The sequence below is a fragment of the Lissotriton vulgaris genome, chromosome 10 (genome assembly GCF_964263255.1).
Source record: "Lissotriton vulgaris chromosome 10, aLisVul1.2, whole genome shotgun sequence".
NCBI classification, from domain to species: domain Eukaryota; kingdom Metazoa; phylum Chordata; class Amphibia; order Caudata; family Salamandridae; genus Lissotriton; species Lissotriton vulgaris.
The window spans coordinates 894725997-894798085 of NC_141698.1; the positions used below are offsets into that span (position 1 = coordinate 894725997).

The following is a 72089-nucleotide window of genomic DNA, read 5'->3' on the forward strand; positions in this document are numbered from 1 at the left end:
TCGTTTTCTTGCCTTCTGCCCCCTGATTGCGCTCGTTTTTCTTGCTTTCTGCCCACTGATTGCACATGTTTTTCTTGCCTCTGCCCCCCTTATTGTGCTATTGGCAATGTAAATGACAATGCCATTTATTTTTTTTGTAGGTGGCTCTATGTGTGGGTGGCTCTGTCTGTGTGAGGGTGGCTCTGTGTAGGGTGTAGCTATCGGGATTGTAAATGACAATGCCATTTATTCAACGATTAAGCTATTGGCAATGTAAATGACAATGCCATTTATTGATGATTTAAGAAAAAAAAAAAAGGAATGTCATGAGCAATACCAATAGCTCTACCTTTAATGATGCTGAGACCATTGTATTGTAAATGCTTGTTATATTAAATGTTACAGATATGTTGTATTTCATAAATGTTTCTTTTTTGTTCAATTTCCTTCAACAAATATAATATCTGCTACTGTTGTGTATTATTATACTGTATTTGCTATACATATCGTTATTGTTTTATAAATCTCCAGTAAAACAAACTTAACTAAAAGCAACAAAAATAAAAACCTTAAACTGTTTATGATTGATAAGCTTTGTCTCTCTCCTTTTTGATATTCAAAACCTGTCTACAACATTTCCTTCTTCTAGAAATGTGATAAAGCTGCTCAGTGGCCAGGCCTGTGTGCTATGGAAATGCTATCTGTTGATTTAGTACAATTGCAGCAGCTTTGAAACCTCTCAGTCCATTTAACTTGTTTAAGCTGGGTCAGCCCAAGTATTTCTGAATGACTTGATTCACATTGATCTTAATATTCCTTCTTGTTTCACTGTCAAAATAGATAACCAACTAGGCATGCCTCTTTGGACAGCATGTCAAAGTTGCATGCCAACTACCGGTGGGCATGCCGGCAGAGAGGCGGGCAGTGGGGCAAATGGCGTGATGAGGCACGAGGAAAACATTCAAATAAAAACTTTAAAAAAGAACTTATCTGCTGCATCACCGCCCGACAAAATGCAGCTCTTCTGCTTTTTCTTCGCTGCAGCCGTGGTTCCCAGCCTTCCATGCTGCAAGTCCTGATGCTGCTCTCATTTATAAAAGCAGCATCAGGATTGGTCTGAGCACCCTCGATTTGCATTCCCAAGGAGACTGGGAGCCTGTGCCTGCTGTCTGCAACCCAGCAGAGCAAACTGGGTTGGGGGCAGTTTCAGAGCACATACCTGTTTAGCCGTCCTAATATTGCAAGCCAAACCCACATGCGCACTGAAGTCAGTGCCCACCATCCTCCACATGACTTGCCCTACAATGGCCCGCCTCCAAAACTCATTCAATGGAAGAAAAATAAAACGATAATAACAACGTTTATTATCGTTTTATTTTTCAAATGTTGAGGCTGTCGGGGGGTAGAGGGTGATGCTCTTCTGTCATAGCAGAGGCTCCACAGCTGGCCAGCTGGTTTGTGAACTGCAAACCAATTTGACACATGACTAAGGAACAAAGAAGTCACATCGCAAACTGCATAATAACTAGGCAGATAACAATTTACAGAGTTGTATGAAGAACTGTGAATGTAGGAATGGTGGTCTGCAAGAGACAGCATACCTATGTCCCTGAATTTGCTTCCCATAACATTTGGAAACTTTTTAAAGCAGACTTTGTCTACTAAAATGACGTGTTGATTTAAAAAACGTTTCCTATAAGGGAAGACTTTAGTGAGAGAAAGCTGTAGTGATTTGACCCACTGACTATTTCACCGAATAATGCCTATTCTAAAACACTAATCCATTTCACTGTGATTCCAAATGAGGATTGGCGTTCCCCTTTCACACCCCCTCCTCTTTGCAATTCAGAATGAGTAGCAAAATCAAAATTTTGAGTTTTAAATTACCTTTGGCGAATTTGTTTTTCACTCACAGAGCCTATGATTTTGTGGGTTGAATGCTTTGTGCCAGCAAAAGAGTATCAGACATCAGGCCTTATGTTTCATGTGCTTGCAAAAATAGACGCACAAATGACAGATCTTTACACTTTCCTACCTAAATTGAAAGTGTCATAAATGCCAAGAATTATCTCCTATCCTATGACAAATATGTCTCATTATCGAACGTTCGCAGCAAGTCAGAATATTACAACCAAAAATATAAGCAATAATGATAATATAATATTTGTTCTTCCCATTGCTCTTCATACCAGACGAGCAAGTGTTGTAAATAACAAGTGTTATCAATGCATTCCAAAACTCTTTTTTAATCAACGCAGTTTACTTTCGACTTGGTGAACATTGTAGCATTTGTAGAGGAGTTACAGTAATTCAGATGAGACAGTATTTATGATGCTATTGCTACTTTATTGAAGGATTGGCACATAAGCCAGCAGGAAACATTGTATTTCACATTGACGGTTAGAAGGTAATCTCTTGCATCGAAATGTAAAAGAGGTGAGGGTCAGGCATTCATCATCGGAATCCTTCCACTGGTGCAGAGGTCAGAGACGGTGCTCCTAGAAAGAGAAAACAACCACAAATGCTGAGCAGCTCTCTTAGGAAAGTGAAGAGACACACAAGGACAGTGCAAGTCCTTAGTAAGTCTGGGCTTAAGGGCTTAGGGGCTACACTAGTGGTTGTAGCAAGTGGACCTGGCACCATTCCTTGTGTTTATAAGGGGTTTGTCAGTGCAAGGTTTGTATTTGTTGATGGAAGAATTACATGGGCTGCTCTTGTATTAGGTTGACATTTCTAGTCCCTGAGCCTCATTATTTGGAGTTGGTGAAATTAAAATATTATTGTGATTGTCTTTGACATATTTGAAGAAATATACAGAATTTGAATGTGTGGTCAATAGGATCAGATTCGTTTTTAGGCTTAAGATGATGCCTTCTGTTGGTACCACCTATTTGTCGCACAGATGGGTTGAACGGTGACAGACCTGTGACAATAGGTGCAGTGCTGGGATGAAATCATCATGAATGATGCACATGTTTAGAATTTTAACCAGACGTTGACGTTACCTGAATTCATTTGCCAAGGAGGCCACTAACACCACCAAGAAGGCCACCGCCCTGGAGAAGGCCACCAGCGATGCCCTTTTATCAAAGACAAAAAACATAATTATTCCAGAGTAGTACATTTCAGGTCAATTTTATATGAGAAGAAAACATAATCAGTCAGCTGAGGATGAAAACATTATGGTTCTTCTTGATATTATTCCACAATGTGAAAGCACAGACCCAGGAGTGTGCTGGACCTGGATACTATGGTGTACTGTTTGTTACTGGCTACTCATGTAAAGTTTAATGTCAGTATGATATTGATAATAAAGGCTTTTACTTATATCAACCCAACTGTAAATTATCTTTATGTGCTTGAATATTAGATTTTCTAATTACCCACTTCCCTAGTAATGAGCTTGAAGGAATGAAAGGATGATGCAGTGCCATTGGGATTCAAACCTCTGATCATTATGAGGCTGTGGATGCACTTCACCTGTTGTTCTCTTGGTTAGTTTAACTAGTCTAGCTTTTGTGAGTAACTATGGGCAGAGCGGATACCCTACTAAGGAGATAGTATAATCAAAGTTGAACAATGCTACACCTTTTATTAAATACAGCTATTGTCCAGTGCCTTCAAACAACACTTACAGTCTGTGGAGAAGAGGTGCATGTCCGCCATTAGAGACATCGGTCTGTAGTCATTTTTAGGTTTTTACTGTGCTTATGAAATCTTTTGTATTTAATATATCTTAAAAGGGGGTTCTTAACAGTTCCAAACACCAAATGACTGTGTTAATCCGCTTTTGTGTGTAACGTTCTTTTTTTTAACTTCCCCTGGCTGCACGCATTGACAATACGTCTACTAAAGCTGTTCACACTGTTTAAGCCCCATTCACTGTTAGGATAAGATCTCTTCCCACAGAAAATGCAGACAGCTTCTAACAGTATGCTGGAATGCTTGCTTTTTATTACTTAGTTGTGTACAGCAGATGCTTTACCCTTAGAACACTTGTGGCATTTCCTATTCATGCCTTAGTAACTTTCTTTGCACTTTGTAGGCTTTATCAGATTGATTTTTTTCAACTTCATTTATTTTGTTATTAGGATCATATTCTAAATGTTGTAATAAATGTTGTTTGTTAAAAATAAAAATAATATACAAGAGCTATGCTACATTTTACTACTAAATAGTCAGCTACAAGTGCAGTTACCTTGCATACAACAGGGTCATGAATTGAATTGTGCAGCAGGTGCAATACCACAAGTCAAAAAGTTGGCAAAACTCCTCTAAACACATAATATTGCTATATTTAACTGCTAAATAGGCAGTCACAATTGTTGTTACCTTGCAGTTAAAAGGGACTTGATTTGAATGATGCAGCAGATGCAGTGGCACTGGGGCAAAGGCTCCAGGGACACTACTAATCCTAGATTATTGCTAAAATGCTACACTTAACAGGCAGTCGCAAGAGCATGTTATCTTTGAGCCAACAGGGTTATGTTTCAAGGGTGCAGCAGGTGCGGTGACACCAAGACCAACAGCTCTAGGCACCCCACTATACACATAGTATTTCTGTATTTTACTACTAAACAGGCAGTCACAAGTGCAGTTACCTTGCAGACATCAGGGTCATGATCTGAATAGTGCAGCAAATGCAGTGGCACCGGGCCCAAATGTAGTGAGAACTCCTCTAAACACCTACTATTGCTATATTTTATTACAATACAGGCTGTCAAAATTGCATTTACCTTGCAGCTAAAAGGGGCTTGATTTAATTGGGGCAGCAGGTGCAGTGGCACTGGGACCAAAGGTTGTCATAACTCGACTAAACACCAAATATTACTATATTTTACTACTAAACAGGCAGTCACAAACGCAGTCTTTCAGGCAACAGGGTCATTGTTTGAATGGTGCAGTAGGTGCAGTAGCACTGGGCCCAAATGTTATCAGAACTCCTCTAAACACCTAATACTGCTATATTTTACAACTAAACAGACAGCTGGCAGCCACAAGTGCAGTTATCTAGCAAGTGCTAGGGACATGATTTCAATAGTGCAGCAGGTGCAGTGGTACTGTGACCAAAAGCTCCAGGCAACACACTAACACCGATTATTGCTATATTTTACAACTAAACAGTCAGAAGTCACAACTGCAGTTATCTTTCAAGTACAAGGGTCATGATTTGAATGGTGCAGCAGGTGCAGTGTCACCGGTCCAAAGAGTTGTCAAAACTCCTTTAAACACCTAATGTTGCTATATTTTACTACTAAACAGTCACAATTTTAGTTACCTTGCAATTGAAAGGGGCTTTGTTTAAATGGTGCACCAGCTGCAGTGGCACTGGGGCTAAAAGTTGTTATAACTCTATTAAACACCAATTATTGCTATATTTTACTACTAAATAGGCAGTCACAAGTGCAGTTATCTAGCAGGCACTAGGGTTGTGATTTCAATGGCGCTGCTGTTGCAGTGAAACCGAGGTTCAGAGATCTAGATACCCCTCTAAACACCAAATATTGCAAGATTTAGTACTAAAGAGGCAGTGACAAGTGCAGTTACCTGTCAGGAAATAGGGTCATGATTTGAATGGTGAAGCAGGTGCAGTGGCACCAGGGCCAAAATTTGTCATAACTCCTCTAAACACCAAATATTGCTATATTTTCTTACTAAACAGGCAGTCACAAATGCAGTGGCATCGGATCCAAAAGTTGTCAGAACTCCTTTAAACACACAATATTGCTATTACTTACCTGCACTATACCATTAGTAGCAGCACAATGTATTGCCTTTTTGTACGTAAGCAAGTCATAACACTTTACCAGTCTTTCTGTAACTTATATTTTAAAACTAGCCAGCAAGCTACACCTTACAGTAAAAAACAACTTATTATTAATCACCAAGGCTAAACTTAATGCATTTAACAATGCTTGTTTGTGTTTGTATGTAAACTCATTATTAGGGTGAATGTTCTACTGTCTAAGGCATTTGGCTTGTCATCTTAAGTGTAGCCTGAGCGCCATAGTCAGATTCAATTTCCAGGAATTTCTCTTTAGATGATAACCTTTTAAAAGAAGTGAAAAGGGCTGATATATAAAAGTTTTTATTTAAGCTTAAGACAACCACAGGACTTTCTGTAGCAAGGTAAGATGTCCCACTTAAGACATTTTCACAACAATCCCTAATATACTGGGTCCATACTGTTGATGAGGAGCAACCCACTCATGACATTAAAAAGAAGGAGATATAAATAATGATAATATCATCCTCATCATCATCCTCATTACAATATTCAATATCAAAGATATGCCCAATTATTATATATTTTAGATTAACATCAAATAATTGACCTGCTATTGAGATTAATAACACAACAGGCACACGCAGCTAATGTAATTCTACATTTGAGGCGTGTCAACCCATAATAATGAGGACACTGGGAGAGGGATCATGAGAGGGCTTTAGCACTCTCTCAAATCAGAGTCCAGATTGTTGTAAACATGAAAAACTCATTATTAGTGAACGGGGCTGATGCTTTAATTACAATTATAGCCTGTGTTTTATTTCAGGTGACCATGCAACATGAGAGACAAGTTGAATGACTTACCCCAAGATTCAGAGAGCCTGTCAGGTCGTCCTAAAAACACAATGACATTGTGATTGTATTGAAAAGAAGACACATGACCACATGTTCTGTAGCATCTTTCTAGACTATCATATTTAGTGTTGCTGTAATGTAAACTGTATTGATACAAGTCTGTCTTACAGAGTCATATGACATCTTGATTTGGAAAAATAAGTGCTTTGATATTCTTAGTTGTACATTGTATTCAGGAGCTAACATTTTGCACCTGTCCCAAATGCATATGATTGAACATATTTGCATGAAATTGTGCATGTACCAACATGAAAATATACTTTGGCTTACCAGAAGATCTCCAACTTTTAACAAAGTGTCACCCTGGAGAGAAAAAACAGTTGCATATAGTTAGACATGCAAATTTTCCGGATGAACACGTCCAATATGAATAATTGTCAAAACCTTCCTATATAAGGCTGAACTATTCATCACTAAAGTGAAGAAATCCATAGCATACATAGAGTATGTGAACTTTCTACATGCAAAGCTATGTTTAAAAATTGGGGTTTGAGCATCTGTAGTAGAATTGTTAAAACCAATGTAAGATAACATCATTACTGAAAAGAAACTTCTATTAGAACATTGAAATGTTGGACTGCTCCGGTCTTATAATGGCTGGTATATGCCCTCCAACATTCCAATGTCTCTTTGTACGCAGCTCTGCCTGTGAACAAAGGCTTCAAGGACCCAGAGGGGATTCCAATCCCTTCATGCTCCCTTAAGGCTTTGTTCTTTTTTGTTAGAATATTCTGTCTTCTAGTGGCAGAATGTTCTAATAGCCTTATAGTCCTTCGTAGCTGGGCTATACCGGCTATTAAAGTCCCTCTCCCTTGTTAAAGTTCCTGGCCTTCGGCTCGGGGCCTTTAATGCTGGAGAGGGCCTTTAACAGATGGTATAGCCCTCTACGGCTGGCTATAAGGCTATAATATAATTGTGCCAAAGAAAGTCCTGGAGACCAATAACTTAAATGGAAAGGGATTGATTTAAACTGCTAAACTTGATTGTTACATAGTGGATGGACTTGCTACAGTATACTGCAGAGCATATTTGAGAAGCCTGGATTATGTCAGATTAACACCGATTTCACACTGTTCTCTTTTTGTTGTCGAGCATTTTAGAGAAGCTCCCATTGAAGTACTTGTTTCATTTCATTACGTTAGCATTCCAAGATGTCAGATGCTTTTGAAAGCACTGGGTTGGCCATTGTGGATTGGTATGTAATAATAAAGCATGACATCAACATTGTAAGATGGCAGTAACTATGTTTCTTGCATCTGCTCCCAGAGGAAAACTTCTTGCAGTGGTTTGTATTATACTTTATTGCAAAAAACAGTAAAATATTTCTGACTGTGTTTTTATAAACGACTTTACTGTTAAGAAATAGTGGAAAGTCCTGTTGTATGATGCCCACCTCCAGAAGTAGTACATGGGATTCCGTGCTGTGCAAGAGACAATGAGGGCCTGTTAGCGATATTTGGAACCTTACAGGTCCTCAAAAAGTAATTAAAAGAAGCAAATATTTAAAAAGAAAAAGGATTTTGAAAAGGAAAGTACATATTTTTCCATTGGCCCTGGAACTGAAGGGGACAATTTGACTGGTAGATATCCACATTGTTGAGAAGCCAATTGTCATCACTGGCATAAAGAGAATCTGATTACTCAATTGGGCCGACCCCTTGGTCCATGTTGTAGTTGGTGGTAGACAGAAGCAATATTTGAACGACAATTTACCAGACCAAAAACAAAATCCACTGACTGAAAGATCTGATAACATGTATATTTTTTGGGGGAATACAGCAGTCTGGTTAAACAGCTAAAGCTATCTCAAAGGCTGGACCTAACAGTAGGTATAATTGGTTCTTTATAGGTCCACAGAAGAAAGATCATCTCTTCTTCAATACAATCCACTCAATTCTATTTGAGAATTACCATCTGAGAACAATCTAACGGGCCCAACTTGTTAAATAGAGGCCTAGGTTTCAAAACTATTTAGTGGAATAGTTCAAAGAATGGCGAAATAACCTACTACATGAGCTAAGATCTGGGTGTGTTTGAATAGATTTACAAAAACATGTAAAAAACCTTTTTTATTTTTTGCATGTAGTCTGATCTGAAGCCTGTGTTATTTGGGCTACTGCCAAAATTCCCAAGAGTTGTTGGTGCCTTAAAAAGTCAGAGTGTGAGTAGACATTTCTCTGTTGAGTGAATGTACGCCTAGATATCACTTGGGATACAGGATTTCTTTTTTTTTTACGAGATCTTGTAGAGTGCATGGCTACCCAAGCATGGGCATTCCAGTGCTAATATGAGACCTGAGGGATGACATACTGCTTCAAGAAAACAGGTCATTTTTTTTATTGCTTCCTAAAGCTGAGCAATTATTGTTGACTCTTAGGCCAGTCGAGGGGAATTCTAAAGCCTGGGCACCAGATAAGCAAAGGATCGTCCTCCGCTTCTGGCCCTTTTTATTTTTGCCATTGCCAGGAGAAGTTGACTTTTTGACCTTAAGTCACGTGCTTTCGTGTGAGGTACAATAAATTGCCTCAGAAAATGTGGTGTCTGGGCATGCTTTACTTTGTGTACAATACAAAGAGTCTTAAACTCAATTCTCTTCCACACTGGCAACCAATGAAGGCTGGCCAGCACTGGTCTCGCTGATTGTAATTTGGGAATATTCAGCAAAGTTCTGTCTGTGGCATTATGTATAGCCTGCAGCTTTCCGGTGACATACACAGGGCTACCAAGAGAAAGTAAGTTGCCATAATCTAAGTGTGACAAAATGAGATCTTGTATTACTGTTCTGCGAGTTTCAATTGGAAGCCATTTGAACGTCTTCCTGGGAGCTCTCAAAAGATCAACACATGTCCCACCAATTTCCTGGCCTGTGATGCCATGGTAAGGTCCTTATCAAGGGATACTCCCAGGCTCTTAACTTTCTCTTTTGGAGAGGGATGATCACCCAGGCATGGGGGCGAGGAAGTATTATTACAGAAGGAAGAACTGTTACAGACCAACATGCCCTCTGTCTTGTAGCCATTCAGTTTAAGGTGACTATTGTGCATCCAAGCATTTACCTGGTCCATACAATCTAGTAAATAGGCCTGGGTTTGACAGATGTTAGAAGCAAGAGCGATGGCAATCTGGGTGTCGTCAGTGTATGAGACCATCATAACACCTGCTGAGCAAATGATGACAGCCAAGAGGCGCATAAATACATTATAAAGAGTAGGGCCTAAGGATGAGCTCCGGGGTACTCCGCATTTAAGCTGATGGACCTTCGACAGGCAGAGTCCCACACTAACCTGGAAACTTCTATTTTCCAGAAAGGAGGTCAGCAAATTTAGTATTTTGTCTTTAATTCCTAGCGCCTCCAGCCTACTTTGCAGAATAGGGCGGGAAACAGTGTCAAAAGCTGCACTCATATCCAAAAGGATGAGCGCAGCTGAGCCACCATGAACCAGTATTCTCCTAAGGTCTTCCATAGCTACTAGGAGGGCCGTATTGACGCCATACCCTGGTCTAAATCCAGTTTGAGTTGGATGTAAAAGATTATGCAATTCCAGGAAACTGGTCAGATGGCTATTGACCACCCTCTCTAAAATGTTGATTGCACCAGGGAGTGGAGATATTGGCCTGTATTTCTCTGTCTTGTCGGGGTCCAAGAAGGATTTCTACAGCAATGGACTAATAGCTGCGTGTTTCCAGTGGTTGGGAACTTGTCCTTTTTGCAAATAGAGATTATATAGGTTGGTCAAAGATGATAAAATAGTATCACCTCCTTTCAGAAAAATGTCTGTGGGGCAGGGTCTAAAGGGGATCCAGATTTAACTGCCTTTGCTACTTTACCAATGGCATTACTCTTTAGTTGAGGAAGGATAGAAAAGGCTGAAATTAGCAAGGCATTTGCTTGTCTGATTGGCAATACAGGGGTAGATCTCATCAGCTGGAACAAAGCAGCAACCTGTGCCCAACAAGAAATATGTTAAAAGAATAGAGTAGATTTTTGACCAACCACCGTTAACACAGACATGCCAACTAGGTGCCTTGGTTATCTACAGCTCCTTGGGAGGGAAATAAGCGTCCTCACTCATGCAGACACATAGTTATTTTCCAGGAGAGGCACCATTCTTATAAAAACCACAAAACAATGTACAGACATCTTTTTGTGGCAGTTTCTTTAATAACTTAGGGTCCAATTCACAACAAAAGTTAGAATTTAGATTCTGTAAGGCTACTACTATATTGTGAAGAAATGTACACCTTTATTTGAATTCACAAAGCATGTCAGGAGTACTTAACTATTACATCTTCCAAAGGGGACTCATAACAATAAACAAATACGCAATTGGAAATGTAATAAATAAGTATTTCTATTATGTTGCTGCAACACATCAGTGTATTTGCACCAAATAACTATAGCTTCGAAAGGAGAACAACATTTCTCCCTTCAGAGAAAACCCTATTTTATACCACATCAATTTTTGGGTTGCTCTCTGGTTGGTCTCCCCCTGAAAACCTTTTATTTGTGTTCTTCATAAAAAATACTGGTGCCTATTTTCAGGGAAACTACTAGGGATTTGCTATTATAAATTCCTTCTATTGCTCTGGATGCAGATGATCTGGGATGTCAGATGTCGTTAACCCAAAACCTCTTTTGATCTCATTCACTTCGACTTATAATACAATTCAAAACTGTCTTGCAAACCTAAAGGGGTCTTTTACTGCTTATATGTAAAACAGAGGTAGTTATCTCATTTAATGTACCCTGCGCCAAAAAAAAACAACAACAAAAAAACGATGGATTTAGTCCCAGATCTCTGTACTGGGGTGAATGTATGACATTGTTATGCATTCTGTCCATCAACTGTGGTTTTTGCATTTGTCACCCAAAACAATGTCATTTGAATGCACCTCTTTGGCGGTTTTCATACTCTCTTGTAACATGTAGATTATTACTTCACATTATTATTTCTTGATATTATATGCCAATTTATAAACACCTGTAGGCACCCCGTTATTGTGAATGTACTTTAAAATAATGTCATTACATACAAAAATTATGTACACTGTATTGTAGGTACAACATTCGCCCCAAAAACTAAATTCCAACATGTGTTCAAAACCCAGGAAAGTTCTCTATAGGCCTAAAGGATTTGAGGTTGATTGATGCAAGATTGCAGTAGAAAATGTTCTAAAGGAGAGGAGTGCATGCCGTCCAACAAGTTCTCCGAAGTCTTAGATTAAAAAAGCAACCTGATGGCTACTACTTCCAAGTTGGATATTCTGTCATTACAGCCATTGTCTAAAATAGGATCATACCTAGAGAGCTGTTCAGGGTCTTGGAGCATGGGCACAACTGCTCCCCCAATACTTCTACAGTCAGCTTCAAGAAACCATCTTTTAGGAGTTCAAAACTCGGCTCGGAACCCACTAAAGACAACTACTCACCAACTACAACGGGCCCAAAAAACGAATAAAATGTAAGAAAACCAAGCAAACCAAACAAAGGTTTAAAAAGAGTCAGAACTGAAGACCTTATAACTATAGACGGAGAACCAGCTAGCAAAATTCCACATACCTACCAACCAAAAATTTACACAAAATTTGCGTTCTTAAAACACCCCGGAGCAGCAATCTTTACAAAAAATGGGAATATAGAACATCTACCCACCCCTCTGGAACCTGGGAAGATAGAATATCCCCCACTAGAAGCACAACAACCATCGGAAGCAGAAAGACCCTCAAAACTTGTAGTGGTGGACATCCACATCGGCAATTCGCAGAAGGTATCAACTGAAAGCGGGCCAACAATCAACAAGGAAAAAGGCGTCGCAGCCTGCACAACAACAGATCGGTCAGAGGAGTCTAGCAGCTCACTAAATATGACATTGAGGAGTCCCCAAAACACACAGACTCTCCCCAGGAGGATAACAACAGAAAGCTCTCCACTTAAGGACACCACTCCAAGTGGGCCAAGAGTAAACAGAGCACTAGATGCTTCCATCATTTTTGAACTTCAAGATCTACATGACTGGGGCGATCTATCAGTCCGATCGCCGCAGCAAAAAGCCCCGAGTGAACAGGACGGAATGGAAGTAACACCTCAACCAAGTAGCACCGCCCCATCTACGCCCACAAGCGCGCGAAACTCTCTCCAAATGGCACCTAAGGAGAAGAGTGACACAGGCCGTTTTAACATACCCAACACACCTAAAAGTCAGAAAAAAGAGAACCCCTACGCCACAGCTAACGACGTGACCTTCCTTGCATCACGGGAGTGGCAAGACTTAGTGGCGGCTTAAAAATTAGACATGCAGTTAACAGTACTACAAACGCTAGCTGAGTTTACCCCAGGGATTGAGAGGAAACTAGGCGACCTAAACGGTCTTATAAAAAGGGGACAGGAAGCAGCAGAACTTTCAGCGCTAGCAATAACATAATGCGACTGCCTCCCAATAATAAACAAGCTAGCGACGCTACCAACAATGCTAGAGAGCCTTCTGGACGACCTGAAACCAATCATGGCACCGGTCCCAACAGACCCAGCCACTGAGGGAAATGAGATCAGGGACCTACAACCAAATGGAAAACCGCCAAAAACAGAGAATAAGTTACATCAAAATGAGAAGACTTGCTCTCCCAAAGCCACCCAATTGCCCAAATATTTACTCTCAACCCTCCCGTCTCCGGAAGTAAGGAGCACAGCAGTGCCAACTAACTCACGAATCCGCCGGAAACAAAAAAGGAAAGACAGGAACAGGAAAACGATAGTTATCATCCAAGAGCAGGAAAGGCAACAAAAGGAGCCCGTTTGCCAGGAGGAACAAGATGAGACTGCATCTTCCTACAATGAGGCCGAGCGGACTCTGCTCGCAGGCAAAAAATTGACTCCAGGGGAAAAACTGATTCCCGCACGATCCTCCGACAAACTAAAAAACAACAAACACAATAGAAGTATTTACAACAACAATCGATCACCCTGGGCATAAGGAGAAGCTAAAGACACAAACCACACATCAGCGGAAAAGCCCAGACCGAGCGACCAACGAATGCAACTCAACTAGTAGTCACACCTCCGCGCCACAAAACGAGAGCCTGCCGGCTCTGGAGCAGGATCACGAATACCCCGAACCAAGGGAAACCACAGTCACAACAGATTTCAACCGTAGCCAACCTTTCAACAGGGCTAACGACCCCGTCCAAACTGCAGTCCAACCAACACGCGCTACTTCGTCCAACAAGACAGACATATTAATATTTGTTCCAGAGTACAAATCCAGAGGCAGAGTGGACGTCTTGAATAGAGGGAACTTTAAAAAACTGATTAACTCAATTGAGGGCCTGGAGGGAATTTCTTCAACCGATCTACTTCAAATCGAATTTCAACCTGCATCTGTACAGAATAACTCAGAAACAACTAAGACGACATGGTCTACAAATGACCGGGTCGATCGTATCCTAGAAAAGTATAACGAATTCGCACAGTGGGGAATAAAACTTGAACCAGGCAGAAGGCCATTCTACCCAACGCCATTCTTAAAAGAAAGCGAAAGAGAACATCGCCCCAAAGCCACATCAATATTAAAAGGAGCACTCAGCCAGTCACCAGGCTACCAAGGCAGGCCATCCCATATTCAAGCGGTAACAACAAAACCTCCAACAACGAATTCATCTGCCCTCAGAATATGTATCTGGAACATCAACGGTCTGACTGACAAACTGGACGACCAGGAAACATTAAAATACCTAAGGTAATTTGACTTAATACTACTACAAGAAACCTGGGAAGTAGAAGAGATAGCCCTGGAGGGATATATGACGCAAACCTTCCCTGACACCAGGACCTCATCCTTTGGCCACAGCTCAGGAGGATTAACGATCCTTGCCTCAATACTCAAAATAGGATCAATGAGGGAAATAAAAACTAAAACCATAGCTCCTAACGTGATACAGGTGGCAGTCATTACACGCAACACAAGGAAGCCAGATCACCCTCTTGTAATAATCAACTCCTACATACACCCGAAGCACAAGCAGAAGGGTGCAAAAGAATTGGCCAAGGAAACAGCAAGAATCATGACTGAGGGGGAAGTTGAGGACATAATCCTGGCAGGAGACTTTAATCTCTTTCTCTTTGGCACTGCAGCGGAAGACGAAATAGCACAAGAACTCAACAGAGCATGGGGAATACCAGTGCAAGCACAAGTGCCGGCAATAAAACCAACAAAATATTCAACACAATTGCTAAAAGACCTAGAGCAACTAAACTTAAGAGCACTGAATGGCCGGTTTGAAGAAGACACTCCCCCAGCAGCAACTTACCACTCTGTCACATCCTCCTCTTACCTAGACTACACATTTGTAACCCTCTCCCTATTTGACGCCATCAGATCATTTCAATTGGGCGACAGCGATCAAAGCGACCATCTGCCGCAAGAAATTGTCCTAAATACCCTTAGTGGAAACTCCAAGGAAGTCAGGGCTACCTACGGCTCTGAATAAACAACAGACTTCAAATGCATCAGATTTAAACAAGACAACATTGAAGCACTCTCCACCGACGCAAAGGAGCTAACACAGCAAGGCAACTCGGCTGCAAATCAAACAGAGGTCTAGGAAGGGTTCACAAAGGACCTCGGACCAAACACGCAACCAAACCAAGAACGTCTAAAGGGAAATCCTCGAAGAGTACAATGAGAAAGACAAGTACACCGGAGATAAAAAGCCTCAAAAGGGATATCAAGCAAACTTTGAAACAACTGCGCATACAGCCCACAAAAGAACACTTACAACACACCCTACTCGGTCTAAAAGTAAGCCTAAAAAAGGAAATTTGGGAAAACAAGAGGCAGGCGAACGACGAACTCTGGGCAAAAATAAAGTATGATTCCAAACTAAAAAACAGCGCCAAATTTTGGTAAACGGTTCACAGTTTGCTGTGACCAGGGCATCACGGGATAAGCTCACATATATCAGAGCCAGCCTGGGCAGACTATTTGCATAACCACTTCAACCAACCCAAATAAAACAACCATTCAGGCCCGATAACACAAGAAAAAGAGCCTAATAAGGAGAACAGTGAAACAAGAAAGTTTGAAAAAGGGCTTAGAATTGCAGTAGAAAGTACAAGAGCACAATACAATCCAGAGAAGGCAGGGGGGGGCAAAGAATAACAGTACATCAACACTCAGCATTGAAAATGACATTAAAATAACCGCAAACCGGATTAAAACCGAAATCAAGAAGGGAAAAATGGAAGGAGCCCCGGGCCCAAATGGGATTCCACCGGCAATATTCAAGCATGACTCAGAATTCTGGAGCAACACATTAGTGCCACTCTTTACGAGCACTCTGGAACTAGAAACATGTCCAGAATCCTCGAATGGATCTATCATAAGCCCATCTACAAGCAAGGAGACAGGAGTAATCCTGGTAACTATCGGCTGATTGCCCTATTAGATATAGAGGCAAAGTATTACGCGGGCATACTACTAGAAGAACTGACATCGTGGGCAGAGTCTAACCACATAATTCCACCAACTCAAACAGGATTCTGTAGAGGACATGGAATTTCCACCAACATTATGGCTCTGTCGTTACTAACAGATGCGGCAAAATTGGGAAAGAACCCACTGTTCTTGAGCTTCATAGATTACAGCTCAGCCTTTGACCATGTGGACATGGGTAAACTATGGCAAAAGCTCGAAAAAGGGGGAAAATCATACCCCCTCTTGAACCAACTCATTCTACTCCACACCAACAATTGGGTCAGGATCAAGCTGGGTGATGGGACGCACCTATCAAGGCGAATTAACACCTCCAACGGCCTGAAACAAGGGTGCGTCCTAGCCCCGAGCTTGTTCAACCTTTAACTGGCAGACCTACCAGAGGAATTGGACAACACCAAATCGCACGCCCCACGGTTGGGGGACATTACGCTGACCAATCTCCTCTATGCCGACGATCTCGTTTTAATAAGTCTCACCCCAATAGGCCTCCAACATCTTCTAAACACCACTATCTCATTCTCACACCGCAATGGCATAACCATCAACCTGAAAAAAACAAGAATCATGGCAGTAATCTACAAAAAGATCAGGAAGAACAATTGGTTTTTGGACGGACACAAACTGGACCAAGTAACATGCTACAAGTACCTGGGTGTTCTGGTGGAAAACAGAGGGTCGTTTAAACCCCAATTAGAGTCGCTACACCGAAAAAGAATCATGAGCCACCTCGCGATGAAACCCTTGAAGAAGATTCTGCCAGACCACACGCTTGAGCCTTTTCTACAGGTACTTAGAGCCCGTCTCCAACCGACACTAACATATGGGGGCGAATCCACTTTCAGAAGAGATGCATTGACACTCGACAAGGTGATCGCCAAAACCTATAGGTCAATCTTTCAGCTACCCAGCTACGCATCTCCTGCACAAATTTGTCTGGAGTTCGGGGTACAAAAACAAACAGTGGAAAGAAGGGGTAGCTTTATAAAATACTGGCACAAGATCAGAAATGCAGAGCCAGGCACCCTAAATACCCACCTTTGGACCGAACTGCAAAGACAAGAACGATTGCACGCTAGAGAGTATCTGACAGAATCTCTAGAAAGTCTCGAACTGACTGGCCTCTGGAACAGCACAGTAGACCACAAGAGCTTTAAAAAGCTAGTAACAAAAGCAACGAAAATAACATCGCTACTGGAAGACAAAGAAAATCTGGCAAAAAGGGCCCATGGATGGTTAGTCTTAAATGACTACAAAACTTTAAAGCCCCAAGTGTACCTAGACCATGGGTTCAAACAGAAGACCAAGGAGAAATTCTTAAAGCTGCGCCTAGGCATATTACCAATTCTCCCTCACTTGGCCCCATGGGAAAGGAACAAGGAAGACCAAACTTGCCGTCTCTGCGGAGAAGGCTCTGAAGATCTAACCCACATAATATGTATTTGCCCAGGTTTAACTGACATAAGGAGAACACTACTACGTGTAATTTGGAATCAAAAGGGGATTAGATCCTGTCGACAGGCAGTGAAATTGTGTTTCAACCCGCAAGAGACTCAACTAAACTGCAGAATTACAAAATTCCTTGACGCAGTGGCAATGAGGATCAAGGAAGCACAAAAAGATGTAACAGTGCAATAGCCAGATAGTGACACTGAGCATTCTTGGGTTGGCGACCCAAACGAGGCACATCGACTGACCAACCAATTATATGAACTACAATATTTTAACTTTTGATAACTAACTTTTTATCCTTGATATACTTTCTTTTATAAACAATGTATTTTAATTGTGAGCTTTAATTAACTTGACAATAAAAAATCTTTTTGGAGTATAACAGTAGCTTGACAACAAAACTAATCTGCTATGATGTGGACAATGCATTTATTTGTCTAATGCTTCAGATCTCTCTAATGGACCTTAACACCTGACATTTTTTGGCTTGAAGGTGTTAGCATTGTGCGCATGATAGCATAATATGATTATTTCCAGCGGAGGCTGAAATTTACTGTGATAGAGTAATACACATAGGGTGGAATTGCTCTGTTTTGACTTTGGAAGGATGCAGATGGAGCTTCTTGCGGAAAAGGGCATGTATTATAAGCCCATTCGTTTTTCTTTTGTCATGATAAGTGCAATGAGACTTAATGCTGTTACTTACTAAAGTTAAATCATAGTTAAATACTGGTGTCTTTAGTGTATGGCAGAGTACATTCCATCCTTCACTAGTTGTGAATAGAAAAACAAATAAGTTAGTGGTTTAATTGTAATTATTTTTAAGATGGCTTCCTAGCAGAGACACAGAAGTTGTAGCTTCATGATCTCTTGCTGCAGGACATTTTGAACCAGTAGGACCTTAATCAGCAGGTCAGGGGAGTTCAGGACCCTCATCACTGCTGAAAGAGGTACCCCTGGTGCCTGATACAAGGTAGGTGACAGGGTAATGTTCTCTCTGTTTAGGGGAATCCCAAGATAAACCAAAGAGGAGAGAGACTTACCAGCAGTTTACACAGCAGATCAAAAACTGGTTCCTCAAGTTTAAGTTGTATCTAGAAAATAGTAAAGGCAATCACAGTGAGATGTCCTTTTGACAGAATAGCACAATGCATTGCTTTCCAACCAGAACATTTTATTTATTACTTTTTGTACTGTTTTATTGCTTTTTACAAACCTCACCACCATGACCTGTACAATCGGCACACATTAAATGCAAATACAGAGGCAATCCTGGCTGAATTAACATATATAACACTGAAAGACAGCGACAGGGGGGTGTGAACCATCCAACGGTGAGCTCTCCTCAGCCTCTCCATCCTCAGCAATCTTCGTGCTGTGCTTTCAGTGGCACAGAGGGTTCTTATTCCCCTAGGGTGACATCTCTCCCTATCAGGGTGTTAGGGTATGTTTCAGACTCCCAGTCTAGATCATAATAGGCCATCCAGGGCCCACACCAAATTTTCTTTAGCCAGCCTCACACACTATAAATCACCTTCTCTGCCTCTATATAATGAATATAATGTGGGCATTCCCATACTAAATGAAAAAAGACCCCTCCCCATCCTCACAATGTAAACAATTAGAAGTCTGCGCTCTACCCATCTCAAACAACCATTGCCTATGAAATAGGCTGTGCAGTACCTTCAACTGTCTAAGCCTCAGGCTGTTTTTATCGCCACTTCACGAGAATGCATTAGGGCTGCTTCCCAATCAATACCTTTTATTGGTCTCAGTTCAACCTCCTATTTGAACCTGAGGAGGTTGAGATTGTCAGGTCTGTTATTCATGAGTAAGTAAGTAAGTATACAAGATAGTCTTGGAGGCCATACCTTCTGAGAGTACCCTGCTTTCTATAGGGCTACAGTCTTCAAATTCTTCCCTCTAATTTTTTTTCATAAAAATGATGACATAATATTTCATTTTGTAAATGGGAAAAAATCATTATTAACAATAAACATATGAAAAAATAGGACAAGTTTTCATTTAATTCTAAGTTTCCAAGAAATAATTTCAAAATAGTGCATTTTGCTCTTTGCCAGTATACTAAAGCTGTTCAATTTCAAGTTCAAGTTTAAGCTAGAAAAGGACAAGATGATAGTGTATATCAAGACGGAGGCAGAATCATATAACAGACAGCGAAATGCATAAAGCAAAATCAATATGAGCTATATATTTCTGGGCCGTGTATCATGATGTGACACTGGTGGCATAGTCACAATACCACACCAAATGTCACCAGATCTATACAGGTGGAGGTGGAAGGGGGACAGAAGGGCATGAGTAGATAATTTGGTGCCTAACAATGCATTGAGAAGGATACAATCCAAAGTTTCAATAGTAGTAGGTTTTCTTCCATAGTTTATGCACCTTGTGTGTGTGGTAGAACTGAGGTTGCCTGACAATGGACAGGTTTCTAAGATATCCGACATGAGCAATGAGAAACATCTCAACTCTCAAGCTGGAACACATGAAGATATCTACATAACTTTAGATGTTGAATCAGAGTTAGTGGGTAGAGGGGTATTAGGACTAGCTCAAAAAGAAACAGAATAGACTCAGAATAGCAATGTATTCAGACAAAGAGTGGTGCACAAAAAATGCACTGGCTGCAGGAGATATCAACGACAAATCAAAAGTGAAAAAGGTGAAATTCTATGATGGCCAGAGGGGCGCATGTACAAATATTCAGTAGTTAAACAACAGTTAAGGCAAAAAAAAATCTCTGAATGTTTCATTTAGCAGTTTAGTCTTCTAATTTCTTTGAGTGGCCTGGTGGCCTTGTGTCTCTATGTTTCCTGGTGCAGGCTTCATTGTTATTATCCAGGTTACAAAATAAGCAAGCATTGGGAAAGCCAATAGGTCTGGTGCTGTATGCCAAATATTTGGCTGTGCTAATGCTCATTAATGTATTTATTAAATACTGCCAAAGTGGACTACCTTTATATGTGTACATTGTGCAAGAACAGAATCTTGTCACTCACAGAGAGGTAAGCCAATTGCTGATGTCAGCTGACCATGTGCCCCATGCTGTATGCTTTGGTGGGTGGCCTAAGAATATGAATGACACAGTGACAGACGAATGGATGATGAGATACCGGAAACATCCTATAAATATCTGTAAGAAATTGTCATATTTTGCATGCTGTACTCTCAGATTGTTGCCTTATCAGTTTTTGTTGGCTGTAGAACTCTGTGCACTTTACCCCTGCTAATGAGTTGCATAGTGCCTATCCTCCCCCTTTCAACATGATGAAATTGATATGCCCCTAAGTGGCATATTTAGGTTACCTATAAGTCCCTAGTATTTGGTACCAAGTGTACCTAGGTCTTGTAATTAAATATCACTAGTTGTCTACAGCACGTATTGCCCCACCCACTACAGTGACAATACAAACAAGGCTTCAGGCCTAACATTGTACTGGTTTTGTTGCAGTTTTTAAACTGCAAATTCCACTTGTCAGCTAAAAATAGAGTTGCAGGACTCTATTTAATAGCTATTAAAAATTATTTTTTTAATACTAAATAAGGAAAAGGTACTTTTAGAAAGTTACTTTTTCCCTGCCTTAAATCTCTGGGAGTCCATGTCCATGACCTCCAACTGTCATACAGCAGCTGAACAGCACCCCTTGTCTCTGCTCCCAGAGCAGAGACAAAGGCCTTTGGTTTGGGAGGTGTTGTTTTATTTTCCTTAACAGCACAAACAGCAGGCTGTGGCCAGGAACTTAATTAATTTCATGGAAGGCCTACCCTGCCACAAGCAAATGTTAGATGACACTTTGGCAGGGTGATTTTTTGTTCTCTCTGCCAGGCAGTTTCCAATCACAGTGGGAGGGGAGCTGGCCTCAGAACTGGTATAGAGAGACCACTGAGGAGGTGCTGTTCATTTCCATTACCACTCCAATGTGGTGGACACACAGACTCTGCACAATGGGAGAAGGGTTCCACAATCTTTAGGCAGAGAGGGGTAGAGTGGGATTGTTTGCAGGAGAGAACACAGGAAATGTTGCTTACACCTGGTAACATTTGCCCTATTGGTTAGGGTGTCACCTCACCAACAGGCTGTTGCCAGGTACTACTGAAACAGGGTGGTGCCAGGCACTACTGGACCTGTGGGAACAGAAAAAGGCTAAACCTGCTGTCTCTTAACTAATAAGGGCTGCGGAGGACTGGATCTGCTGTGTCTTGCACCTAGGACAAAGACGTGGGCTCCTAGGGTGATAAGGCTGACTTCCAATTGTATTCAGCAGGACCTTGATGGGAAGGAGTTCGGCCCTGTGGACCCTTTTTAAGCTATAGCCTACTGCCTTGCCCTGCTGGAAGAATCCAAGGTCGCAAAAACGTAACTAAGTCTGAAAATAGACATCTTCACTGGGTAAAGTCACCAAAAGTATCTCTCCGATGAGGGACCATGTCTGGGGGAAAATTTCAAATTTTACATGCTTGCAACTTTTCTGCCAAAAGTCAGCACTTCACTGAGACCTCATCCAACAGATATCCAGTGTTGATGAGCCCCCTTTGGCCGTTGCATGCTGCCTTGCTCCTCTGAAGGTTTTAGATTTTCATTCCATAAACTGAGTCAGGAGGAAAGCGTCTGAATGGGTAGAACCTGGTTTCTGTATCCTACCCACACTACATTGTGGTCACCCATAACTTCTGCCTTGGTGCTTGTCAAGCCAAGCAGATTGAAGTTGATGCTTAGCGCTTTTTGGTGCTATTTTTATTTTAAACTTTCAAATTCATTTGTTTGGTTTCCTTTATTGAACTTTAATTGCTTTGGTGCTATTTTAATCAATAAAATGTAAAATGTAAACTATTCTTCCAGATTAGGTTGGGATTTTCCATTTGTTGTGTTTTGAATCTATTATTGTGTTGGTGCTATATACATAACTTACACATTTCTTGTCTGGTCAATGCTATAGCTACCAAGGGGTTGAGCTCAGGGTAATGTAGTGACTTTATTACTTCACCCTGACAAGGATTGTGATTTTTATTTGAGGTGGGTAGTCAGTCACTCTTCTCAACTAATACCCCAATTTCATACAATTTCATACAATAACGGTATATATATATATCTGTGAGGACACCTGTGACTGGGAGCCTGCTGGCAAGCTGCCGGTATTAAAGTGAAGTTTTGGTTCAATTTCGTGTGGTTGTTTCCAAATTGGGTTTCCTGCATTGTTGGATTTGTAACGGCCGCTCCCGGTCGTGGAAAGTGACCCACTGCGCAGGCAGGTCCAGACTGATACCTACTTGGTTCAACTTTGGAACAAAAGATATGGGACCCTGCAGGGGGGGCCCAGTGACACTCCACCAGCAGCTACAAAGCGAGGCAGGCACCTGTCCCTTGTGGACTTCATTTCCACTTGGACTTGATATGGTTTTATTCGAACAAAGAGATGCACCCACTTGGAACTTATTTGGCACTACAGATCCCACAAAGCCGCAGTGGGTGACATGCCCAGTGGGGCGGGAACTGTTTAAAGATGTGCATTGAAGAAGGCGTCCCTTTGCTACTACAAACCCATGCCATTGAAGAAGAGAGTCTCGTCTCTCGAAACGCGTCTGGCTAATGTATTTTTGTGAGGACACCTGTGACTGGGAGTCTGCTGGCAAGCTGCCGGTATTAAAGTGAAGTTTTGGATCCATTTCCTGTGGTCATTTCCAAATTGGGTTTCGTGCATTGTTGGATTTGTAACAGCCGCTCCCGGTCGTGGAAAGTGACCCACTGCGCTGGCAGGTCCAGGCTGATACCTACTTGGTTCAACTTTGGATCGAAAGATCTGGGACCCTGCAGGGGGGGCCCAGTGACACTTCACCAGCAGCTACAATGCGAGGCAGGCACCTGTCCCATACTTGCCGTGTATCACATGCTGGAACTTTAATGGAATAAATCTATTTTGAGCACACGCACTGTTTTGTGGAATTCTTCGGAACTAACTGGATTGGAAGTGCATATGCACAGCGGCCGCTGTGCTTGGTGGAAAACAATTAATACAGGGCGACCTCCGCCCCTGGATTGCACATTACAGGTCCCGGTGTAAACGGAGGAAGTGGGCTGATATATATATATATATATATATATATATATATATATATATATATATATATATATATATATATATATATATATGTTTATATAAAATCATATATATATATATATATATATATATAATTGTAATAAAATCAAAAGGTTTAAGCTAATGCCAGGCCTAAAAAGATGAGGCACAATATAACAAGTTAAACTTTCTTTGCTGGGGTTCAATTCAAGTATTATAAGAAACAACAGTAGCTCCAGTGGGAAGATACTTAAATGCTGATTCAAGCATTGGCGAAAGGTTCACGTATATATGCAGGGATTGGGGTGAGATGTCAGATAGAGAAAGACACATGAACACACTGATTCAGTTCTTCAATGTTTGTATTGAAAACATGTTTTCCAGTGAAAAACAATTTTTTACGATTTACAGGAAATATTTACAGTTGTGTAGTGTGTCCCAAGTGAAATTATGAACCAAAAAAAACATTTATATAACAATATGTGTGAGGTTTCAGATACACTTTGTGGTTTACAAAAAGCGACCACTGTCTTTTTTCATTTTTCAAGTACATAACATCTATATGATGATAGAATGCCAGTTGCAATGGTTCGCTTTTTCTCAATTGTCGACGGCGTTTCGACCCTAGTATGGATGTAGGGTCTCTTCAGGACCTATGGTGTGGGGGACATCTGATTTCGAATTGGCTAGAGTATACGTTGTGCACCAGCGTCAGTCTTCCCGGGGTGCAGTGACCATTGCACCTCGGGAAGACTGACGCTGGTGGTCTTGCTGCTAAAAGACAGGAAAGAAATTAACCCTTTTCCGGAAAATGCAAACAAGCACCCGCATTGAATGAAATAATTATTACAGTCTTCAGAATCTTCACGCAAGCCAGAGTATCTAAAGGACAGCCATTGTGCATCCCAGAATTGCTACAAACCGCACGCTTATTAGGGAACTCGGCTGGGTTTCCCTAGTAAGTATTTTACTTCAACTGCACACGGTTGATCACATGCAAGACGTATAATCTAGCCACTAGGGTCAAAATGCCGTCGACAAATGAGAAAAAGTGAACCATTGCAACTGGCATTCTATCATCATATAGATGTTATGTACTTGAAAAATGAAAAAAGATAGTGGTCGCTTTTTGTAAACCACAAAGTGTATCTGAAACCGTGTGCAGGTGAAGTAAAATACTTACTAGGGAAACCCAGCCAGGTTCCCTAATAAGCGTGTGGGTTGCAGCAATTCTGGGATGCACAATGGCTGTCCTTTAGATTCTCTGGCTTGCGTGAAGATTCTGAAGCATGTAATAATTATTTCATTCAATGCGGGTGCTTGTTTGCATTTCCCGGAAAAGGGTTAATTTCTTTCCTGGTCATTGCACCTCGGGAAGACTGACGCTGGCGCACAACGTATACTCTAGCCAATTCGAAATCAGATGTACCCCACACCATAGGTCCTGAAGAGACCCTACATCCATACTAGGATCGAAACGCCGTCGACAATTGAGAAAAAGCGAACCATTGCAACTGGCATTCTATCATCATATAGATGTTATGTATAATACTTAATCACCCAGGCTCGCTTGTGAGTAGGGTTCCCTTGTTTTTACTTTATGGGGGTTCAATTCAAGAGCTGTTCCAGTAGTTTGTGTTGCATGGGACACATCTACAACTACATAGTATCATGACATAGCTGATTGGATGCTGGTGCTGGTACCTACAGTGGGTGGTGTGTATCATTGTGGCAATGTATTGCTGCCTCATTAGGACTATCAAAAAGGGACTGGAAAAATGCATACCATGGCATTGCCATAACATATGAAAAAATACCAATTCATAGCTAGCAATGACTTTGCATCCCTGTTCCTCTCCTTCATAATCAAAAAGTGCAGCAATATAACTGAACTGCAGTCAGGCAAAACACCAGAGTTAAATATAAGAAACCATAATGTAAAAAGATAAATTATTGCAAGAGAGCAATTAGAAGGCATGGTTGTAGTCTTCCATTAGGGTTACAGGGGCATGAGGATGACAATAAACATGCTGGAACAAGACAGATGTCAATGCTAGTATTGACCTAATACAGCAAGTATAATGTAGTGGCTTCAGGCTTTACAGTCTCCTAACCTTGACCCTAAGCATCAAATGAAGCATGTTATATAGTCCAGCTTCTAGTTAAATGGTCATTATTGGGTACTCAATACAGCTATTCAGGCTGTTCCATTAACCAAGGGGGTAAGAGAGGTTGTGAACTCAGACTCCCTTATAGTATCAATTCATCTTGATCACATTTTGTCAAGAACTGTCAAGGGGTGCTCAGGCTTCAGGTTCAGTGCTTCACCAAGGAATCTGGTGAATCAAAACTGTAACTAAGAAGTGAAATCTAAGGGCAGTTGGCAAAGATTGACATCATCTTGGTGGCCACCTCCATATAAACCATTCCAGGCAGACTGCATTTTACATTCAATTAGTGGTTCTCCATTGCATTCCCTAATTACATTGGAATTAACATTTTCTGACTATGAGGAATGGAAAAGGTGTCTGCACCCACAAGGTGTGTACTGTTTCCTCTCGTAAATCATTTTAGTTTATGTATACCAATTTCAAGCAGAAAATATGAGCACTCTTTAAAAATGTATTATGGTCTGACTTATAAACGGGAATAATAAATGATGACGAGTGTTATGTTCGAATTCATCTCAGCAGCTTTCAATTAGGTTGGGCCTCTTCCAGTCCATCACATTATTGCTCAGTATGTAGTTTTAGATACTTTATGTAGATCTGCAGTGATCCAGGATTTTGGTTCTTTAAAGTCAGAGCACCAAGCATGTCAACAGTTGCAGTGGCAATTAATGGAGGCATACCTTTAGTTCTAAGTTAAATGGTTAGTGGTAGCCTATATTGAGAGGGGAGTCTCGTAGACAGCCTACACATTTTCATTTTGGAGAATATTTGGATAGTTTCCATACATATTTACATTATGATATGGATCACTAATCCTGCATTTATAGTGGGTGCCCAGGGAAGACGCTGTAGGTAAGTTGTTTGTCTAAGTTACCTCTTATATTTCAAAGTGCCCTGAAATGGTGAGCCTTGGTAAGTCAGTCACAAGATAAATTGGGAAACATATATCACACAATTATAACCCAAATAAGTTAGTGTTACCAAAAGGTCTCTGACAGGGCCACGGATTTGTTGCAGAGCATTCCCAACTTCAGCTGCAATTTTTTCCTAGAAGATAACAGAGAAACTGGTAATTATTTTAGCCTGGATTGTCTTTCAATCTAAAAAGATTAAAATTAAGGTCACAGATAGAACACTTAGGGCGCATCACAAAGCATTTTTAGCCTGAGCTATTACATGTCCTCGAAAATTATTCTGGAAGTTCTTGGTGCAAACACCATTTAACCCTGAATGAATGAATGAATGAATGAATAAATAAGATATTTATAGAGCGCACGGTGGCCAAGCGGCTTCCTGGCGCTGAGCTCTACTGGACAGAACAAACAGGGCCGAGGAAGTTAAGCGGGGTAGGCCTGGGCAAACAAGAATGTTTTGAGCGCTTTGCGGAAGTGTGAAAAGATGGGGATAGAACGCAGGGAGAGAGGGAGGGAATTCCAGAAACGGGGGGCAAGAACGGAGAATCTAGTGCCACCAGTGCGGGATTTGCGGAAACGGGGAACAGTGAGGAGGGCCAGAGAAGAAGAGCGGCGGGTGCGAACAGGGGTGTGAGAGGAAATCAAGGAAGTGATGAATGCCGGGGCAGAGCGATCAACAGCCCGGAAGACTAGGCAGCCTAGTTTAAACAAAGAGCGTTGCAAAACGGGGAGCCAGTGAAGGGATTTGAGAACAGGGGTGATATGGTGAGTTTTGGGAAGGTGAAAGATGAGTCGAGCAGCCTGATTTTGGATTGCTTGAAGGCGACGGGTTTCGTAGGCAGGAATGCCCACGAACAAGCTGTTTCCATAATCAAGGCGGGAAGTGATGAGGGCCAAAATAATAATTTTAAGAGAATCAAGGGAAAAGAAACGGGAAATTTTCCGAATGAGACGGAGGGAAAGAAAACAAGAGGACACAACAGAGCTGACCTGGCCATGCATTGATAGGTCATGGCTGACCTTAATGCCCAGCGTTTTGACAGAGGGAACAGGGGTGGGAGGGGGACCAAAGATAGGGGGCCAAAAAGCAGAGGACCAAGGGCTGGATGAGCCGCCGGTCAAGACAAGCTCAGTCTTGTCTGGATTGAGCTTGAGGTGATTGGCGCCCATCCACCCCGAGATGAAAACCAGAGTAGAACGAAAGAAAGATAGAGAATGAGAGGAAGAGGAGAGATCGAAAACGAGCTGGAGGTCATCTGCGTAGTTATACACAGAGACCCCCAGATCGAGAAGAGAAACAATAAGAGGACGAATGTAAAGATTGAAAAGAAGAGGGGAAAGGGAGGAACCTTGGGGAACCCCACAGGACACCGGAAGGGGGGGGGGGCAGAAAAACCCTGTATTATAAAACAGACTTCTGGAGCTCCTTATGTAAGAGAAGAATATTTGTACATATATGTTGTGTCACATGTTGTTATGGTGGTGATATCTTATTTTGTTGTTTGTGTTGTGTTTTGTTCCTCTATTATGACGTTGTATTTTGGATGTGCTTTAGTGTGGTTGTGTTGTATTCACCTTTGTATAAGAACAATTGATGGACAGAATGCAGAACAATGGCATACATTCACCCCAGTACAGAGATCAGGGCCTAAATCCATTGTTGTTTGCTCACATGCCATTTCAGTTTGGACCCAGCCATATGCAAATCAGTCTTGACCCTGTGCCCAATAGGAACAGTCCAGCCCAAACTGCTGATCCAAGTCCTCCCTGGACTGGAAACAAGCATCCTAGGACCGGTTTCGGGGTTTCACCCCTCGTCAGCCAGGGTAGCTTGACTCCAGTGGCATGGAGAGCATGGGACCCACGCCTGGGCATACCCGTCCCACACGGGGTGACAAATGCAAAAAGAACAATTGATGAAAAGAATGCAGAATAATGTCATACATTCACCCCAGTACAGAGATCTGGGGCTAAATCCATAGTTTTGTTGCTCACCGTGCCATTCCAGTTTGAACCCAGCCATATGCAAATCAGTCTTGACCCTGTGCCCACTGGGAACAGTCCAGCCCGAACTGCCAAGCCAGGTCCTCCCTGGACTGAAAAAAAGCATCCTAGGACCGGTTTCGGGGTTTCACCCCTCACCAGCCAGGATAGCTTGACTCCAGTGGCATGGAGAGCACGGGACCCACGTCTGGGCATACCCGTCCCACTCAGGTGACAAATTCAAAAAGTACAATTGATGGACAGAATGCAGAACAATGTCATAAATTTCACCCCAGTACATATATCTGGGCCTAAATTCATTGTTTTTTGTTCACCATGCCATTCCAGTTTGAACCTGGTCTTATGCATATCAGTCTTGACCCTGTGCCCAGTGGGAACTGTCCAACTTGAACTGTCAGGACAGGCTCTCCCTGGACTGGAAACAAGCATCCTAGGACCGGTTTCAGGGTTTCACCCCTCATCAGCCAGGAGAGCTAAGACTCCAGTGGCATGAAGAGCACAGGACCAACGTCTGGGCATTCCCGTCCCACTCGGGGTGACAAATGCAAAGAGAACAATTGATGGACAGAATGCAGAACAATGTCATACATTCACCCCAGTACAGAGATCTGGGCCTAAATCTATTGTTTTTTTTCTCACCATGCCATTCCAGTTTGAACCCAGCCATATGCAAATCAGTCTTGATCCTGTGCCCAATGGGAACAGTCCAGTCCGAACTGGCAGGCCAGGTCATCCCTGGACTGTAAACAAGCATTCTAGAACCGGTTTTGGGGTTTCACCCCTCATCAGCCAGGAGAGCTAAGACTCCAGTGGCATGGAGAGCACAGGACCAACGTCTGGCATTCCCGTCCCACTCAAAGTGACAAATGCAAAAAGAACAATTGATGGACAGAATGCAGAACAATGTCATACATTCATCCCAATACAGAGAGCTGGGCTTAAATCCATCATTGTTTTGCTTTCCATGCCATTCAAGTTTGAACCCAGTCATATGCAAATCAGTCGTGACCCTGTACCCAATGGGAACTGTCCAGCCCAAACTGCCAGGTTAGGTACTTTCTTTTGAATTTGAATTCACTTTTGACTGTTGTACTGTGTTGCTCCCTTTATGTGTCAGTGGTTCTGTTATGTCTCCTTGTGTTATGACATTCTGCAATGTTTTATCGTTTACTTTAGAGACATAAACACATTCTGGTACATTTCTAGCCAAAGGTAGAGCATTTCTTTACATTTCAGTGACAAATTAATTAGCCATGTATTACGTTCTAAAGTGGTAAAACAGAGCAGTGCTTTAACTTAAGAGATGAGTTAGCTCAAAACTGTGGCAGAGACCTATCTTTGGTTAGCACTGCCAGAGCTTGCTTCATGTTATATAGGGCCTTCTTATGTATACATACCTAAGCTTTAAATTATTTTTCTTTTTAGTATTGACTACATTCCTTGAAACCCATGAAAATCCTAAATTGATATTTAATCTGGAAGCACAAGACCACTTATTTCAATATGTATGATTTCTGAAAATATAGCTCCTATAACAAATACCACTTCCACACCTTGGGCCATATTAGCAAGAAGCTCGTTAAAAGGATCGTCGTTTTAGCGGCAGGGAACTGCAGCTAAAGCGGCAATAATGGGCTTGATAATATGTGCAATAGAATTCCAAAAAAAGCCCAGGTTAGATGTGCTTCTATTGGAATTCTATAGCGCATATTATCAAGCCCATTAACTCCGCTTTCGTGGCAGTTTCCTGCACCTAAAATTGAGATAATTTTAACGAGCTTCTTGCTAATATGCCCCCATATTCCTATGTAGACATTAGCCCTACAATTGAGAGATAAACAAGGACCCCCTGGGTATCAAAAATACACAGATTCCTAGGGCAGGGTAAAAACCAATGTGAGTTCAAATTCCTAGGCCATCCACAGAAAAAATGACCATACAAGCTGGGACCAATGGAGAAGAAGAATTGTCGGGAGATAATGTGTATATTTAAAAAATATATATATTTAATTAAACATAAGTAAAAATCATCATTTGAGTCCATTTAATAATTTGATAAGTGCAATTGTTGTTTAAGTAAACATCTCTTTTTGTATATAACTGTTAAAACTAGTCATGATTTACACTGTTATTATGATGTCATTGCTTTTTAATGAATATATGTGATGTATTGTGTTCAATAATTAAATATGTCATTGTTTTATTGTATCATATAGTTTGACTTATCACTTGAGTCTCTATATGATTTTTACTTATGTTTAATTAAATATATATATTTTTTAAATATACACATTATCTCCCGACAATTCTTCTTCTCCATTGGTCCCAGCTTGTATGGTCATTTTTTCTGTGGATGGCCTAGGAATTTGAACTCACATTGACATTAGCCCTACATCCAAGGGAAACTGCTGCCAACTTATCTGCTGACAGTTTCCAACCCCCAACCAACCCTGTGCAGTCTACAAACCCCGCAGACAAAGTGTCAGTAGGAGAGGCACATATCGTATTTGGAGAGTGGATTTCCAGTCTCCTTGATGCAATCTGAATGTCTTATTTACTGGCATAGGATTTGCCTATAAGAAATCTTTTTTAAACTTAAAAGGAACTCTTTCGGTACATATTTATTATAATCCCTCCAAAATATAACGATTCTCAAAGATCTGCACTACACAATGCTGTAAAGGTAGTAATGGGCATTAAAATAAAGATTAGTAACAGGAAGACACACTTTAGGACACTGCTCAACCAAGGAAAAAAACAGTAGGCAAAATATGGGCTTTTGGTAACACAAAATATAAGAGAGGCATCAGCCTGTCTGCTTTAATGGAACCCTTCACTCAAAAATCAATATGATCCTAAACACTGACCACAGTAATGAACCTACTAAAGCTGCGGAACTATGTGAAAAAGTTGAGAAGATTCAAGGGTGTCTAATGGCATGTACTGTCCAAGGATTTATCAATACTTTCACTGGAAACCATCATATAAGCAGGTAAATGAATTTCAGGGACACCAGGCACATGTTCAATTTTCTTACTCTCTTTACCCAGTACTAGGATCAAAAGAAATATATAAGTAAATCAGACAATATTTGCACAAGCTGCTGGATTAGTGTGCTATTTTCATCAGGATGTGTGAATAAATATTTACTAAATGAATTGCGCCATAGCCACTCCAATATATCAGGGCAATGCCCAGAAGTAAGGCTGGAGTAGTGTTGTAGGTGATCCATCCTGGGGTTAAACCAAGAGTTGGGATATCATCTGCATTGAGCTGGTGCTGCCTCATTAGAGTTATCAATGTGCTACACTGGAGTGATGATAAAACCTTTAAGAGTAAACAGTCCCACCTCAAAGATGCCTACTAAGTAATGTACGGAGGTATTTGTGGTAAACAGCACCAGAGACAGACATCAAGCACAATTCTCAGATTCTCAGGGGTGACATAACCATAGACAGTCAAGAAGAACTCTACTGATGTGAGACATCCCAGAGATAGCCACCAAGTATTGTCCTGAGGTGCTCAGGGGAGACATCACTACATCACTAAAGACAGACAATTTCAATTAGGATCATATTTATGAATTAGGGATAAGATGTGAAAGATGAAATCGGAAAACAGAACAACCTAACAATTAAGAACTTACCACCGTTGGATTTCCGCCTAACAGAAGATGATCCACCACACATCCAGTGTCTTTCTGAAATAATGAAACAATATGAAAGTATTATAATACCAATAAGCATTGAAAATAACCTAGTACAAGAAAATTGCATATGTAATTGGCTGTGAGCAAGTAAAACAATAAGTACAAATCTGTCATTGCTGAGTAGTCTTTAAATGATCATATATTGCAATACTTGCACTGAGGAAATATTCCAAAATTGCACTATACTGAATTGATTCTCACCCTAAAACACCTCCAAAAATAAAGATAGTTAATAAGATAATATTTCAGCAATACTGTACCAGGGTTTCTTTGACTTCAGCAAAAAGTTTCGTCCATTCTTCCAGGCTGCAGTCATTGGTCTGGAGGAGAAGATCAGAAACTGGTCACAAATGACATACAGAGTTCATGTCTGAGTGAGAAGGGAAGGCTGCATGATTTCAACAGGTAGGAATGTTTACTAATGGAGTTCCACAATACTGCCTGGCTGCTTGCATCTCTATAGATAAAGGAATTGTGTTCCAGATCTCCAAGAGGATAATCATTCCCTGCTTCCAGCAGTGGCACACTCAAGGGTTTCTATCATTTGTAAAACGCATATATGACAGTGAAAACATTAAAGAATAATCTTACTTTACTTTAATTTATTTTCAGTTCGGGTACAATATAAAATTACATTCAATAAAAACAAAATAATACATTTACAAATTCATCAATATACCATTTGTACACACAGATCAATATTATCAGAACTGCAATACTTTGGATCTTATTTGCCAAGTTGCTTGTAGAAATTTTGAGATGGTAGAAAAAACACACAGACTTAATCAAACATGTTTTTATAGCATGTTGGTAGATCCTAAATCCCAGCACCAGGCAAAGTGGCTTAACCCATCTAGATCTTGTCCTTGTATAACGCATGCAAAAAAGTAAAACATGACCCTCTGTTTTCTCAACTTAGTGGCAAATAGAGCACAGCATACACTCAAATTCAGATGACATCCACGTACTCATAAAGAATGCTATGAGAGGGATACCCAATCTTAACCTTATGAACACAGTTCTGGATGAGGAAGATTTCATCTAATCCAAAAATTCTTTGAATATATAGTCTGATTTCTGATATAGGAAGCATATGGATAATCTGTCTGGGGTGGTGAGGTCTGTTGTTTCTCTGAGACCAAGTACCAGAACCTCTCATTCACAATGTAGGCTCAAGAAAAAATAGATAAAGTAGTAGACTCACTTAATACGAGATTTTCTAAACTATTTTAATGTATATCAGTCAAGGAATCTTAAGTGCCTATGGTCTTGCAATGGCATCACACAGCCTCTCCTAATATGTTTCTAGTTCATCTCTGAGAGGATTTGAATACAATATAGAATGGGCTGTAATAGCATACCCATCTGTTGGTTTAAAGGTCCAGTCTAATCTCAACAACAATAGCAGAGAGCTCTATTGAAGCTTCAACAAGCATCTCAAAAAATCAGCTTTTCAAATGGACTTTGCAACACTATTCCCCCATAATTCTGAACCTTCCAAGGCAGAAATAACTGCCTGTGCTCAAAGATCTTGATAGTCGGAGACACAGGAAAAGTTGTGTGTGCTTTGCAAACCTGACTATTGCAGAGTCCCTAAATTTCAGTATCAATGCGCTTTTCTAAATTTTTGAAGGCTATATTTGAGAGTCAGAAAGTGTGATGTCAAGATAAACGAACTATGTCATTTTCTCCAAAGAGATTGCACTCAGCCTCATTTTGCCACTGTAATTTCTATGGGGATTAGATGCAATAAATCTAGTCTTGGATGCATTAATTTTCAAGCCATAGATGCTACTGACAGTGGCAAACCTCTGTAACAACATCTGAAGCCATCTCTGGGTTTTAGATATTAATAAAGAGAGTAAAGCAGGTACTCTCTGGCCAAAGAATACAGGGTAGTTAGTTAGGGATTCCACATAACCATTGAGGAAGAGGATGAGGGCAAACACAGCCCTGCCAACCTCCTGTGCTCACATCTATGCTTTCGGACAGTTTGCTGGCCCATAGCTCAATTATGTGTGTAAAACCTTCTTATTAAATTGAACAAGTCTGAAGGAACTCCTATCTCTGCATGCACCTTCCACAGTTTCACTCTTGGGACCATGACAATGTCAGTTGCTGCCCGTAAATCAACAAGGCAACATAAAGGGTGCACCAGACGATGTCCATAGGCCCCACTTATTCAAGAGGAAGCAAAAGACCTGGCCAATCATACTTGTTCTTGGTCTAAATCCGGCCTGGTATAGATTAACAATCTAATTTTCGATCATCCAAGGCATGCGCCTATTAAGGACTTGCTTGAAGAATATCTACTGCATATTATCGATCAAACTGATTGTTTGGTAATTGGCATGTATATTATGACATCCTTGTTTAAAGAGTGTCACTATTTCAGCACTCTTCCATGAATCTGGGACCAGAGCACCTTCTGCATAGTATTTGAGAGGGTATTTATATAAGGTACTCATACATCTTGCTCAGTGCAAAAAGAACAGCCAGAAGTTTATCCAAGCCTGCTACCTTTCCGTTGTTCTCTTCACAAACAGCTGATATAGTTTCAGAATGGGTCAGAGTAATAATAGAGGTAAAAGTGGGCTTTTGTTTGTCATAAAGTAATCTACTTGAGCATTAACAGTGTCAGTTTCTAAATAATCACTATAAAAAACCTTAAAAGGTGCATCTAATTTATGTGACGGGACAGGAACTTCTGGTCTCATTGAACTGTTTTGCCACCGTTCATCAGTTACTAAGAACTAAAATGCTTGTGAGTCACATTCTCGGCTGCAGTATCATGGACATCTGTTAGAATTGGAGTCTCTGGTTGATAGTGATTTGCACCCTGTCCAAATAGGGACCCTCACTCTAGTCAGGGAAAGAGAGTCAGAACAGCGGAGATAACCTCTGTTCAGCCCCACTGCAGTTTGGCACGAGCAGTCAGGCCTATCTCAGCGGCAATATATAAAGTATTTGTAGAAACACACAGTAACGCAGTGATAATGCTACAAAAGGTGTTCGCACCAGTTTAGAAAAATAGGTAATATTTATCTAAATAAATCAAGATCAAAACAACAAAAATCCAACATGCACAAGTGAAAATATAACTTTTAAAATGTTAATCAAGTTTATCCCATATAAATCAATGGATGCAGTGGTTTTAGCTCAAAGCACCTTAGAAAGGTCAAAAATCGAAGATGGTGCGAGGCGCAGGGACAGCGACACTCTGGAATCAAAGTGTTGCATCAGTTCTTTACTACGCAGGGGAGGTGATGCGTTCATTCCTTACTGGAAGAGGTGGTGATACGTTGGTACCTTACTTCTAGGCAGGTTATTAATTGGCAGGGAAGGTGTTGCGCCTGTTCCTTATTGGCAAGGCATGTAATGTGTCGGTGTCTGGACACGCGGACTCAGTTTCTTAATGCGGAGTGGATGAAGAACTGGCGCCCAGGGACGATGTGTCAAAAATTCAGAAGTTCTGTGTCAACATTCTGTGTGAATGCAACACAGTGAAGCAGGTGCTGTATCAATTCCAGAGCATTGAAGCAGGTGCTGCATTGTAGTTAGAATGGGTGCCCTGACGGACATCTGTAACACGGTGCTCGTAATTCACGCTACAGCGATTTTTCTTACGCACTGCGAATGGCAAGCTGGGTTCTGCAGTGAAAGCTGTGGTTGATGCAATGAGTGGGACCACTCTTCGGGGCAGGCACTGGCGATGTATACATTTTTGATAAAAAACAGGCAGTGAGAGTTGGTGCATGGATTTTCTCCTTAAGGTCATCAGGTTGCACTACAAAGGGCCCAGGAACTGGATTTGGCACTGATTGGCAAGTGGGGACTCTCATCAGAAGAGTCCAGGTACTGGCAGGTGAAGTCTTAGACAGCCCTGAGACTTCTTATCAGGAGGCAAGTTCAACTCAAATCCTTGGAAATCTTGGAAGCAGGATACAGAAAGCAAAGTCCATTCACTCCCAGGACTGAAGTTTCACAGCAGTAGGCAAACACAGCAAAGTAAACAGCAAAGTGGCAGTCCCTCCTGACAGCTTCTCCAGCTCTTCTTCCTGCCAGATTGTCCTCAGTCCAGACGTTTTCTGATTTTGGGTGTCAGAGGTCCAATACTTATACCGCTTCTGCCTTTAAAGTAGGCAAACTTCAAAGGAAAGTCTTTGTAGTGTGCAAGACCCTGCCTTTCCCTGCCGTGGCTCCAGACACACTACAGTTGGTCAGAGACTGTTTTGTGTGCGGACAGGCACAACCCAATTCAGGTGTCAGGGACAACTCCTACCACCACTCTAGCTCAGAAAGGCCCATCACCTGATGATGGACCATCATGAAATGCAGGGCATACCTCAGCTCCCTTTGTGTGACTGTCTAGAGTGAATGAACAAGAGCCCAACTGTCAGCCAACCTGGATGTGTATTCTATAGACAGGCAGAGGCACAGAAATGTTAAGCAAGAAAAGGCCCACTTTCTGAAAGTGGCACTTTCAAACTTACAATTCAAAAACCAACTTCACAAAAAAGATGTATTTTTACATTTGTGAGCTCAGAGACCCCAACCTTCAAATATTTCTTAGTTCCCAGTGGGAAATTAAACGTAAAAGATTTTCACTATTAGGACATGTAATACACACCAGTGCATGTCCTACATTTTAAACTCATTGCACCCTGCCCACAGGCTGCCTTGGTCCCACCTTAGGGATGGCTTAAAACTGCACCAACAGACACTGCAGCGGCAGGCCTGAGACATGTTTGCAAGGCTACTCATGTGGGTGGCACAATTAGTGCTTCAGGCCTACTAGTATCCTTTAATTTACAGGGCCTGGTTACCTCTGGTGCACCTTGCTAGGGAATGACTAGTAAATAAAATATGCATATCATAGATAATCCAATCAGTGATACCATTTAAATAGGGAGCGCTTGCATTTTAGCAGTGGTAAATTGCCCGGAGTCCTAAAATCAGCAAAAGCAAAATGCATCACACAATCAAGCAGGAAGTCAGAAGCAAAATCACCATGGAAATCATGGCAAAAGATGCCAGGTCTAACAACAAAAAAATAGGATGCAGCTATCAAAGGCAATTGACTCTCTCTTTAATCTCCCACAGCCTCGGGGGTGGGGGGTGGACTGTTGCCATGTCAACTCAAGACATATAAGTCACAACACACTTATATTGCAACAAATGGAGCGGGAGTGCAGGTTATTTCAAACTGTGTGGCTATACAGCGGAAAAAAACATAGGTTTTGGTGAAAGCTCGCCTCAACCCCGATATCAACTACCCATTACATTTGTCATGAGGAGTTCGGCTTACATTATCTAGGGAACTGCATCAGATGGACGGCTTCCAACAATACTACGGCTGGCAATCTGGCATAATGAGGAGGCGGCCATAACTAGAGATATAATATTGGTCTCCCTCTCTTTTGATAAAGCGGAGCCGCTGCGCTGTTGTTTTCTCTGCCTGTGAGGACCGGACCGCATTTGCATATAGCGATGTCTGAACTGGGGTGGCAGAGTGGGCTAAAGAACGGTGATGGATTAAACCCAGATCTTTTGACTGGGTGTGAGTGTTTGATTGATTCAGATGGTCCGTCCATCACCACCCCCTTTTGTACCTCTTTTCGCCGCCATAAGTGTGGCAGGGTATGCTCAGACGTGAGTCCCTTGCTCATTTTGCCATTGGATTCAAGCAAGCCGGGCTGAAGACGGCTGGAATGCCAGAAACCGGTCCTCGGAAATTTGTTTCTGGTCCAGGGAAGACATGGCTTGGCAGTTCGGGCTGGACTGTTCCCATGAGGCACAGGGTCAGACTGATTTGCATATAGCCATGTCTGAACTGGGGTGGCAGAGTGGGCTAAAGAACGGTGATGAATTAAACCCAGATCTTTTGACTGGGTGTGAGTGTTTGATTGATTCAGATGCTCCGTCCATCACCACCCCCTTTTGTACCGCTTCTGGCAGCCATAAGTGTGGCAGGGTATGCTCAGACATGAGTCCCTTGCTCACTTTGCCACTGGATTCAAGCAAGCCGGGCTGAAGACGGCTGGAATGCCAGAAACTAGTCCTCGGAAGCTTGTTTCCGGTCCAGGGAAGACATGGCTTGGCAGTTCGGGCTGGACTGTTCCCATGAGGCACCGGGTCAGACTGATTTGCATATAGCCATGTCTGAACTGGGGTGGCAGACTGGGCTAAAGAACGGTGATGGATTAAACCCAGATCTTTTGACTGGGTGTAAGTGTTTGATTGATTCAGATGCTCCGTCCATCACCACCCCCTTTTGTACCGCATTGCCCACAACAGCATTTTAACATCTTGCCGCTCCCGCTTCACGGAAGCCGCTGCGCTGTTGTTTTCTCTGCCTGTGAGGATTGAACCACGAACTGCAGAGGGACTCCAGGTCCCAGGGGGCCACAGGACACGCTACACCTGCGTTGCATTGTCCGTTGGCTATTTAAGTGTAACATCACCCCGCGGCGCGGAACGGGCGCCGGGCCAAGGGTGGGCCCGTCTGAGCCCATCTGAGACTGAAGGAGGCTGGGCTGGGACACCCCTCAAACAAAGTTACCATCGTAAGGACATTATTAGCTTTGATTTGAAATCTGTTGTATTTCGTGGCATAGGAAAATTCGGTTACGTTATATAGCCAAGCAAGCAGGAATAATGGCAGCTCGTGCAGGGAAAGGAAAGAAAGCAGTGACGGGCGGGTGTGTTGCTGGGTCATTAAACCAGTTTCTAACTAGGGCCACATCAGTATTAGTTCATGAGATAGCCTTGACTGAACGTCGCCTGTCATTGGACCCTATGTACAAACGATCATCACTAGGCGGTTTAATGTCAGTAATCTCGCCAGAACATCCAGATCAACTAATGCATACTAACATTTAACCACACTATTGCGGGAGAAGGCAATGACCACCAGCTACAGGGGTTGCCAAACTGACTTGAGATAAGAGACCGGAGCCCTTCTGCTTTAATTAATGATTCTGTTTTGGATGATACATTTAATAAAACAGCTTTAGGCTTACCTACAAGGTCTACATCGAAACCTAACTCTAACTCCCAACCATTAAAACAAGCATCAGGACCCACTGCTAAGAGGAAGCATGGAGGGGGTACTCATAAGGGTAGATGTCCAAAGATAACGAAAATGTCTAGAGTAACTAAGAATGGTGAAGCTGAGATCTCTGCTCCATCAGTTATTGTACTCTCACCAACATCTAATCCCCCATCAAGGGCTTTGCCGATAGAGTCGATTGATCTTCCCCTGCCTTCGGCCCAAATTGTTGAGGGACTTATGGAGAAAATAGAACAACTGATTAAGGGCTAGATGTAGGTAAATAGGATTTACCGATTCTAAAATACCAAATTTAACCGATTCGTATTTTAGAATCGGTAAATGCTATGTAGGTAATAATTCGGTAAAAATTACCGAATCGTTACGATTCAGTAATTGCCATTCATTCCTATGGGCCTGAAGGCCCATAGGAATGAATGTCAATTACCGAATCGGTAATTACCGATTCGGTAAAATAGGGAAAGAGTCAAGGGTGGCAGTGTGGCACTTTGACACCCTGTTGCACCCCTCAATAGTGCTTGTGTGCACATGTGGCACACATACATGCCCTAAGGGCATGTATGTCTGTCACATGGCACAGGTGTAAATGCACAGATTTGCATTTACAGAGGGATTTGTTATTTACCACCAACTAATAGTTGGTGGTAAATAATGAATCCTTAAAGCACAGAAGCACTCTTTAAAGTGCTTCCTACATGTCATTTACCGATTAGGTAAATACGGAATCGGTAAATGTTGATTCGGTAAATACCTAATCGGTAAACACCGATTCATTATTTACCAAATCGGTAAATTTGCCACCTACATCAGAAAAGGCTATTACCGGTCGGTAACAGCCGATTTCGGCAGTTATTGACTGGTAATAGCCTTCCTACATCTGGCCCTAAGTCCTTAATGTTACCCTTATTAGAAAGGCTGAAAATGATTAGCAAAAGTTTGGGTAAATTTGAACAGCTAACCACAGTAAATTTTGATACCCTGAAAAAATCTGTAAAGAGTATACCCAAGTCAAGTGTTGTGGAAAGTAACATAACATGGGAACCTACAACCATAATTCCCTCATTGCACATTCCAACTGCATCTAATACACCTTCCTCATTGTCACGTGGAACTAGCCATGTTGGCATAAGTGCCCAAAGTGGGACATTGACACAAGGAAGAGAGGGATGTCAAGGGCGAGGGGGGGGGGGGGCTGGAAACGGGATCCCGGGTTCTGGGACAGGACCAAAAATCAACATGTGTAGTTAAGGAAACAACAAATCCTGTAAAAACAAAGCATACTCATTTGCGCATTGATTTACCACCAGACTCCTTTCCTTATGTTGTCGTTCTGACTGGGGTTCCTGAGTTGGACAATGATAAAATAGAAACTTATTCTGAATTAAAAAATAAGGTAAACTTTTGGCTAAACAACAATGGACCACTCCCTTCTCACATACATAGTGAGATATTGTATGCATGAAGAGTAAGTTGGGTGGGCCATGGATCAAAGGACCTAGCTGGTGATTGTATCATTGTTAATTTTAGGGATAGACGGGTGGTTCATCACATTTGTGACTAGCACCACCTAAGAGGGGTAAGTGGAATACAAACTTTTGATTTAAGTTATTTTTACCCTCCCTCCTTTAGTGTGCCATCAAACTTGTATCCATCTGGGGTACAATGAGGAGGTTCCATGATCATGCATAAAAACCAATTTAACATCCTGACATTTAATCACTTTGACATGCTTTATGGGCTTGAAGGAGTAGATTGACTGAGTCCCTGGAACCCTAATGTTAATGTGACGCTAAATTTACCAAATGTAAAACATCTAAATGGTGATCCCCTAGATGGAGTAAATTGTTCTCAATTAGATCCTTGTGTGAGAACTGGGGTACCTAAAATTGAAGAGTTTGGAGTAATTGAGGAACACGGCACAGTAGCCAATCTTACGACTGAAAATAACATCAATATTAGTGAAAATTTTGGTTGCATTGGCCGGGTAGATAGTACAACGAAAAAGTTGGAATGGTCAATCATGTTTTGGAATGTGGCAGGCCAAAAATCAAAGGTGTCTAATCAAATTTGGATTGATCTTGTAAATGAGTATGACATATTGAGTGTACAAGAAATCTGGGCTAAAGAGGCCCATCATCTGTGTGGTTTTAAAACATTATTTACACCAGCGATAGGCTCAACATATGGTAGGGCTAAAGGGGGGCTCTGTACTTACATATCAAATCTTCTTAGATGTGAGAAAATAGAGATGCCCCATAACAATAGATATTATCATACCATCAGGATACATATTGATAAAGTGTTCTGTTTGATCATTGTAAATTTTTACAATAATGCTCCCTCGGAGGTAATGGAAGACATGTTGAAAGCATTGAGGATACATGTTAAAAGTTTGCTAGGTTGGAAAACTAAGGAGGTTCTTGTTAATTGGGGAGGGGATTTTAATTGTTCATTATGTAAAAGAGGGGAGCTAGGGACATGCGGTATAATGCTGGACAAAGAGATCAGTCTAACGCACTTTGAACACACTGTATGCGAGGATCTTGTGAATGAAATCATGTTTACCTGTGACTTGGGCTTTGCTAATAGAATTTGTCAACCAGAGGTTCCTTTATGTCCCACATTCAATGGCAGTGGTGTTTTTTCAATAATTGATTATATATTGATATCTGCTAGATATAGTGGACAGGTCAAGAATTTTAATACCCTGGATAATGCTCTAAGCGATCATTTTCCCCTAAGTGTCAAAATTCTAACATCTCATCAAGAACCCAATAAAAATAGTTCACCAAGGAAGCTTAGGGATAATATTGTCCTGAATAGACAAAATGGGTATTCCCTAAAATGGACAAAGGTCATCCCAGAAGATTTTCTCTATAATCTAGTAAAGAAATGTGAATTCAGTATCGGTGATTGTCTGGATGAAAATTCAGACAGTTCTGTAATTATTAAAAACTTTGCAGTAATTTCCTCACCTATTAAAACAAGTCTGTGGGTAGAAACGAATAACCTTAGAGAAAATACAGTAGGTTGGTTCGACAGCTGCACTAAGGCTTATTCTAATCTTAAGTGTGCCCTAAATGCCCATGATAAAGATCAGCCTTTAATAAGGGATTTGAGAAAGATCTATAAGATGATCCTGAAAAAAAGAAAGGATGCACTGAAAAAGGAAGCATGGGATTCTTTGTGTGAGGCTTCTTTGAAAAAAGATACTGTAGCTTTCTGGAAGGTAGTTAATGCTCCTTTTTTAAATGATAAAGTAAAAGCAAGTGTAGAGATAGCTATATTAGAGAGTGAATGGGTATCACATTACGCAGACTTATATAGTGCCTCAATGACATCAGAGCAGGTACAAACTGAGAGTGTAGTGGACGAGGAGCCCTCACGTACTTTTAAGAGAGTGGATCTGGGTATTACCTAGTACTAAATCTAGTATGGGAGGAAAGGCTCCGAGCCCGGACGGGGTGCCGGTTGGCTTGTTCAAAAACAACGTGGCTCTATGGGGCCCACTCGTTACACAATTGTTTAATGCATGCTGTTCGACCGGATTGTTACCGTCATGGTATGAGCCTATTATTGTACCCATATTTAAAAAGGGAGATAGAACAAGTTGCTCGTGCTATTGCCCTATATCATTACTAGACTCAACAATTAAGATTATCGGTCGCATGATTTTAAATCGATTTCAATCATGGGCTGGAGAACATTCGATAATTAGTAATCTTCAATATGGATTTAGGAAGGGCCTTGGCACCATTGACCAGGGTCTTAACTTGCATATTCTTTTAGAAAAATATAATACAGCCAAGGGAGGTTTCACATTTTTAACCTTTGTTGACTTAACGTCAGCCTTTGATTGCGTCACCCACAGCAAGCTATGGTTGATTTTAGGGAAATTAGGGATAGATGAAAACATAATTCTTTTCCTCAGGGATCTTTATTCGGAGGCATGAGCCAAAGTTACATTTGGTAAGAATGGAGAGTGCACTAGGCCTTTTAGTATTTCATGAGGAGTGCGGCAAGGATGCGTTCTTGCCCCCTTCTTGTTTACTATCTATATTAACGACCTAGAAAGAACATTGTTGCAGGAGTGCAGGGACATGCCCATGATAGCTAATAGATCTGTCCTGGCACTCCTATATGTGGATGACACGGTCTTGATGGCCCGAACGCCCGTGGCCATGCAAAGGATGGTTACATCTTTCTCCCAATTCATGACAAATTTGGATTTGAGAAATAATTGTACGAAAACGTTCTTTATGAATTGCGGGTCTGGTGCAGATAAAAAGAAAAAAGTGATGTACATTAATTCGAAACCACTGGATTTTACCACCACTTTTCCCTATTTGGGAATACTGTTCGATCAGTCCGGCTCATGGAATAACGCGATAAAATTAAGAAGGTTGTTGTTTTGTAAATCATAATGGCCCTGACCAATTTTAGTAGAAAAATGGGCAGACGACCGATTGGGGAACTTTTATGCATTTATAGAGCAACTTGTGTAGCAATTGCAATTTATGGTGCAGGAATATGGGGCTATGCAAACGTGAGATCACTACAGGTGGCAGAAAATGGTTTTATGAGATACCTCTTAGCAGTCCCGGATAGTGTTTCCACGTTTATCTGCCATGCTGAACTAGGACAACCATACCTAGAAGATGTTATCAAGGTACCACCGGTTCTTCTGTGGCACAGGGTATGGACCACTGAGGAGTGTGTTTTTTTACCGTTTTATATTGAAGGGTGTGATGAGCCTTGATAATGTTAGCAAGCCAGGATGATTAAATTATGTAAAGACATTCCTCGCACAAATAGGCCACCAAGAATACAATAGTGATCCCTCATTGATGTGTCATGTCTCCAGGAAAGAACTTAAAAATCTTTGTATGACCCATTTGGGAGATTATAGAACTAATACCGAAATGACTTACTGTGGTGGCTCACCACCTAACAATGACTACTTTTAATATTCAACCGTATGTTAGGCTACACATGAGTGATTTTGAAAGGTTTCTTTTCACACGGTTTCGGTTAAATATTTTATTTAAATTCTTAAGTTTCCCCAAGATGAATGACTGGACACGACAACTTTGCAAATGTCCATGTGACGACTTGTCCAGCCAATCGGATATGCATATCATGTTTATTTATTTATTTATTTATTGTAGAGTTTTATATAGCGCGAACAAGACCCGTGGGTATCAGAGCGCTTAACATCAGAATAGATAACCAACACAAATGTTGACATTATAGGAAACAAACAGATATGAGGTATATAATAGAATGAATACAATTATGTGAACAGTATATATGCAAAACAAAACACATGTGCAAATCGCATTAATAAGTGTGATAAGGCTAAGCTTATATCATATGCCCATATTCCTAGGTAGGCGATGGTAAAGTTTTGACTTAACAAGTGTTAACCTTTTCTAAAAACATAGCCGTTATGAGGTAGATAGTGTGGATATGAATATGAGGGAATAGTATATATGCAAAGCACAGGTACCATGCAATTCGTATTGAGATGTGGGGTAAGGCTAAGCTTATATCATATGCCATATACCCAGTTAAGATATATTATCCCATTGCCCTTCAGGTCATTAAGTAAGAGTATCTCCGCATCTTATATAAATCTCAAGTCTTGAGTCATCAAATAGCTTTGATATTATTCCAGTTGGAGCTTCTCCTTCTGAGAGCAGCTCAAGGTCGGGACAGCTTATCTAAGCAAGGTATTTGCTAATCATGAAGCTCTTCACTTCCCGCTTAAATGATGCAATATTGCGAATTTTCCATATTATTCCTAGGACAAGATGGATTGTACCAATATTGAAGAGTATGGAACTTAGGCAATGTCGTCCTGCCTTTTTAGCCATTCAGAAATTAGATAACATATTAACTGTTGCATCTGTCTCTGCGTTCTTAAAAATTTTTTTTAGATCACGGAAATCAATTCATGTATGAAATTTAATCCGTTTATTTTTAATGTACCATGATTGTTTTTATATTTCTACAAATTTTTAAATTGTGATATACTAATTGTACTTTTATGGTTATTTTTTTTTACATAATCGCCGAATAAAGTTATATTGAATTGAATTGATAACGGCCTTCGAATACCATGGTTGGCGTTTGTCAAATCTAAATACTCTAAAATTGGTATGCAGAGTGCCTTGGAAAAGCTGAGTATCTGTAATGCCCTTAACAAAAAACATGTCGTACAAGCAATTTATAACTCTGAGACTACAAGGCGCTTCAACAGCATGGCGAGGAAGGCACATTTTGTGGCCTGAATGTGTTTAACTGCCCTACTGATTTCTTGTGGCAAGCACAAGGGCACTGGGAATGTTAATTACTTTTTCACCTATGAGTTGATACTGCTAAGTATGTGTTGTGTTCCCCCTAAGCTTTAAGCAAAATCTAGATATCAGTCCATGCCAATGGGATGGGAATTCAAGACAAGCAATAATGCACCTTATAGTTTTTTTGCAAGTTTTATAAAAGATATAGAATATAGTTCTTAATTCCACATAAAAAATGTTTTTTATAACATTAGGCACTGTATGGCAGCCTATATTTCATTACTACAATTATTCGATGAAGAAGCCACCCTGTATATTGGCTCCTTTCAGAAATATGCTGTAAACGCCCATGGCACTATGCTCTCCTAATCTACTGCTAATTTGGACTTACTTTCTGCAGTTGCTTTTATGTGCAGATATACTATTTTATTTTTATATTTTATGTTTTAATTGTCATATTTTTCATGCTTTTACTGGTAAAAATTGCGCCCAAATTAAGTTAATTCTGATTCTGGTTCTGGAAATACTTTAAAATATTTAGGTTTTGCTGCTTTTAGTTCATTTTGTGTTTCCCAGGTAAACACTGGTCTTCAGTGAGTTTTTTTGTAAGCTTTTCTTGTTAGTTCGTATTTTATCTCTGTCCCTTGCCTCATAGCAGCAATCAGCAGACTCTTTCCTGTCTGATAGTCACGATTAAATCACTTCTGTTTTCTAGGCAGACTTGTACTCGCTTTGATGTCTTTCAAAAAGTTCTTTAATGTTAGTAAATAATGTATTGTGTGCCTACACTAGTACGAGGGGCAATCTAAATGATCATTACAAAATCCAATACAGGAATAATGGTTTCATTTAATGATTTAATGGGCGTTGGGGTTCCAACAATCTTCCCCACTTTCATTGCCTCTCTTATTGGTGATAACTAGTTTGTTGCCTCCTGCTTTCCCAGTGGCTGATAAATCTTCAATCAAGGATTCAGTTAAATGGAGGACTCGGGAATGGAACAACTATCATATTGATCATTTCTTGTAATAATCAAGAAGTAAATAATCAATAAAGCTACTATATGTTACTCTCTTAAAAGTTGGTGCTGCAACAATCTCCGAGGGGCAATGACCATTGTAAGCCTGTAGACAGTATAACTACACGATGACACCTAGTTGCAGGGCTAATTTGGTAAATTGTATCTTCAGGGGTGTAGGTAATTCCAGGATGCTGCAATAGGCATCTTCATCCTATGCTAAATCTGTTACCAGCCCAGAGGGTTCAAATGCCGTATTAAAGTGTCCCCCAATGATTATAAGAGAATCTTTGCTGTAAGAGGTTAGAAGGCTATCAAACCAGCATAAAGGCTTGATACATCTTCAGTAGATATTGATTAGTAAAACAGGTTTCACATTATTTAAAGTAATTACGTTTAATTCTAGTATGTCTAAAGAGCCAGTGGGAATTTGCTCAGTACCACAGACAATGAAGTTCTCAGACAAATGCTCAAATCACCAGAAGCCTGGCCTGCACTTGAATTTTTGTCCACAACTTGGAAACTTCTACAGCTCAATCTTCTATAACTGCAGGGAAAATCGGGAAGGTCCCAGGCTTGGATACAATTCTAGCTGATCTTTTTTGCACTGAGCATGATGTATGGGTGCCTTATATAAATTCCTACTCAAATACTAAGCAGCAGTAGCCCCTGGTTCCTGGAATAAACAGAAATCAAAGCTATCTATAAAATGACCTCAATCCCTATATTACTGTTTTGATTTTGAGCTTATTATAGTGATCTTTCTAGGTTTTACACATTTAATGGGCGTTGGCGTTCCAACAATCTATGGATTTTAATCTGCTCACCTTATTTTCAAGTGTAGTATTGACAATAACATTGTAGCTAACACTAGACTGGACAAAGGGAGTACTGCTGATACTTGGGTGGTCATAAGCTATCGCTTTTGAGTTTTTGAGTCTCAGGATTGGTTTACCTAAAATAAATCATTAATAGTACATACAAATGCATTTGAGATAGACATTATTAAGTGTGGTAATACCCCTCCTGTTGAGTTATTGTGATACTCCTGAACCCTTTTATAGGGTGTCAGCAGTTGCACATGAGGGTTTCAAAGGATTCTTTGAGCTGGGAGTTTGTCGCTTTTGGGTGTTTATAAGACATAGGGGCATATTAGCAAGAACCTCTTTAAAATTATCGCCGTTTTAGAGGCAGGAAACTGACGCTAAAATGGCGATAATGGGCTTGCTAATATGCATGTTAGAATACCAATGGCAGCCCAGGTTAGATGTCCTGCACATCTAACCTGGGCTTCTATTGGAATTCTATAAAGCATATAGGCAAGCCCTTTTAAGGAGGTTCTTGCTAATATGCCCCATAGTGTGGCCATTTTAAATTGGAGAATTGGTCCTTGTGCCACACTTGACTATTCCCTTAACTAAACTAGGATTTACAAAACTCCACTAGTGTGTGGATAGCATTTCACAACAATTATGTCTGAATAAGTGACCGAATAGTAATAGTGAACATTTTGTATCCAGTGAACAACCTTGTTCTCCAATGCAACTTGCTTAAGGACCCTAATCATATAGATCTCACTCTCAGATGGGATACCATAAGTAGGTGATGCTGTGTTGACAACCAAGTAATTGCAAGCTCTAATTGCTGGGATCCTAATGAGGAGAGTTAAATTACAAGTAAAATTGATAACATCCCTCAAGCTCCTTTTATTATCAGTGCATACAAATGTGAGTCTGAAGGGTTGATGGGCCATTTCAAGGGGTTTATAAGTGTATAATGTAGTTATTGGTTTACGTACACTTTCTGAGGGATTATAATTATGTGATGTAGTTCTACCATTACCATACCATCGCCAGAAACTTATCTTGTTGTGCCTCTAATTCAAGTATAAGGTGTGTGATCAATGGTGTCCACTTCTCACTCATTTGTATAAAACAAATATTCTTTTGTGCTAGCTTTGTCAGTCTTCATTTTCCTCTAGCTATTTAAAACTCTACCTGTACCAGGCACAGAAGTATTAAGATGTTCACTACTACTGGTATCAACTGTGGATGGGGTAATCAGTGGTAAGCCTGGGATCTGACTATGAAATACATCAATCAACATCACCGTTGTTTTTTTCAAGTAGTCTTAGCTCTTCATTGTTAAAGACATGCCAAGTTCTCCAAACTCCATGGGGATCAAGAGTATGTAGTTTTGAGATGGAGCTAAATCCTAAAATGCCACAGAACACACATCCTCTCCCATTTCCCCTGCGATTTCAGGGTTTTGCACTGCTCATTCTCTAAGGGCGAAAACATGTTAGAACAAACAATGTGTGGAGTTAGAGATGTAGAGCCTCCAGATCTGACTAAATTGTCTTTTGGGTCCTCAGGAGCCTGGTTGGAATCATTTGTCAGTGGGATTGTTGGTTGTGGTGATAGAAGTGCTATGAGGACTCTCTTCTCCTCAAATAGTTTTGTCAACATTCTTGGTTTCACTTCCATTATGCATATCTTATTTAACATACATTCTGGCTCCTCGATTAAAATATGCATATCCTACACTGTACAATTGTATGCAGTGTATTTCATTGTATTTTTCCTGCTCTGAAGATCTTGAGGGCTGGAGGCCGCTTTGCTTTTTACCATAGCAGCAAAACCAGTTACTGTCACAATCGCAGAAACTGGGCCAAGAAAATCAGATTCAGGGGAAAGGAACCAACACTAGTTTGAATAAAATATATTCAATTATATAGTCTTATGGGATGTTATTTGAAAGGTGGGTAAATCAAACAGTACCTTATCAAGCAAATATCAACCATTGTTAAGTAGTTGTAATAGCACATCCAAGGGAGGTGGTCTTGCCGTGCCTTATCCTGTCTTTGACAGGAGCGGATAGGCATGCACTTGGCCCTGGCTTTGCATGGGTGCAACCAGGGCATGGCCCGCACTGCGGGAATGTCTCTGGCACTATTTAGCACTGGAGGGCCCACCTCCTCCTCAGGGGATTCACAAGGGATGATGGGGCTTGCAGTCCCCTCATACAGATTCTTACGTCACATGCCACAGAGATGTCAATTGTACTATACAGTGCTGAAGGGTTTACATCCTCCTCAGGTGACTGGCAAAGGATGATGATACTTGGGGTCCCCTAGTTCAGCTTCTCGCTTTAAAGAATGATCCTTCAATTACAAATCGGAGCACCTGTGGTTCTTTTGAGTCTTTTCAAAATATAGTTTGAGCAGAAATTCTTGAAAAAGATCATAATTGTGAATATGGGTGTATTATTAAATTATATGCAAGTCCCTCAGAATGTTTTACTGTTATGAATTAATAGGGACAATCTTGCCAACAGCCCACAGAAATTCGTGATGAGTTTGTTCATCTGTTCTTCTTTCTGAGGAAGGTTTCCAGTAGCTTAACATTCATTATCTAAAAATATTAAAATTTGCTATTGGATTCATGAATTGATTTTTAGATGGTGATGTTGGGGGCACCCATTAGATGGCTTGGATATGCAGGGTACACTAACTAATTCACACTGACGTGAGGGTTTTATAGATTTGTGAATACTGATATATATGCTAAACAGTGTAGTATATATTGTGGTGCAAAGTGCACAGAGTGGTGGATCTGTATGCTTAGTTGCAGGAAACACAGACTGGTAGAGGGGATATAGAGTTACAGATACTGAGTTGTAGGGGCCCAGACAGTGATGTTTTTGACTGCTAGGGCACATAGCATCTAAGGCACTGGAGTCTAGATTACATAAAGTGGGAGACACCCCGCTGTAGGGAAACTGGAATCATGTACAGCAAGGTTTACAGCACAAAGAATTGCCAGCGTTACGGGGCAAAGCTCAAAATGTGGATAACAATAAAGTGTGTGGCACACACAAATACGAAGTAAGTTGCCGGACACACCAAAGGTACAGTGGTTGCACAGAGGTGAATGGAACTCAAAGTGGTAAAACATAAGATATGTGGGACACAGCATGGTACATATTTTGGTTGAGTTTACACAAAGTGACAGAGATTGCTGTTTAGGTCAGACTGGTGGACGCCCACCCTTAAAAAGAAAAACCATGGCTAACACTTGGACCTTTAAGAGGGACTTCACCAGGGGGTGGAAGGTAGGAGTTATATGAGGAAAATGATGTACCACTGAGTAGAAGGGGTTTGTGTGGATTCTAGTTTGAATGTTAGTCTTGTGGAAAGTGCTATGGCACAGATACCACAATTACCCCTCTGGAAGAAGGGAGGTGATTTTGAGATTTTGACTAGAGGAGTGCCAGACATAGTAATACTAATCAGTGTTGTTACAAAGTGATAATACTTCCACTGTAGCATTTCATAGGGCAGCAAATAAGAAGTATTACCAGAACCCAGTATAAGGGTGCTCCATTGCTTTATCTTGGGGTGCCAAACTTTGAATGAACATGATGTATATTTAGCCTGTGATCTTAAATGCACATACAGATTTTTGTGAACGACAACTAACTCAGTGGCCTAATTCATTACTAATTAATGAGCTTGAGATAATGACAATTATGGGCAGAGGAATTACTTAGGCAGCAAGAAATCCTTTCCTATTCAACATTGATGGGAGACTAGATGTGGGAGGGAGCACTCAGGAATTGAGCACTGATGTGGCTCTTTCATTGCCGTTCAAGTATTCCAGACTGGGCTATCATAAATGACTGACGGACATGAAAGAGAAAGGTTATGGGATGTAATAAGGGTCCCTCTGTGAGAAGAGTTCATTCAGGGAGACAGTGATATATATAAATGTTATCGGAAATGCTGAAACTTCTGAGTGGAGTCCCAGAGGAGCTATTGATTGGACTAGTCAACATGCTCTGTAAATAAGCATATGAGAAGAAAATATCTTTACCTTGCAGTTCTGGTATGAGCAGAAAAGTTCTTGTAATGCAGCCAGAAGGTTTTTCACATCAATTTTCTAAAAGAGGATTAAAGTACAGTTATGTAGTAGTAGTTTATTTATAATGGTTTAGCCACCTAGTCCCATCTGGATTTCTCAAAGAGATGTATAGTGCCATATTATATTCTCCAGTGTTTATGTTGAATCCAAGGATCATAACTAATGCATCATTATGATGCCAAAATGATAAATGACTGAATAACATTCATGAGAATGGAGTTAATCTGCCAAAGTCTTTTAATATGATGCTTTAGAGTCTCTGTGTATATCCTTGTGGCATATCCCTACTACACCGTTTTTAGAATTTTAATATAAAATTAACACAACCCAAAATAAAACTGACATTTCCTATAAGAAGCCAGCATATGTGAGACAACAATATTGCAAATTCACCCTGCCTACAACTTTGAAAGGGTTTACACTTAATACTAATATGCACATCAAAATCTCACTCTTGCAAGGGTTGCATTAGGACACTTGCCATCTCAGTTTTAGTGAAAGTTATTTATTGTGCTTACTCTTAGCAAATGTCATAGTACTTTGTAGGCTTTACTAACACTCTCCTCTTAGCGTGGAGGTGCTTACTTGCTGAATCTTTTTCGACAGGTCAGAACTTAAATGCTCACAGCAATGGATCCTGATAGAAGCTACAAATTAGTTAACACACAATACACTAATTTAAAATGTACATTTTGCTCGAAGTAATGCTACCAGCAACAAGTGTTAAACTTACCAGCACTTTATCAAGACAGTTTGTGTAGGGGACCGTCCCTCCACTAGGTGGGCGCACATAACCTACAAAAGTAATATAATCGTGTAAGACCTCACTTTGAAATATGCCACAATGTTGGATAGTCAATTAAATGTGTTGTATGCACTTTATATATTTTTCTTTCACCTACACTCTCATTTACTGCATTTGTATACACTTTACAACATTTAAGACAATACATCATTCAGTATCCAGATCAGAATGAAGCATTTACATCTTAAGAGTCCCACACCTCTAACCACTTGTTACAGGTAATTACCACACATTACTTAGCAGGGCAAGTAGCTAATTACCATATAATCCATAAAATTGGTATGTTCAAATGGAATGAGCCTAAAGTATACAACAGTGCATGTCAATTGGCCAGACATACAAATCTACAAACTTTCCCATGCTCCATTAAAAAAATATTGTTTTCTGACATTATAAATCTCTCTACTTCCAATTGATGGGTTTAAGAATGACTTTAAAACAAATCACTATATTGAAGACTTCACATTCAGCTGACAACATTGTACTAAGTGCACAAAGCTTGAGCGGCGAGATCGCAGAGGTGTTTCTATCATTTCTTACAGTGACAATGCTGTTGATAATTCTAGAGATTTGCTTCTGATTTGATTTTGATTTGCTTTTGATCTTTAAAGCATACATTTATTTGGAGGATGTTGCAATTAACCACTAATACAGGACAGTTTGTTTTACGGACTTTACCATCACTGGTTGGGTGAACTGGAACATGACCACCATGTGGGCGAACAAAACCTAGAATACAAACAAAAACATAAGACTTTAGTCTGCAATATGCTGCTATTGGTATTGTACAAATTCCCTGAAGGCAAATACATTTGTGTCGTGAACTGTAATATATTTTCCATTTTCTACAATCACTCAGTCACTCACTTTACTTTTAGACTTGATACATTAAGCACTGCATACACACATGATAATTGGCGGAGAATGCAACTCTGAACATGCAGATCATTTGTTTTAATTCCATAAAATACAATGACGTGTTCAGAATTATTCCTGTTTATTGTCAATAACATAGTATTGAATTTGTTTGGAAATGGTAACTAGAACCTCAGTTGGAAGCCCCACCTTCACCACATCCTGTGTAACAAGGACCGTGTTGATTGCTGCTCCAGCAGGAGTTAATAGCAAGCCTGGGAGTAAAAATGAAGGCCAGTGATGTTCACCATGGATATACCACCTATTAGCCCTTTCAGTGCTACAGACCAGCGCTATATCATTTCATCATTAACACATGCAACCTTTTCGTGAACATTGACTCACAAAAATATTAGACATAAAGTAAGTGATATCACACACCTTTTAACCCCAGATATCAAAGTTTTGGCTCCACTGCTTACCTTGTGCCCTTTATCGCCCACTTATTTCCAGTTGATGGCGTAAAAGCAAGGAGCTAGGTTTAAAATCTCTATACAAGCTTAGAATTGTATAGAAAACCTGCCTGCCGTCCTATGCCATGTTGCACCATAAAACTGTTCACTTGGAATAACTCTCCCTCTAGCCTGTGCTCTATAAAGTTCCAGGTTGCATGGAGTCACATCTAAACAGAAAGCTCTTTACTACGAACAGAGTCTCCCTTCTGGATGCTTCTTTGATAATTATCCTGTGCCATTTTCCCACAGGTTTCAAGAAACTCAACTGTTTGTTTGAAACTCAGAAAGTAATTCCTGGACCAGGACACAAACTGTAAACCTTCTCTTCCCCCAAATCCCTGCTGCATGTGGGACTCATTCTCTCTAGTGCCAGTCTCGGCAGTCCATCCCCAAAGGTCTAGACACTGGCAGCAAGCCTGAACCACACTTTAATTGATGCTGAGGGTTTTTGGGGTGCTCTATGCTGGTGAAAGTTTAATGGAATCTCGGGAGTCCCTTAGCATTCTGTGCTTGAAATTCCCATCATTCAATTTACATCATGCCACTTCCTTGGATTTCTAATTAATCAACTCTGAAAGTAGTTGTGTGAGCCAGAGGTGAATGGAGGTGCTAGTTAAAAAATGGACAGACAACAAAACACAGAACCTTAAATTAGCAGTACACACAACTCTGTAATATAAAAGTTAGTTACCATAGCAAGTGCTAACGGCCACCAGCAGGAACACCACAGCAATCTTCATGACTGAGAGATGAGACAGCAGTGAGTATTAAGCTACAATACTCTGTTCAAGCTCTTGGTGAATCTATCAATGCAGGACGCCTACATTTATACTGGAAGCATCGCCTCGATCTCCTCCCAGAGCATCACACCACAGATCAAATGACCACTTTATCAGATTGAATCAGTGCGCTCAAGCGACGATAACCTAAAAGGTGCCTGTTTCCCACACTTGTTTTCCCTTTTCAAACAGGAAACATCAGGGTGTGACTGTCATGTCTGTATTTGTTGTTCCCAGTGGAAAGAGCACTTAGGCATAAGGAAGAACAGATTATTTGTCGAAGGGGGCATTACATCTAAAAACAAAGAGATATGGCTTTTTTTATTTTTATCCCCGTTTACTTATGGAATTGATTTTATTAGCAGCTAATGTGTGTGGGACGGTGTATGTGTTTTTCCACTTTCAGTGTCTGTTATTTGTTAAGGATTAAGAATACATTTTCTGCAGCAAGGTCTTTGCAAAGCGTTTGATTGCTGGCACAAATCCACTACACTAAACCTGCCTTAATGTCTAAAACTCTCTTGTGCCAGGGATTTCTTTCTAGACTGCCTCTTTCAACCACGTTACCTTGATTTTGCCAGATGGAGTAGCATGTCTTTTGTAGGAGTTACTTTAGCAGCTGCCCCTTCCTTAGCGACAGATTGGAAGCCCTAATAGCTGTGAGGCGCTACTCACTAAATAGTTAAATACATCATAATTTGTCATAAGACCTGAGAGTATTCTTTTCCTGCAGCAGCAAAGCGTGTGCCCCTCAAAGGTCTACTGTATTAAGACGAAACAAGACATCTTCTGGCCATTTGCTTAATCCCATACTTTGAAATCATTGATTCCATGTGCGGTTTTATGGCAAGAACTGAAGTGTTATTGCATTCTCACCTCAACATTGCAAAATTAAGTAGCATAGCAGAAGAGAAATATATACTCACTTAACAACAACAAAAATTGCTTTTTTCGGTAAAGTAATGTGTGTGTCTGCATGCTACATCTTCCTCTCCTGCCTCTTTCTTAGGACAGAAGAAGCTCTTTGCTTTTCTGCTACCGTGTCTTGTATCACCAATGCTACATATCCTTAGATCAAGCATTTCATGACTTCCTTACTTTACTTTAACTGAGGTTACAACAGGACAGCTCCTGTTTCTTCAACTTTTTGAGTTAATATCATATTTGGGTTTTTTACGTTTTTAAGTTGCACCCCGCCTACCGGCACAGCCTCTTAATGCACGTCTGGACATCTCTGCTTTATTCTCACACTTGACAACCATCCCTACCCATCAATGTAAGACACCCCCACCCTTGTTGTGAGCACTTGGACTCTTCTTCTATGGACACCTCATAGTCCACGTTTGACTGCCAGGATCACATAGCAATTGCCACATGGTCCCCATTAAGTGACCATTTTGTTTGTCTCCTCAAGGTCAGTCTTAAGTTTCCTAACATTGACTACTTAGCTCTCCCTTTAATATAAGCTGCATCATTTCCTCCAGTGAGCTTACGAACCTCACAACAATTATTTAAACCAGTAACCATGCTATTTTCATAGATTCCTCACACAATCCGTTTTATCTTGATACTGCTTTGAAACCCTACATTGCAAACGAAGCTGCCAAGACAGTTCCCAACCAGAAAGGTACGACACCTTCTAGTTTCGGGCATAAGTCTTCTTCCATGTCATCATCTGACTTGTCTACTGGCAGAATGCACCTCACCTATGGCACACAGAAAGAATCATGCCCTGTTGATTGATGATGGGACAAAGATTCCTTCAATTCAAGGTCTTAAAGGAGCTTGCTTAACTTTTCTTTTTTCTTGCATAAAAGTAGTGTGAACTTCCTATTTTAATTTTACGTTTAGTGTTTATAAACACACTCTAAACTGGTGCCACTAACAACTCAATAGAAATTAGCACCTCCCCATCCTACTTCAGGCAGCCATATTCATAATTTTTATTAAGGGCTGTGGGTGGAGCTCGAGAGCTCCCATGGCCCATACCAGCTCCCTGCATCCTTGGCTCAGCTCTTGTGTGCTGCTTGGTAGCTGGCTTTCCCCTCATGCTCCTCAAGGAAGCAAAACAAACCTTCTTCCCACTCAGAGTCAGTGCGGGCAGTAGACTTAAGGCCAGGTGCCCCTGTCCTTCCCAGACCCAGGCACGACGGTAGAAAGACACCTGGCCCAATCTCCTCCTTCTGGGTACCCTGAGTGATTTGAGACCCTGGAGCAGAGAATCAAAGATCACGTTGGTGCTTATTTCGTCCTCCATTGCATCGGCTACCAAGGAGATGAGGGCCTTTGAGGATGAATGGACTTGTGAGATTAGAGTCCCTTGCATATCCCCTCTCTGCCTCGTTGTTTTTGTTTCCCTTCTTGGGGGGACCCCAGGGGCTAGGCCCTCCCTGGCGGTTCTGGAAGGTTCTCGGAGTGGAGCACTGTGCATGACTATTCCTAGCCAGTTCCAGGGGAAAACAATATTCATTCAGCATTTTCTCTACCCCAGTGGGCTGTTTTAGACAATTTTGGTGCCCTTTCATCCCTGCTGGGTCACCAGGAGAGACCTCTTCTGGCCTCCGAAACCCTCACCATTTTATTTATTTTATTTTATTTTTGAAGTTTTCTATAGCGCTGTCAAGACCCAGAGGTAACAGAGCGCTTTACAGTAAGAGAATAGCATATAATCAACAAAAGCATGACATATGAAGGGTTTTTGACAATCGAGTGTGACAATGAGAGCTGCATATGTGTACTGCAGAGCTTCTTTGGTTTCAGAGTTCACTGCACTTTACAGTAATAGAATAGTATATAATCAGCAAAGGCATAACATATGAAAGGAATTGACAATCCACGAGTAAGAATAAGAGCTGCATAAATGTACTGCAGAGTTTCTTTGGTATCAGGGTTCAATGTGGGCACAAAGTTTTGGTGTTGCAGTCTGTTACATGTTATCCACAGCCAAGGGAACGGATGAGGAACAAGGATTTGAGTTGGCTTTTGAATTCCACAAAGGACGGTATGGTTCTGATGTGCGTGGGGATGGAGTTCCAAATTTTAGGGGCTTTTCCCGTGAAAGAGCAGTCTGCTGTTCTTTTCTTTCTGGTTTTAGGTAGGATGAGCAGGAGGGAGTTAGAGCTTCTCAGATTCCTGGCTTGACCAGCTTTTTTGAGTTTTTTTGCCAGGTATTCGGGTTTGCCGGTATGGAGGGCTTTGTGGGTTAGGCAGGCCGTCCTGAAGTTACTTCGCATTTCTAGTGGTAGCCATTTGAGTTCTTTGAGTGCCGGGGAGATGTGATCAGATTTTTTGATGCCGGTGATCATTCTGGCTGCCGCATGTAATGTTCTTTTGATCGGTGCCAGGTGCGATTTAGGAATACCTGTTAGGATTGCGTTCCCATAGTCCAGTCTTGACAGTACCAGGGATTGAGTGGCCAGTTTGAGATCCTTGTTAAGAATGTAGGGTTTGATTTTGTTCAGAAGTTTGAGGTTAAAGAATGCACTTTTGGCAGAGCTCTTAATGTGTTTCATCATGTTTAGTTTTGGGTCCAGGGTGACGCCAAGAGATTTAACAGAGTCTGCTAGAGTAAGATTCCCTTTGAGCGCATCGATTGCCTTTAGCCATTCAGTGATTTGAGGGTTGTCATCCTTGTTCGAGATGAGGAGTGTCTCGGTCTTGTCTGGATTTAGTTTCAGATGGTTGTTTGTTAGTCATTATTGAACATCTTTCAGGACATCATTTAATCTTTGGATGTCAGTGAGAGAGGAGGTTTCCAGATAGATCTGCGTATCATCCGCGTAGAGGTGGAAGCGGATGTTGGCTTTATTGAGTAATTTGGCGAGCGGTTCCATATAGATGTTAAAAAGCTGTGGAGAGAGCACTGAACCTTGGGGGGCGCCCATTTTAACTTGCTGGGTTTCGGAGGTGAAGTTCTTGATTTTTATTAATTGGGTGCGGTTGTGTATAAAGGAGGAGAACCACTTGAGAACTACCTCGCCGAGGCCAGCTCTTTCTTGGAGAGCCTTGATGAGGTGTTTGTGGTCCACTGTGTCAAATGCTGCAGAGAGGTCAAGGAGAATGAGGAGGCAGCATTTGTCTGAGTCTAGAGAACCATGGATGTCATCTATGATGTTCAGCATCGCGGTTTCTGTGCCGCAGCCTTTTCTAAAGCCAGACTGGTGGGGTCTAGGAGGTTGATGAGGACCAGGTGTTGTTTCAGTTGATGAAGAACGCAGTGTTCAAGTATTTTTGAGAGCAAGGGGAGGTTAGATATAGGTCTGAAATTGTTCAGCTCTGTCGAGTCTAGACCGGGTTTTTTCAGCAGGGGGGTGACTTGTCCCATTTTTAGGCAATCAGGGACCGCTCATTTTTTAAGGAGCTGTTCATGATTTTGCCACATATAGGTGCAAAAGCGTGCTTCCGTTTTTTGATTAGTAGAGGAGGAATGGGTTCTGAGATGTGAGCTGATGGTTTGGAGGACTAGATCAGCGAGATTATCTCTGTTTCTAGAACAGGACGAAAGCTAAGCCAGGGGGTGAGAGAAGAGCCAGGAGAGAGGGCAGGGGGTACAGCGGAGCTGCTCTTCTTGGGGTGTGATTCATTGATGTCTAATGATAGTTCGATTCTTGCTATCTTATCGTTGAAGAAGAGGGCAAAGTTATCACAGAGTTCTTTGGATGCCTGTACAGAGGAGGACACTGGCTTGGAGGTTTGTTGTCTGATGATGCTGTAGAGTTTCTTCGGTCTGTTTTTGGCCTTGTCCAGTGCCTCGCGGAAGAAGTTGGATTTCTTATTTTTGATGTGGTTGTTGTACTTCCTACGGGCTGATTTCGGTTGGTCACGAAGGATGGCAGTCGGGTTATTTCTCAATTTTCTTTCTTTGGCTCTTAGGATTCTCCTTTCTGTGTTGAGTTCATCGTTGAACCAAGTTCTAGATGGAGTGGTTCTGCTTCTTTTGAGCTTTAGTGGAGCTAGCTTGTCGAGAATGGACACTAGCTCGGAATTGTACCGATCAGTGAGATCTTTGGTGGAGAGGTGGGCTTTGTTGTCTGCGAGAAGTGAGATTAACTGCGCTTCCAGGGTATCCAGGGGTAGTTGGGAGATGTTTCTCATCCATTTTGAGGGGTCGTGTGGAGGTTGGTAGGAGATAGTGGGGTGATTGATATGAAATAGGATCATGTGGGGGTCTGACCAGTCGACGGGAAGAATGTGGTTGATCGTGATAGAGTTCTTTTGCGAAATGATGGCATCCAAAGTGGCTCCCTTATAATGAGTTTCCTCAGTGCAGTGTTGTTTAAGGTTGTTATCCTCGAGGAGGCTAGATAGCGATTGGATTAGAGGATTGTGTGTCTCGTTCCATCTTAGATTCAGGTCCCCAAGAATTAGGTTATTGGAGTCGCCAAGTGCACCTTGTGCTATAAGGTTGGATAGTTGTTCTCCAAAAGCGTTGTTTCTGCTGGTAGAGCAAGTGACATAGTAAAGAATCATTGTCTTTGGTCTTGATGATGGCGGATAGACATTCAAAGGAATTGTACTCGAAAGAGGTGGTGTCCAAGATGGCCAAACTATCCTTGTGGATGATAGCTACCCCTTCTCCTCGCTGCTCTATCCTGTCTTTAGTGATGAGGGAGAAGCCAGGCGGTACGAGCATGTCTAGACAGGGAGGAGATAAATTATTCAACCAGGTCTCCATGAGGAACGCAATGTCAATATCATGAGTGAGGATAGCCTCGGCTAGTTCTGTTGCCTGTAATGAGGCCGATCTGCAGTTGATTAGTAGGCAGTTAGGGCATCTGATTTCTGGTAGTTCTATCTTTAGTCGCCCTCGGTATGGCGGTCAGGACAGGATGTCTCAGTGGTTTGGTGCATGGAAGGTCTTTCCGGTGCCCTGTGATCACTTGAATTTTGGATTTAGGAGAGTCTAAGGCGGGAGTGTGGTATGCAGCGGCTAGAAGGGCTGCTTCACAGTCTGACATTGGTGCTTCTGTTCTGGAGGGCCTTGAGGTTGGGTGTTTTGTATCAGATAGAGTATGGATCTTCAGCTTAGGGAAGGGTGCTCCGTTTTTTGGGGCCTTAAGTGCATATGATTCCGGGACCCGGTCGGGGGGACCGTGCAGATGGGTACTAGTGGATTCCGAGAGCCCAGGGGGGCGGTTGGTGCTGATGGAGTGGGGAGACCCTGAAGGGGGTTTCAGGTGTTTACGGGCTATACCTAGGTTAGAGAAGATTTCCGTTAGGCCCCAGGAGATTACGTCTATCTGGCTTTCAAGAGCCGCGAGACGCTGTGACACGGAATCGAGGGAGGAGTTGGGGGCATCTAGGGTGTTGTCGGTCAGGTTGAGGAATTGAGGTCTCATAATGGTGGAGCAAGTCAGGTTATCCTTTTTTGGGAACGAGGGAGAGGTCGGAGATAGAGGAGGGGAAGGGACAGTGAGAGGTTTTGAGTGTCTGAGAGGTGGGATGAGGCTCGTGGGGAGGGTGGTCCCTGTCGGCATATCGCATCTGTGGGTTTGCTGGGGAGGGATCCCATAAGGGGGCGGGGTACAGTTATCCGTACAGAGCTGAGAGATACGGTAGGTGTGAGAGGTAGGATGGCTGGCATGGGGAATTGGGGGTGTGGTTACAGTTTTCTGTTGTGGTCGGTTGGCTGTGAGCATGCATTGGAATGTGGCGGGGAGAAAAGGAGCGTAAAGGGCCGTTTCGGTATCGTGAAAGGTGGGAACAAAGACTTCTCTGTTGGTTGTGGATGTGGGCGAGGTGTGGATAGGGGTGGGGTGCGGTAGGGTTGGAAGGGCTGATCTTAATGTGGGAAATAGGGAGTCGAAAGCTTCAAGGTTCTTATTATTAGCCTGAATGAGGACTGTGCCGTTTGTGTAGATGGTCACGGATGTGTACCCTCTTCCAACCGAGCTCATAGGGAGCATAGAGTTTAGTTTGCAACTGTGGGAAGTGGATGTGGTTTTGGCGATATACAGTTGCGTTCTGATCATGGAGATCCAGTCTTCCGGTCTCTCAGTGTGGAATATCGGGTCCATCTTAGTCAGACCATTGGAGGCCGAGTGGTAGATGTCTGTGATAAGGGTTTCTTTGTGTTGCCGGATAAGTTTCTGTTTGAAGAGGCGTCTCGTTTTTGTAGAGAGGTGAGGGGGGAAGATGATGGTGAAAGAGTTCCGACTGTGGGGTATTAGGTGGGGAGTTGGGACTTGGGAGGGAAGGGAAGGCGAGTCATGAGCCATCGTGACGGTACAGTGACCGGTGGGGTGCAAGTGTGGGGGGAGGTGATGGGATGAGAACGGGGGTGACAGGATGAGATGGGGAGGGGGGCTGCTAGGGGTGGAGGGAGAGAGTAAAGGTCCGGTCGCCAGGGATAAACGCCGGCACGGCTCACCTGTATCTGTACTACGGAGTCCTGTGGCTCAATATAGCTGGAATCCTCTGGCCGGACAGTCCTTGTGGTCCACCATTATAGGTCGGGTGCGGGAGAGTGGAGGTGTAGTTCTTAGGAAGGGGCTGCAGGGTGGGCAGAGAAGGCAGGAGTCAGGTCGCCAGGGATTAGCGTCGGCGCAGCTCACCTGTGCCTGTGTCACGGTGTCCCGTGGGTCCTGTGGGTAATAACTGGTGTTCTCAAACCAGAGGGATCTTGGAGTTGGCCAATACAAGGACAGGTGCGGGTGTTTGTGGCTTTAATATGAAGATGGGGCTGCTCGGTGGAGGGAGAAGGCAGGAGTTGGGTCTCCTGTGCTTAGCGCCGGCTAATCATTTTGTGTAGTGGTGATGGCGGATCTCTTTTTCTCTGTGTGGCGGACATCTGAGGCCGTTCCAGGGTGCTCCAGTGAGGCTCCGGACACATAAGGGGCGGTCCAGGTGGCTCCAGTGAGGCTTCGAACAGGCGGAATCCTCACGATCCGCCATTATGGGTCCCGGCAAGGACGTGCCGAGCTGTGAGACGAGGGTAGCTTAGGGGAAGTGCGGCATGTGTGGCGGACAACAGCAGAGGTCAATCTAGGGAGCTCCAGTGAGGCTCCGGTTGAGTGGAGGATGGTCCAGGCGGCTCCAGTGAGGCTCCGATCAGGAGGAGTCCACACGATCCGCCATTTTGAGGCCAGGCGTGGAGGTGTTGAGCTGCAAGACTTGGGCAGCTTAGGGGAAGTGCAGTGTGTGTGGCGGACAACAGCGGAGGTGGCTCCAGGGTGGCTCCGGTGAGGCTCCGGTCAAGAAAGGGATGAACCAGGCGGCTCCAGTGAGGCTCTGATCAGGAGGAGTCCTCACGATCTGCCATTTTGAGGCCAGGCAAGGAGGAGTCGAGCTGGGAGATGCCGGTATCTTAGGGGATCTTTGGTGGGTTTGGTGGTCAGGGTGTGCCCATGCAGCTTAGTGAATCAGGATCCAGCTATCAAATTTGAATGCTCCGATCAGAGCATATCTGGCACCATCATAGGTAAAGGTCAAGGTATATCTTTTTTTCAAATTAGGTATCATTTTATTCAGCCATTTTTTTCTTTGTGTGAGAGCAAATTTTCTTATGGGAAATTGCACTTGTGGGAATTCCCTTATCCTTGGCTCAGACTTCACAAGCTTTCCAAGAAGGAGCCAATGTGAATGAATTTTTTGTGCAGATATTTGACCTAACTATAACTACAAATGTCAACCGCCACTGCTATATAAATTCATCTTACTAGGTGTGATGCACAATGCATCACACATTGAAGGAGGCAGTAATGATGTTAAAAACATTTTTCTCATCCTTACACCTCTCTTTGGTAGTGTAAGGAATGCCTCATATTGCACGATCACACCAAAAAGTTTGGACTGATGCTGCTGGGTTTTCAACTCTGACAGTGCACTGAGTCCTGCCAAGCAAGCCTCAGTGCCAATGCTCTGACCCTCGAAACATGTATGCCATATTGGTTCACCGACAATCGTTATAAGCTTTCTTACTTATAAGTTCTTCGAATCTGGTACAAGGGGCACCCTGGGCCTGTAACTTAAAGTTTACCTCTTGGTCCCAATCTCCTATTGTGCACCACAAGTGTGGCATGACTACTAGTCTGCTTTTGCTGGCAGGCAATACAGTATTTGAACTGCTATCTTGACATTGGTATATAAATTTAAAACAAAGTCCAGACCTTCCTTTTAACTATACATAAGTCACTCTTAAGGCAGGCCTAACGAGCCCTAAGGCAGAGTGCTGTATATTAATATGTTGTGTTCAGGGAACAGGGGCCAGCCTTATCACTAGGAAGCAGGTTATGTAATATATTACAAGGGAACAGTGGTTCCTGGGGGCAATGTGCAGGATACATAATAATAACTATGCACAATGGCGATTATCATAGATATAAGGATGCTGAAAGAGAAAAAACAATTATACAGAACACAATTTAGAGGCCAAATACTGTTTGTGTAAGTATTGCAACTTTATTATATTGCTGACGAAGAAATTGCTCGGTGTCCCAAGTGAACTTAGAACCTAAATGTCAAAAAGTGATGAATTGTGACACATAGCAAGGTTTCATCGTATATAACAACAACAATTATGTAATGCATAGCAATTATCCACAGCCTTCTGACATCTTACTAACTAGGGTCTTAAAATGGTTTCATTTTAGATGCATGTCGACTGCGTTTCGACCCCACATTCAATAGGGGGTCTCATCAGGACCTAAAAATGAGGAACACCTGGAATAAAGTAATGAAGAGGATGACAAAGCAGGCCAGAGAGAGAGACAGGAGAGAAGCATAGTCTGCATAATAGGAGGATTACCTGAAACAATACAGCAATAAATTGCCAGAGTGTTGCTGTGCACAGCAATCATGTGAGTGACAAAAAACAGAGGGTTAGGAAGGGTAGTTACTCACATGGGGTCCAGCCGGGCACTAACGAAAAGAAACATACGTAAAGAAAAAGGTGGAATTTACCAACATGGTCTATAGTTTCATGAATTAATCATTCAACACACTGTCAGATTATGCAAATATGGGCTACTTACCCCTGTGAGGGGAAGAAAAACTGACAATTCTAGTTCCGTGTTGCGGATGAATATGTCCAATATTAAAATAAGAAGTAAATACATCAATCCATATCACAATTTATCTCTACAATACACAAAAATTTTTATGAAAGATTAGGCTGTTATCTAGCGTCAAAGCAGCCCATTAGCGTTTCCTGTTTCAACTACTAGCAGCATTTGCCCAAGTTATCGAGTCATTTCTAATATTTTTCAAAACGAGTGGACTGCCGCAGTCAACCACCCAGCGTGGTAAATGCTCAATGAATTGCTTGCATTTTGATCTCTGGAGGACCACAGAAGTGAGCCGCCTTCTGCCAAATGTCAGATATGCATCACGCACCTCCCCCATGCTAAATGTAAAGAGGAGCAGCGTGCCCCGGGCTTCTTGTCACTGTAACCTGGCCAGACGTCGCTAGATGAGTAGGAAAAAGAAATGCACAAAGATTGTGCAGCTCTGGGCTCTTCACAGCCTCAAGGAATTCCATGAAAGGGGGGAGAAGGGTGTTGTTTCTTTCTATGGGTGATTCTTCTGAAAATAAAAATATCGAAATATATACATATAACAATAATTACATTTGAACAACACAGTAGATCATAGTATTAACAGCTTTTGAGCTAGTTTCAGAAATTCCTTCAATAGAGTTACAACAAAGTCTCACCACTTCCCTGAGATATTCAGTCCGAGGTTAATGGATTTAACCCATTCCATCCTCTGAGGTCTCTGTGAGATGTCTCCATCTCTTTCTGGGATGGCAGCTGCGTCACTTATCTTTTTTCAATTAAATGAGTGACCAAAGGTCCATTCAGTACTGTACATCTTATCCTGCTTTGGTGTTGGCATATTTGTGTCTTGGGGGGTTGAGATCTTTGCCCAAAGTAGGGTAGTTTGCATGGACACCAAATACTGTATACCATGTCGCGTGAATTATAATTGGAAAAGAAATTCAGCTCTTGCTTAATGTTACCATGTTCAAAGACTTTTGTTTCAAAAGAGAAAGTACATGCAATATAATTCCCACAGTGGAAACTACCCTTTTCCCTATGTTGTTTCTAATGTTCTAGGTTTAGGAATAGTCGAACATTGTGTGGAAGAGTGTACCCGGTGGTCTTTCATATTTTTCCCACATTTGAACCCAAACATATAGGCTTCTAGAGTGGGATCAATGCTTTCAACCATTGAAATTGTTTGTAATCAAATTGTGAATCTTGTTGGTATGGGTGCAAAAAGGTGGTTATATGAATCAATTTTTCGAGAGGGGTTTTGTTTTTGGCAATAAGTAGTTACTCTTTTGGAGAGTACTATGTACATTTGAGAGAGTTATTTACTATTTTCTTGGAATAACTTCTATTCATCAATTTGTCTCTTAGAATTAAGGCTTCTCTCATGTAATCTTCTTTATGGAAGCAGGTTCTGCAACACGTAGAAATTAGCTGAAGGGTAGGCCAACTCTAAGAGCCATTGGATGAATCCTGTTATAGGCTAGGAGAGTATTTGTCATTATTACTGCAGAAAGGCCGGTAGCCCCATTGGTGAGTACCAGTTTACATGCTGATCACTCAACTGTGCTAACTTTTGAATGGGTCTGTTAAAGCTGGTACTTCTAGGTATTAAAATAACTGCTGCATTAAACCTGACTTGATGCTCAAGTTGAATTTCATGTAACATTTGCACAAGTGGCATCTTTAACAGACAGCCTCTTTGTTGCCCAAAGCTTTCCGGTGACGTTTACGATTGCTGGCCATTAAACAGCCATCTGCCCTCCTTGGGGGAAGTGTGAAGGACTCTTAGGAAGGAAAACAATGGGTCTGCTACTTGGAGAAGAATGACTTATCCCTGGACAGAAGGTCAAACAGGGTGTGAGCCCTAAAGGCAAGCTTCAATGGGGAAGCCACATTTGAAGGACAAATGGTGGGCACACACAAGAGGGGATGCTCTTTTGTTCTGGTAGACAGGCTGGCATTGGACCACTGACAGAATATTGGAAACAGACATATCATGTCAGAAATATGGAGAACCAAAATAATGAGAAGGTAAGTGCAAATAGGTACTTAGGGCCATATATATCAAGCCTTTATTGATTCGCAAAGGACGGAATTCAGTGAATTCCGGCCTTTGCGAATCGCAAAAGCATGTTTTCCATTTTTTTATATGTATTAAACAATCGCATCATAAGGAATCGTATACATTTGCGATTCCTTATTTTGCTATAGCATTTAAGGAATAGCAATTTTGCGATTCCTTAAATGCTATGTATGAAGCATTTTTCTAAAGCAAATTAAGATGACGAAATCGCAATTTACCACCAACTTTCAATTGGTGGTAATTTGCGATTTCTTGTAAAAATGCACAAATTGTCATTTTTGAATGTGGCATGTGACGCACATACATGCCCATAGGGCATGTATGTGCACCATATGCACACACATGCTGATTTCAGGGGTGCAGCAGGGTGTCCTTGAGACACCCTTGAAATCAATCTCATTTTGCGATTAGCAAATTGCGAATCGCAAAATGTAATGCATTTCACAATCATTCCTATGGCCTCCTGGCCCATAGGAATAAATGGGAAAATATTTCTTATTTGAAAATTCGCAACTTGCGAATTCGCAAATAAGGAAGATTAAGGAATCGCAAATAAATTAGATTTTTTTACATACATATCGTTTTGCGATTTCTAAATAGCGATTCCTTAAAAATCACTACTTAGAAATCGCAAAACTGAACTATGATATATATGGCCCTTATAGATTTAATATTCTTAATCTATGTACCTTGATGATATATATATTGTCAAGGTACATATATGTGGAGTTATATACATAGTAAAACTTATAGAAACTTACCTTCACAATATTTGTCTCTTCAATATTCTTGACACAATATTTTATCTACACAATACTTTTTCTACAATATTTTGTCTGCTCACCAATTACACAGGGGACAGAGTGTGCGGAACACACAAACTAATAGAGGGGTCCTACCATCTTTGGGAGTGGGCAGAATATTACATCCTATATGCCACACTAGACACCAGAAACCAGAGAGCCGTGACTGTGGTGCCCTGCTTGAGAAAAAGTTGTCCCAGAGCCACAGACAGAATAAGTGACTCCGAGGGTCAGTTGCATTAATTCATGTTACAGCTACAGGGCCATAAAAGGCAAAGAAGCCTGCTTTGGCAGGTTGGTAGCCAAGAGTGCCTGACTGCTGCTGACTACTGAAGTGCAGTCTGGGATACTGAGTTCCGAACCTCAAAACTTGCCTGAGAATCTGCTGAGCCCGGTAGAGTCATCAGAGTGCAGTTTGGTCACTCAAGTCGAGAGTCACCACTAATTGAAAGGGAACATTAAGTTGAACACCTCAATGGAAGTTCTTGAAATTTCCAATTGAGTTCCCAAGTTCTGGAGTATCCTAAGTATTGTTTCTAAAAGTTTGCAAACTTTTAAAAAAATTGTGAAAGTTTGCCAAAGGATTTGCAAAGTTTGTACAAGTGGGGAAAAGAGCTCGGAAAAATGGAGATTGTCTTGAGCACCCTGTCTACTTTCGGTGATCAGTTATTTGAGAATCCTGTGCAAGGATAGTAAGATCAACCTGCAGGCCTCAGCAAAGAAAGAGGATCTTGAGAGAGCCAACTTGGCCTTGGAGGAGGTTGGCAGAGCCCAAGCACTGTTGGAGAATGAGATTACTCCAGAGAGTGGGGAAGAAGAAGAGGACAGGAGCGTCATCTATGACGTGGATGGAGGGATCATCACACCTTGACCCTCAGCATCCGCCACAGGCTCACCTCAACATTCGACAGTGAGAGGACCACCACTTCAGAAAAGGGGTGCTGAAAAACCTTGAGGCCCAAATAAGCCTCCTGGACCTGAAGGCAAGGAGACTGGCCTTGGAGGAGAGGAAATGTACCCTTGGGTGAGAAGGGTCAAACTGGTCCTGGCATCTTAAGAGAATGTTGACAGCAACAAAGACTTGCGCTGACTGCAGTAGGTGCCTATGATCCTAGACTGCCCAAAGGAATCGTTCTTAAAAATGCCAAGGGGAGTGGCATCTTATGAGGGAGCCCTTAGGAGCAGAGGGGTGTGTGCTCAACACTGGGGGTCCTTATTGTGGGAACTGACTCCAGTGGTGGGGAGAGATAGGCTCCTGATACTAGAGGATGAGGTGGTAGAGTCTTACACTCACATAAAGGCCACACTTATACAGCTATTTGGTCTTACCTCAGAAGAGTGTCAATAGAAGTTTAGGAATACACATAAGAGGAAACACAGACATGAGTGAGCTTTCTGGATGTTTAGGTAAAGTTACTGGATGGCTGGATTAAGGATAACAAGGTGGATATCTATGAAGGGCTCTATATTCCGATGAGCAAGGAGAATAATCTTTCGATTTGTTCATCGGAGAGGAATTACACCAGCAACTTGTAGATTCCAAGCTGTCTAGTCCTAGAGACCTGGACAAGATGGCAGACCAATGGGTATGCACCAGGGTGCCGAAGAAGTCCCTTGGAGGTGATCCTAAGACAAAAGGGCAGCCTGATCCTAGGAAAAAGGGGGAGCCCACCACACTTCAGGGAAAAAATGGGAAAATATAAAAAGAAAAGAAACCCAAAGGAATGACCAAGGGAGGGAGTCATAAGGCCCATCTCGGTCCAAGGGGATGGAGTACCTGGGAAAGAATTATGATCCTTCAAAGGCTGGTGTGTTTTATGACTGTCAACAGCCAGGACACAAGAGGGGAGATTCTGTGTGTACCAAGAAGTCACCCACTAGTGAGCATGCCAAGAGCATTGCCAGTGTTGGGATGGGGGTGGACGATATATTGTGGAACCCTGGTTTCAGTGGGTGGGAAGGATATAGAACCCTTGGGTCACTGGCCTGCAAGCATGGAAAAGTACAGACAGTGACCAAGAATCAATGTGGTTGATGTGAAGACTCTAAAGCAGGGCTCTCCAATGTCAGTTCTGGAGGGCCGCATCAAGGCCAGAACTTTTGCATATCCACATATAGATAAATAAAGTGATCTTAAAAATCTGGCATGGATCTGGCCATCTGGGACTGACATTGGAGTACCCTGATCTATGGGATACAGTTGCCATCATAACCAATGTGATGGCCAAGCTGGTTTCCCGAGAGACCAAATAATTCCCAACGACTTGCACTAGATAGTCAGCTCTGACAATGACTCAAAGTCCCATCACATGTCTCTGGTGGACTTTGAGTGGGGAGGGGTGTTGGAAGGTGCTTGGCCGGGTCACTCTTCAACATCAATGGCTTGACTCTTTACAACGGGTGAACCAACTTATGGAGCTTTTTAACAAGAATTCTTCAATGATCTCAGACTTCTGGATCTTCTCCCAGAAGGTCCTTATGGGGTTCCTAGGTGTCCACAACACCAATTCAAGGTTCCATCTTAGGGATATTGGGACCACCTGCCCGACAATGAACTTGGTCAAATCCTTAAAAGTCCAGTTGAACGTGGTTCTCTGGGTTCTTCTTGGTGAAGATGATGCTTGTGGAGCTCTATAAACCTGTTGATTTCAGGGAGTCTACTTCTTCAGCTTTCACTGCATGGCAAAGTCTATTTTGGGCTGAAGGTGCAGTCCTCTGTTGTGCAGTCCAAAGGTCCAGCAGGGAAGACCTTCTTTTTCTTCTAGTTTCAAGGAAGGGATCTGAGTTGCTGGGCAGCTCTACCATATTTATCCATGCTTCTGAGGTGACAAGCCGGGTGGAACCCATGACCAAAGAGGTGCAGGGTGCCACCCTCAGGTATAACAGGTGTGGCATTTTCTTGTCCCAGACATCGCTATTCTTTAAAATCCCAAACAGAGAAAATCTCTCCTGAAGCTTGAGGTATGGCTACTCTAGCACTCCCGGTCCAGCCCTCTACTAATTCAATTACTGGGGCTCCCATATGGTTGAGGGGGCAAGAAATGTGGGTGGGCCTGTTCCTACCCTAAACTGTCATTCCCTTTTTGAAGACCAGTTTGGCTACCCACCCCCTTCTTGTCCTGTGCATGGCAGCAGCATGTCTCTTTTGTCTCAATGCAGGCAACTTCACACCTCATTAGCGTAGTTTCACTCAGCCTGTCAAAGGATGGCCAGTCAGGAGAGGTTGCTAGTAGGATGGATTTTGGCACAAAATGTTTTCTGTCATAGCCATAATAAATCTTACTTAGGCAAGTTGGATTTATTCTAACTAATAGTTAGACACTTTGAAGTAACTATTAGCTCACTCCTGTCAACAGTTAGACTTTATTCAAGTTTATTAAAGCTTTCCCATGTTAGACTATCGGGCTAATTCACTACGATGGGGAAAAACAAAATTAGCAGTTTTTCCCAAACGAGGACTTATCATTTTTTTTAATAATGCTCCTGTTTATAGTTACAAGGCACCCTACCCCTGCAGCAACTAGGGGCGACCTTAGGGGTGACTTATATGTAAAGATAAGGTCGATTAGACTTTGGAAGTACCTTTAATTCCAAAGTTGAATTTGGATATCATTTTATTTTAAAAGTAGCCTGAAAAACAGAGCTGCCTGTACAATGACATCAGGCAACATAGTGGGGCACATTTAAGTGCATTAAATCTACGGGGCCTCTAAACCTACATGCCCTATCATATACTAGGGACTTACAGGTAGGTTGTCTGTACCAATTATAATTATACCTAATTCACATGTACTTTTAAACAAATACGTCTCTTTACAATGCATGCAAATACATCGCATTCCATTACAATGCACTGGTTACAATGACTGCGTTGTTACAACGTGAACCAGTACATTGCAAGTCATTACAACGACTTGCTGTAGGGAGCTCGCTGGACTTAGGAATAGTATTATTTACTATTCCTACTTCATTTTGTGCAACAGCAGGGAAGGTGTTGGATTGTTAATCCAACACTAACGCGCCCCCTACAGCAAGTCGTTGAAACAACTTGCGATGTAATGGTACATGTGGTAACAACACGGTCATTGCAACAACCGCATTGTAAAAGTACTGCGTGGTGGAGACAGCGTTGTAAACGCTTTTTCTTCTTCTAAACAGAGCACAGGCCCTGTGTCTAGTTAGGAGAGCCCAGTGCACAATCAGATTTAGAAAACCAGTCTCTAATAGTCACAAAGGAGGGTAGAAAGAGGGGGACACTGCAAAAAGTCCTTGCTTTTCACAAGGGGTGACTGGCATAATGAAGGTGACTGTGTCCCCTGTCATCCTAGTGGAGTGTCTGCTGGGAAACGACTCAGATACTTTTGCCTGTGCAGGTGTGGAAAGAAGGGCTCATGCATCAATACTAGGCCTCACTGAGGGGATGTTTGCTACTACTAGAGTGCAAGCAGCCTTGCAGGCAAGTCGAGGTACTTTGGGATTCTGGGA

At 41.8% G+C, this 72089-nt stretch overlaps 1 protein-coding gene across 1 annotated transcript; it reads right to left on the bottom strand.

Moving 5' to 3' along the window:
• Positions 1-2304: 2304 nt before the first annotated feature.
• Positions 2305-54747, bottom strand: LOC147688970 (uncharacterized). The gene is made up of 12 exons (XM_086939990.1): positions 54639-54747; positions 53256-53306; positions 52506-52567; positions 51725-51790; positions 32719-32778; positions 32396-32449; positions 26813-26878; positions 18606-18656; positions 6893-6925; positions 6572-6601; positions 2985-3059; positions 2305-2477 (listed from the first exon to the last, which is right to left on the bottom strand). Exons 1-11 carry the CDS (start codon positions 54685-54687, stop codon positions 2991-2993), a joined length of 591 nt encoding a protein of 196 aa, XP_086796116.1. The 5' UTR covers positions 54688-54747; the 3' UTR covers positions 2305-2477; positions 2985-2990.
• Between the last annotated feature and the right edge of the window lie 17342 nt (positions 54748-72089).

Excerpts from the sequence above, each read along its gene's own strand:
- LOC147688970 (XM_086939990.1), bottom strand. The coding sequence starts at position 54,687 with ATGAAGATTGCTGTGGTGTTCCTGCTGGTGGCCGTTAGCACTTGCTAT. Across the intron at positions 32,779-51,724 it reads GCTCATACCAGAACTGCAAG|ACCAATGACTGCAGCCTGGA; the intron begins GTAAAGATATTT and ends CTTCTCCTCCAG. Across the intron at positions 18,657-26,812 it reads GCCCTGTCAGAGACCTTTTG|ATACAACTTAAACTTGAGGA; the intron begins GTAACACTAACT and ends ACTATTTTCTAG.